General features: G+C 44.0%; 1 protein-coding gene and 1 pseudogene across 2 annotated transcripts; both read left to right on the top strand.

The window, feature by feature from the left end:
• Positions 1 to 4,460: 4,460 nt before the first annotated feature.
• On the top strand, positions 4,461 to 60,338 carry LOC147013241 (microtubule cross-linking factor 1-like). 2 transcript variants are annotated; one of them, XM_085854913.1, is made up of 17 exons: positions 4,461 to 5,266; positions 7,774 to 8,001; positions 11,054 to 11,212; positions 17,568 to 17,630; positions 21,015 to 21,347; positions 23,964 to 24,151; positions 24,606 to 25,341; positions 30,573 to 30,725; positions 30,947 to 31,072; positions 38,197 to 38,424; positions 39,104 to 39,235; positions 40,513 to 40,680; positions 47,145 to 47,378; positions 55,614 to 55,820; positions 57,532 to 57,572; positions 58,018 to 58,260; positions 58,614 to 60,338. In XM_085854913.1, the coding sequence occupies exons 1-17, from the start codon at positions 4,586 to 4,588 to the stop codon at positions 59,797 to 59,799; spliced, it is 5,106 nt and encodes a 1,701-aa protein (XP_085711039.1). In that variant the 5' UTR covers positions 4,461 to 4,585; the 3' UTR covers positions 59,800 to 60,338. The 2 variants fall into 2 exon arrangements, with proteins under 2 accessions (XP_085711039.1, XP_085711040.1); XM_085854914.1 differs by having other exon boundaries at positions 23,970 to 24,151.
• Positions 15,703 to 16,864, top strand: LOC147013242 (uncharacterized; annotated as a pseudogene).
• Positions 60,339 to 67,987: the final 7,649 nt, after the last annotated feature.

Consider the following 67,987-nt stretch of genomic DNA (forward strand, 5'->3'; position numbering starts at 1 on the left):
CCATCAAAGATTAAGGAATCTCATCTAGAAATCCTGGAGAAATTTGTGGTCCTGATGTATGACAGATCAAGTTCAGTTGCGTCAGTGAATGAGGTGCGCGCGGCTTGCTCTCTTTGCATGAAAACAAAGGTCATATGATTTAATTCCACCAATACAAGGAGCACTCACGGAACATGCCATGCGAGCTGCTTATCAAGCAGGACACATTTGGAGCCAGGCAATAGTCCGCCAGCCAGAAGCTCAGTGTCCGTCCGAGTGGGGTTGGTTCAAAGACGATGACTCGTGGAAGGTCTTCTGGACTGCCCTTGCTCCCAGAGCTAAAAGCTGCCAGGAGTTAACGAAATGTGGATGCAAGACACAATGTAGTGGAAGGTGCAAATGCTATCGTTACGGACTAAGTTGTACCCCACTATGCAGTTGTTCTTGTCAGACCAAATCAGAACAATGAACATTGCAGGGCAGAAAAACATGACGGCCATCTTGGAAAATGGCCGCCATATTGAATTTTAAGTGGCGAGCAGTTTTATCTCATAAAGTGACCTAAAATAAATATTCCTGCCAAGTTTCATGCTTGTATCATCATTTGAACGATTGATATTGTTATCTGCTCCACTATTTCACCGAAATTCTATTTAAAAGGTCCCATGACACTCAAAAGTACTGAAATTGCATATATATATATATATATATATATATATATATATATATATATATATATATATATATATATATATATATATATATATATATATATATATATATATATATATATATATATATATATATATATATGTATATATATATATATATATATATATATATATATATATATATATATATATATATATATATGTCCTACAGGAGTTTTTCATTGTAATTTCTGATCTGACAATGTTTTTTCACAATACTCGTTCTATAAAATGTACAATTAAAAAACAAACCTCTTCGGGAACGCCCCTAAAAATTCTGCCAAAATCCAATAAAAGAGGCGTAACCCACATGACGTCATCTCCAGAACAACAAAGGCTGCATGCAAATTACTTGGGTTGGTGGTCTACGTGATTCTATTGGCTTCCTGTGTGTTTCCACATTCGATTGGTCGACTCAATCGCTTCGTTCATTTCTGCTTTAAAAAAAAAATCAAACATTTGGTTTTTAATAATGGATGACATGGACTTTGATTTGTCTGGTAGCGACAGTGAGTGTGAGAGAAATGAAGGATTTTGGTCTGAATCACATGGAGAATTGTTGGATCACGTAGTCGCGGAAGGTGAAGTTCAGGCAGCTGGAAATGGAATACGGCCTTACCAGTTCGAGCCCGAAGCAGGACAAGCAGAGGAAACTGGCGATGAAATTCCCGGCGTTCATGATGATCGGGAGGACATCGAAGGAAGACTCGGCAATAACAACTGGTTCGACTAAATCCTATTCGTAATTCAACAATGTAAATTATACTAGCATACTGCTCGATATCAGAAATATTTTAGTGAGGTGACGTGACCAGCGCAGCGCAGCAGACAAGTTGCACCGCAGCGAATGAATCGCAAGCAAGGCCAGCACATGTCATCGGCCGTATCTCTCCGCGCATAAAACGAAGCAATCTCGCTGTCCGGATATGATGAAAACTTGTGTGCAGAACACACCTTGTGACACAATTGTCTAGAGTAGTCCGATAAATCTGACGTTCTGTTGCATTTTAATTTATTTTATTCCTACTGTCGTCATGTAGCGCCAGTAGAAAACAATGAAGAAAAGAGAATAATAAAAGAAAGCTACAGCATGTCAGATTTATCGGACTAATCGGACGGACGATGGATTTATCGGACTAGTCTAGACTCTGGAGTTGACAAGTAACTTGTATTGGCATGCGCACAATGTACAAGTCAATGCGTAAGAGTCCCGAGGCCATGAGGCCGTGTAATAGGACAGATGAATTTGTCTTTCATAGTTGTGCCAACATATTTTTCCCTGTTCATTTATTACAGCATTTTGGCTAAATGTTAATGAATAGCAAGCCAATGGAAGCAGTACCTTCACTTTATAATAAACCCATGTATGTCGAGTGCAGCCATACCTGGCTTGCATGTCTGTGGAATCGTACCTATCCCAGCAGGCTGGTTTCAACGAACAATTCAATAAGCTGCAAAATGTGGGTGCAGGTTTTTCCCATTGTTTGATTTTAAAATGATCTCCTTGCACCTTGAAATGATGAAATATTAATCTTTAGTATTTTACTTGTATGTCCCTGTAAGTTTCTTTTTTAATGGAAAGGTTCAACAGTCACATTTTATATTTTGTCGACATGGTATAGCCCTTTATTGTGCATACATGTATTGGATTTGTATACGACTACAACAAGGTAGTAAAGGGATAAATAATTTCCTCGTGATTGTTGTGCACACACGGCTCAGAAGTAGAATTTCTTTTCCGCAAAACAATCACAGGAATTAAGACGATCAGTGAGATAGCAAACAAATGTGCACAATGCATTTGTACGTACTTTATACGGCGCGTGACGTCTAGTCAATCCACTCTGTTTGAGTCGCGTTCTGGAGATGACGTCAATGGTCACGTGACCTGCGGTTCGCTGAACTCAACTTTTTTAAGGGGCGGGGCATAGCAAGTTGTGAAAAGCACGAGAAATGTTCGAAATATTGGTCTAATTATCCCATTGTTGATTTAAAAAAAGAAACATGGGTGATTTCTTCACTAGGAAGGTCAAGTTAATGTATAAATAACCAGAAACTTTTGAGTGTCATGGGACGTTTAAATCGATTGTGTCCATTCATTTGGTGTGCAGCCTGTAGCTGCTGGGTGCATCATTGCAGGGAGCGCGACAGGGCTGCTGATGCAGTGCCCCCTGGAGGTTAGGGCAGGAGTATGTAATTAGTGAATGGTGCCGGCGATAAATTGCCTACTCTTCGTGAAGGACACCGTGGGATCTTTAATGTACACCAACGAATATGGGACACCCGGCTTAACGTCCATCCGAGGGTCGGCACACAAATTGATGAATCGCCCTGGACCTTTGAAACACTGGGATGATAGTTTGTACCTGGGTCGGGATTCGAACTCAGGGTAGACAGCTTTGTGAATCCGTTTATTTTGAAAACAAAATAAATACGAGTTCCATAAAGGGGGCTGCAGATCATAGAGGGAGAGGGAGGGGGGATGGGGGACGGGGCGGGGGAGTGTCCGAAGATGCAAACTACCCCCCACCCCAGATCTACCCCTGGACAGATCAGACCCCTGGTGATTCGGTGAACACAACTTGGTGGTTACAACCTTGCGTCACCAAGAGGTATTGGTACCAAACCAGATCAGATTCCTGGTGATTCGGTGAACACAACTTGGTGGTTTCAACCTCGCGTCACCAAGAGGTATTGGTACCAAACCAGATCAGATTCCTGGTGATTCGGTGAACACAACTTGGTGGTTACAACCTCGCGTCACCAAGAGGTATTGGTACCAAACCAGATCAGATTCCTGGTGATTCGGTGAACACAACTTGGTGGTTACAACCTCGCGTCACCAAGAGGTATTGGTACCAAAGCAGATCGTATTCCTGGTGATTCGGTGAACACAACTTGGTGGTTACAACCTCGCGTCACCAAGAGGTATTGGTACCAAACCATATCAGATTCCTGGTGATTCGGTGAACACAACTTGGTGGTTACAACCTCGCGTCACCAAGAGGTATTGGTACCAAACTAGATCAGATTCCTGGTGATTCGGTGAACACAACTTGGTGGTTACAACCTCGCGTCACCAAGGGGTATTGGTACCAAACCAGATCAGATTCCTGGTGATTCGGTGAACACAACTTGGTGGTTACAACCTCGCGTCACCAAGAGGTATTGGTACCAAACCAGATCAGATTCCTGGTGATTCGGTGAACACAACCTGATGGTTACAACCTTGCATCACCAATAGGTATCGGTACCAAACCAGATCAGATCCCTGATCCGGAGGTTGAAGCATACACTTTTCCTCACCGAACGTGCTTCTCAACCTGATCGATCATTTATTATTTTGAACACGAATCTGAAAATTGATCACGTGATCAGCTTTGTTTGTTGTATTTAAACAAAACACCAATCTGTGACGTGTGTTCTGTTCCTGCCGTGACGAACCATAAATGAACCCGTTAATAATTATACTGGAGAGAGACAGATGGAGACAGACAGACAGAGACAGACAGACGGAGACAGACAGACGGAGATAGACAGACGGAGACAGACAGACGGAGACAGACAAATGGAGACAGACAGACGGAGACAGACAGACGGAGACAGACAGACGGAGACAGACAGACGGAGACAGACAGACGGAGATAGACAGACGGAGATAGACAGACGGAGATAGACAGACCGAGATACACCGATAGTCACGATCAGTCACACCGATCGCCCCCTCCCCCCCCCTCGGCCCCCCCGCCCCCGTCGCGCCTGCGCCCTGAGCCCGTGGACTGCGGCGCCGGCTCCGCGTGTTATCGGGTCGACCCGCGCACGAGGTTTAGGGGTCGCGCCTCGAGGCGATGACTGTCCGTGGAGCATTCGAAAATCGCGGGTGATGCTGCGTCGCCATGGAGCCGTCATCGGCTGCTGGAACCCGCAGGCGGCTCTCCCGTCCGCTGTCCCCGGCACGGCCACAAGACGCGCCTCCGCATCGCTTGGTTCTGGGAAGAACGCGTCCGCCGCCCACGAAGGTCACCGTGAACGCGCCAGGTGCGGCGGTCTCTGCGGCACCGGCTCGAGGGGCGGGGAGGGTCGGTGACCGGGGGTCGCCACGCGGAGCCGCGACTGCGGGGGGAATCCGACGAGCGCAGGGCAGGCTCGGTCGTCACGGACTCGCACCGGCGGGAGTCGACGGGCGCCAGGAGCTGGTCGGAGAGCCCAGTCGGGCGCGACCTTCGGACAGCGGCTCGGACGTGTCGGACAGCCCCTCGGAGCACCTCTCGGACGATCCGCGTCCGGCGGCTCCAGGTAGCGACGCCGACTCTCCCACGGGTTCGAGCGATGCCGAGGCAGGACGAACGGATCGACGGGACCCCCCCGCCGGAGAAGCGAGTGGCCTTCAACGACTCTGGAGCTCTGCCCGAAGTCCTGAGCCGCGTCTGGGTTTGGATCCCGAGACAGGGTCCGGGGTGAGGGGTGGTCGAGCCTGTGGAACGGAGAGGCCCGGTGGTATAAAAGGCGAGAAACCTTCCTACAAGGAGGTGTTGCGGGATGCAGAGACCCTTCGCACAGAGAATACCTACCTGAAGGTGCGAGGATGGGTGCACGCCCTGAAACGGGGATTCGTTTTCTCGCGGTCTTGTCCTTGTGGATCTCAAAGCGAGACGCATGAACACCGTGTAAAATTCGTTTTCAGAGTTCCGTGGTGGACCTTTATCAATCACGAGGGCACGTAACCCCTGTCACAACAAAATGTTAAATGTGGCAAAATGATGTCAGTAACGCAGGTTGCATCACTTATCTCCATATGGACACACGTGACCGCACTGATCTCCATATGGACACACGTGACCACACTCATCTCCATATGGACACACATGACCGCACTCATCGCCATATGGAAACATGTGACCGCACTCGTCTCCATATCGACACACGTGACCGCACTCATCTCCATATGGACACACGTGACCGCACTCATCTCCATATGGACACACGTGACCACACTCATCTCCATATGGACACACGTGACCGCACTCATCGCCATATGGACACACGTGACCACACTCATCGCCATATGGAAACACGTGACCACACCCATCTCCATATGGACACATGTGACCATACTCATCTCCATATGCACACACATGATCGCACTCATCTCCGTATGGACACACGTGACCACACTTATCTCCATATGGACACACGTGACCGCACTTATTTCCATATGGACACGTGACCACACTTATCTCCATATGGACACACGTGACCACACTCATCTCCATATGGACACACATGACCGCACTCATCGCCATATGGAAACATGTGACCGCACTCGTCTCCATATCGACACACGTGACCGCACTCATCTCCATATGGACACACGTGACCGCACTCATCTCCATATGGACACACGTGACCACACTCATCTCCATATGGACACACATGACCGCACTCATCGCCATATGGAAACATGTGACCGCACTCATCTCCATATTGACACACGTGACCGCACTCATCTCCATATCGACACACGTGACCGCACTCATCTTCATATGGACACATGTGACTGCACTCATCGCCATATGGACACACGTGACCGCACTCATCGCCATATGGACACACGTGACCGCACTCATCGCCATATGGACACACGTGACCGCACTCATCGCCATATGGAAACACGTGACCACACCCATCTCCATATGGACACATGTGACCATACTCATCTCCATATGCACACACATGATCGCACTCATCTCCGTATGGACACACGTGACCACACTTATCTCCATATGGACACACGTGACCGCACTTATTTCCATATGGACACGTGACCACACTTATCTCCATGTGGACACACGTGACCACACTCATCTCCATGTGGACACACGTGACCTCACTCATCTCCATATGGATACACGTGGCTGCACTCATCTCCATATGGACACAGGTGACCGCACTCATCTCCGTATGGACACACATGATCGCACTTATCTCCATATGGACACACGTGACCGCAGTCATCTCCATATGGACACACGTGACCACACTCATCTCCATGTGGAAACAGGTGGTCACACTCAATATGGCTCATGTCGGGAGGGCCACCTGTATATCATGGCATGGGTCTCCATTTCTGTGGGTCATATATGTCCTGCACGGATTCCTCTTCACCTTTACGCATTTCTCACTGCGCTCTCCGAGCCGACAATCCACGATCATAGCTCCTCGTTTAATAGGGTCTCGTTACCTCCACCACCGAAGGTGAAGGAGGTTACGTTTTCACCCCTTTCTGTCTGTTTGTTTGTCTGTTTGTTTTTGTGCAGGATATTTCAAAAAGTTGTGCATGGATTCGGATGCAATTTTGGTGGACATGTTGCGTGTTTGACAAGGATGAACTGATTAGATTTTGGTGAAGATCCAGATCCTGATCCAGATCCTTTATAATATGGGTTTCATGGTCCTTGGTCGAGTTGAGAAAATTATCTGAAAGATATCCCTCGGATGGACTTTAAACTGGGCGTCCCATCTGCAAGTGTCTGTCGGCATTAGTTGGTGGAAATCGTATGCTGTCCTTTGCGAAAAGTAGTTGAGCTATTGCCGGCAACCTTAACAAATTAAAAATTCCTGCCCTGACTCCTGCTGGGAAGGCAATGGCAACCAACCCAGTATAACCCTTCCTTCGGCAGCACTGATCCTACCTTTGGGTAGAACACCAGAATATGAATACAAATCGAAAATTTGGGATTACGGCTTCATTGCTGACCTTCCCATCTTTAACGTGTAGACCTGGAGAGAAATTTATTGTTAAGATGACTGTGAAGGAGAAAATTAAATTCATCTTACTCACATAAAAACGTATGATATTACGACGAGATCATTTTTTCATAGTCCATTGTTTGCAGTGATGTAATCAAGCTATAATCTCATTGTATTTATAATACAGCTGTTGCGGGTGAGGAGTTATACAGGTATGCTCGGTCACCTGTCGTTGGCAGATGAATAAGGTCATTCTGTATGTCTGTACTTGCATAAATGTTCGACACTTGCTTGAGACAGACGTTTATCCTACATGATCCTTTACACTTTATAGGATGAACTGGAGGAGCTACGTGCTGAGATGGAGGAGATGAGGGACGGTTACCTTGAAGAGGACGTCCAGCAGCTGCAGGAACTGCGTCGCGAGCTGGACCGCTCATATAAGACCTGCCGCATTTTGCAATATCGTCTCCGCAAAGTGGAACGCCGTGGGGTGGTACGCACCACCCAGGCGGGATACCCAGACGAGGATGTGGTGCATGGCCTTGAACAGGATCTCAAAGTGAGTGTGCTTCCTGGAAAGCAATAGAATCATATCAAGCACCGTACACCTCGTTTTCATAAACCTTTTGTGAATGCACATACAAATTTTCATTTCACCTTCTTTGTTATAATTTTCAGCCTTCAATAGCATCTTTATCAATATTACCTGGCATTCCTTATCTTCCTTCTCCATGCAATTACTCATCCAGTAACAGGAATGCTGTATCAAAAATCATTAATTATTATCAATAGCATCATCAGTCTGAGATTTTTCACAGATGAAGCAACATCAATCAACTTAGCAGAACAAACACTGCATTAACGAAGGGAAGCATATGAAGGGCAACAGAGAGATAGCGGGTGAAAGGTGGAGGGAGATGGTCAGAGGGAGAGGGAATCTTTAACAGGGTATTCAAATGAACCATGAAATTAAAATGTTAGTCTGAAAAAAAAAAGACGAATATGTGGATACACTGGTCGTATAATATATTTTTAAGTCTATAATCAACACTTTCCACCATTAAAAACGGAACACGTCATGCGTCATTGTTGATGAGATTTATATACGTGACGTCATGAGACGCATGATATGCAAGCTTCTGGCACAGATAAATGCTGAATGAACTGATCACACGTCCGTTTTATTGTGACTTGACCACGTAATGCTGCGTTGTGGCAAATGTTTTCACATCAGGATCCAATTTGGAAGTAACAATCTGAATACCAGGTACGTCCACCTCTGGCACATCGCTGCATTGCACCATCGTCACCGAGCTGTAAGCAACAACTATTATTGTATACACCATGACCCTATGAGCACTCAAACCTGGGCCGAGGGAATGGCATTCCGTGCCTGAATCAGCTCTTGTTCCGGCTCATCAAGGGTCTGTGGCTGTCCTGGCAAGTTTCAAACACAACGATCAATATCCCAGAAATATTCAATTGGATTTAAATCTGGTGAGATGGCAGGCCACAGTGTCACAACATTCATGTTGGTATGGTCAAGAACGTTCCTTGTTCGAATGACCCTGTGAGCAGGAGCATTAGCATGCTTAAAGATGATTCCTGGACCATGTTGTTGAAGGGAAGGCAATATATGTTACTGTAAGATCTCATTCATGTATTGATCTGCCATCAGATTGCCATGGATATGGATCAAGTTGGTACGAAATGTTTCAGTAATACTACTCCACATCATGACACTTCCATGTCCAATATTTGGGACTTCCTGGACACAGACTGGGGCATATCGTCGAGTGTGTCTTCTGTCGACTCGTGCATGGCTATAATGCCTTTTTAACGGCAAACCTGGAATAGTCACTGAACATAGACCATTGCCTCCATGTCCATTGGACATGTTTATTGACCACCGCAAGCATGCTCGAATGTTTTGAGGTGCAAGTCTTGGATGCAGAACCAGACGACAGGCATGGATCCCAACATCATGGAGCCGCCTCAAGATGGTGTATAAACTTATCCTGTGAGGTCCAGGGAGTATTTTGCAATACTCTTGACAGTTTGAAACCGAATGCATATAGATGGGTCATGCAAATGTATCAGTCCTGAATGAGAGTCATTATCCTGGGATGTCGACTTCTTAGCATATCTCTTGTTGATCCAGTGGCTTGATATCGACTGTGGTCATAAAGTTCCTCTCCTCATTAAAGAACCTTGCAGCATGGCTCATGGAAGACCCTGCTTGAAGATGTCCGATGATTTGATTCCTTTCATTTTTCCAATCGACGTGGCATCGTAATGGATTGTAACCTCCGCTACCGAAGGTGGGTGAAGGTTATGTTTTCACCCATGTTTGTCTGTCTTTTTTGCAGGATATCTCAAAAAGTTGTTTGCAGATCCAGATTAAATTTTGTGCACAGGTTCGGTGTGTGTGTGACAAGAACACAATTATTAGATTCTGGTGAAGATCTGGATCTGGATCTGGATCCGGATACTAGAATTTTTTCAGTGATTCTTCACAATAGGGTGAAAAGGGATATTTAGCACGATATCTCAAAATGTTATGGACGAATTCAGACAAAACTTGAACAATTTGGGTGTGCGACAAGGATGAATTTATTTGCTTTTGGTGAACATCCCAATCTGGATCCGGATAAGATAAAAAAAAAAATTAATTTCTTCAGTAATTCTTCACCATTGAAGATGGGGGCAAAAACGATACATAGCACGATATTTCAAAAAAGTTTTGGACGAGTTATGATAAAACTTTGTGGATGAGTTGGTTGGATGACAAGAACAAGCCGATTAGGTTTTGTTTCAGGTCAGCAGATCCGGCCTATCAGTGGGATACCAAACGTAAACTGTGGTGGAGGTATGCGTTCTATTGAGTGTCGTTCGAGTTAAATAATGTCATCAGCATGTTTTTTAGATCATCCACCCACCGAGGTTTCAGGAAGACTTTTAAATTTGCTCAGAATGCCTCATGTCACCTCTAAAAAATCTAATGGTGCACGAAATTCACGTGTTGAACGATTATTGCACGAGGCAATTACCTTACGTGGAAACTTGCAATCAGGTGTTCTGCCCATCCCTCATACTAAAAAGGTACTTGGAATGAATGCTAGAACAGTCCCTTCAACAATTACGTGAACAATTTTACATGTTCAGTTTTTTTTTGTTTTTTTTTTATGGTGGAGAATGTATATCTACATATAAGTGGAGAGAGTGATGTGGGGAGAAAGGACAAGAGGACAAAGGAATGAGGATATTTTAATTGTTTTTACAGTTGTAGAATTTTAAATTGAAGAACTATTTTCATACACCAGAATTCAATAAAAAATAATTAAACAATAAAAAGAGCATGTAAATGAAAAAAAAAGATGCAAATGAGAGATGCAAACCTTGGAAAGAAAGGTGAAAATGCAATTTCATCATTTACATATCAATGCACCGGGGCAGGTGCTAAGGATTTTAATAACCACCTAACCTCGGTGTGAAAGAAAAATCAAGAGCTGTAACACATTTCTCTGTTGGGGTTAAACTCGGACACCAAGTGTGACAAAATCATTGTCTCTGCCTCTTGAACAACTGTGTCTGTGTACGCACATCAACAGGTGGCCAAGGATGTTTCAGTGCGACTGCACCAAGAGCTTGAGGCGGTGGAAGAGAAGCGGGGAAAGGTGGAAGATGAGAACGAGGCATTGAGGCAGAAATTGCTGGAACTAGAGATCGCCAAGCAAGCTCTCCAGAAAGAGCTGGAGAAAGGCCGAGAGGTGTTTTCACTACATATCAATCGATACCCGACTCGCGTTACTAACAGTGTCGAACATATCTTCCCCCGGTCACGAATGAAAAGTTGAGAATTTGTTCATGCCGCATCGCCATTCACCATAATCATGCAGGAAGCATTTCGGAAGTCAGGAAAATCGCTCCGACAAATTTATCCGATCAGATGAAGTCTTTGGTGTCGTGTCAACACCTCTGATATGCCATCACGTGCGTATGTGACTTTGAATCGTGTCGAGATGGCAGCCATGTTTGTCGGTTGTGGAAATAATGAACATATAATTATAATCTGCGACGGCAATCATTTGTTGTGTTTCATTGTTAGGGGCGTATATTACACCATTAGTCTAATGCACCTGGAGTTAATAAGTATCCCCAGAGTAGAACATTGAGTATTTTTATTATTGAATGAGAGATTTCACCATATAGGTATTTCACTGAATTCTTCCTCTGCAAGGTTGATGGGTGGCTGGTATTGTGAGTTGAACACAGCACATATGAGAAACACACGGCACACGTGTGCTTTGGCCTATTTGGCGGCCTGTCGGCACGCAGATTATGCTGCGATTGCAGGATTGCAGGTTCAAATCTCATCAACTCAATCCATTTGTCCATCGTCTAAATGTCCTTGCAATTCATGTAAAAGTATACCGTCTCTTAACGTGCTTGTCTTGCACCCGATTTATGTGCAAGCTCTTCAACGGGTCTTATATCGCTTAATGACGTATTGTTCTGACTTCCGCCATGCTCATGAAGAGACGGAGCTTGCGACATCCCCATTGAAAGTGTTTTTGATGATGTTATATTTACGAGGCCACAGTTATTTGTTGAGGAGGATATTAGAGGAGAGATGATGGTCAGGGCCACCGAGACGTCAGTACACACTCCTTTCCCAGTGGATAACAAAGCTGCAATCATTCGACAGGCCTCTGCACTTCTACGGCCAGTTTGTCGATCGTTATATTTTTTTATCAGGGCAATATTTTTAGAAGTGTTATTAATTTGCGTTGGAATTCAAACCGAGCATGTGAGCTTCAAACAGGTTGCATCGGTCCTGATAACGCTGAAACAGTGTTGGAGTTCAAATATCACGGTATCCTTCGCTTTGTACCAATCTCCCTTTGCTCCTCTCTATCCACACTGCCTTTCACCAACTTGTCGTCTCCGTTGCAGTGAAAGAATTAGTAAAGATGTGGAATGCACATTTCGTTTTAAAAAGTATCCTTTTTGTGTTCTATATCTTGGAATACTAAAGCAGAATTACTTGATACATTGGCACCTGCCAATTAGAGTTAATTTCCGTGTAAAAAAATAGGGCATCACATGATTGGTCATGTTAACTACTATTATGACTATTTCTTTAAAGGCCCCAATTGTTGACACCTTCTTATGGCGTTGGCTGGGAAACGAGTTTTTGGCCAAAGTCTTTCACGAACCGGCTGGCCAGACCTGGTGTTTGACTGGAAGTGGCAGAAATTTGTAATTTGTTAAGGGTTCCAGTGATCACTCATCGACTTGTTGTGAAGGACGCCGTGGGATCTTCAACGTCCACTAACTAATGCCGGCAGATGGGACACCCGGTTTAACGTCCATATGAGGGATGTCACATCCCATTGATGCCTCACGCTGCCTATGAAACACCAGAACGGGGGTTTATAGCTGGGTCGGGATTCAAACACAGGCTCGACAGCTCAGAGGCAAGTGTGCATACCTCAAGGAGGTGTCCTGCTCACCCTTGTTTAGTCATATGATATGAAATGCAAATCTGATGCAGAAACTTGTGATGATATTTGGACATTTCAGGATGTGCATAGCAATGTCTGGGCTGGACGGTATCTCCTCACTATAATTCACAGACCAGTGTATGTGTGCGTTTGTCGCGTTATTCCTCTGATAGTCCAGTAGATATGTAGAATATGAGGCCAAGATGTTCACTTCTGGAAGAAAGCATGAAAATTTGTATATAGGGGTTTTTTGAGTATGCTGAATCCATTTCTAACCGGATCCACGCTGGCAAACCAAGGGATCACACTCAAAATCAAGAAATCCAAGATGGCCGCCCTGCGTATTGCCGATTTTGATATTTCGTCAGAACTTTGGTTCTATTTGACATAAAAACATGATCTTGGTGCCGATTTATAGGTTTTTAGGGTCAAAGAATTCAATGAGATGCCTTAAAATACCATAAAATGTGATTGGAACAAAATCCAAGATGGCTGTCCTCTGAAGGTAATGCAAATATCAATCTCGTTGTTTTTTTTTTCTGTTTGGCATAGAACATGATCTTATGGCTAAATATAGGTTTTTAGGGACAAGAAATTCAATTACGTAGCTTAAATTACATTGTATTCAGAACATGATCCACGAAAGTCATCAAAACACTTAACACATAGGGTGAACAATTCAATGAATTAATGCTTTATTTTTGTTTACTTCTCAGGAAGACCATACATGTATATCATTTCATTATTCTAATGTTTTATTTTGTTTTCAGAACTTGCCATTAATCTGATGGTTTGTTTTATTTTCAGAATTGGTCATTAATCTGATAATTTGTTTCATTTTCAGAACATTAATCTGATTAGGCTACATATTGTATGACTAAAACTGAAATATTTGATGTAGATATCTCAGTTATATAAATATAACAGATTTCACTTTCTTTTCAGGAAAGATGGTGACCATTCCAAGGTGCATGCCTACCTGTAACTAACCTGACGTAGAATAGACTAATATGGCAACCAAGAAAATAAAGCTGGACAGTGCTTCTGATGTGGTTTTGCCCGAAACAGATTGGACACTTTGTGCCCTATGTCAAAAACGTTCATCAGAACCGCTGAGAGACCCATCTCAATCCAAGGATGCCCATCAGTCCTGAGCTTATGATACAATAGCTGAACATATCCAGGAGCTACACTCACTTGGTGCCCTGCCAATGGACATAAATTTGTTACGTTTGAATGACGGCCAAGGTATAGCTGCAACTCTTTCCCAGCACAATGCAAAATGGCACAAAACATGCCACATGAAGTTTAGCAAAGAGAAAGTTGAGCGTGCCCGCAAGAAGATAGCCAAAGTAAGAGAGACTGAGACTTCTCCACTCAAAGGCAGACTACGAGGGGCATTTCCTTGTTCCTCCATTCAAACTGACAAAAGCCTGTCCTGCTTCTTTTGTGACGACAAAGTGGAGGAAGGTTATCATAGAGCTGCTACAGCACAGACAGACGCAAATGTTCGAAAAATGGCAACAGAGCTTCGTGATACCCGACTGCTTGCCAAGCTGTCCTCAGGTGATATGACCGCAATAGATGCTGTATACCACAAACAGTGTTTGACTGCCTTATGTAATAGACACCGCACACTTGTCAGGAAAGAGGCTCAGAAGGAAGATCCACATCTAACGCCTGAATCTATAGCCTTTGCTGAATTGGTATCCTATATTGAAGGGTCTCGACAAGAAGAAGAGCACACTGAACACATTTTTAAGCTGTCAAGCCTTGTACGACTCTACAGGTCACGACTTCAGCAACTTGGTAGCGATATGCCAGAGTGCACAAACTCAACTCGTTTGAAAGAAAAGCTTCTTGCACAAATTCCTGACTTGGAAGCACATAAAAGCAAGTATGAGGTCGTGCTGACATTCAAGGATGACGTTGGAGAAACATTGTTGGAGGCAAAGAAACGAGACTGTGAGAGTGATGCTGTTGTTCTTATGAGAGCTGCTAATATAATCAGGAATGAGATATTTCAGAAACACTATACGTTCACAAGATCACTGACAGACGAGCAGTATGATGACAACACGGCCTCCTTGATGGCGTTAGTTCAGATGGTACTTGGCGGTACAAACATAAAAAATGAGATGGAAAACAACCATGTTGTGAAAACAGCTGCAATATCCATAGTTGAATTGATTACATTCAACACAATCAAAAGTAGTAGAAGAGAAGCCATACTCCAATGACTCAGCACAGCCTGGAATGTGAAACTAGACTCCCTCTGTACATTGGGTTGCTGATCCACAACAAGACCCGAAAGCGTGACTTGATCGACACCCTTTTTGAGAAAGGGTTGTCTGTATCTTATGACCGAGTACAACAGATAGCAACTGATGTCGCAAACAGTGCATTGGCCTCTTTTGAAGATATTGGAATTGTGTACCCCAGAGTCCTGAGAAAGAATATTTTCACAACAGGCAATCTGGACAACATCGACCACAATCCTTCATCCACTTCAGTGCAAACTGCATTCCATGGAACCGCCATCTCTCACACAGCATGTTACTAATGAATGTGCAGGCACAGAGCTTCAGAAGACCCCTATCATTGACAAGAACATGCCAAGAACAAGGAAGATGAAGCCAATTATGGAGTCATACATGACTGTATAACCGGCTGCTTTCCCAGATGATAGCCCTACTCCACACAAGACAGAGGGACAAGCTGTTCCAGAAAAGTTTTCAGTTGATTCAGACGACATGCAGTTAGCTTGGGCAAGCTCAGTTGAAAAGCTTTTGAAGAAACCTGAACTGAATGCAGATGATGATATTTCTTGGTCGGCACATTTCGCAGCATCACAAGATTCCTGCCCCAGACCACTAGTAATATCTGGACTCGTGTCATTATTTCGAGAAAATGCTCATTCTCTGGCGATGGTAAAGCATGGTATGGATGTAATCGCTCAAGCTACAGAACTTGTACATCCTGGACAAGTCCCAATATTGACCATTGATCAACCACTGTTTGTAATTGCCAAGAAGATACAGTGGACCTGGCCAGAAACCTACGGGGAAGACAAGTTCATGGTGATGATGGGCGGTTTGCATATCGAGATGGCCTTGCTCAAAGTTCTAGGAGACTGGCTAGATGGCAGTGGATGGGTGAGTGTAATGACGACTGCAAACGTTACAACTGATGCGAGAGGTGATGCTCTCAAGAAGGGATCGTTCACAGCCCGTTCTCAGTGGGCTCATCAAGTAACAGCTGCTGCACTTTTTTGCTTGCGTAACCAAGCATACAATTCCTACAAAATGGAAGTTGAGGCAGAAGCAAATCCAGCGATGTCATTCAATGACTGGTGCACACTCATGGAGACTCAGCATCCCCAGTTTCGATACTGGAGCAAAACCTTCAACCTTGAAGTTCTCTTCCTTCAGTTCATGCAATCACAGCGGGAAGGAAACTTTGAGCTATACATTAGCACGCTGGGGAGAATAGTGCCTTGGATGTTTGCCATGGATCACTTCCACTATGCCAAGTGGTTAACCAGTTCATGTGCGAGATTTAATGCAGCGACAACATGAATGCCCAGGTGTTTACAAATAATTCAGAGAAGGTCATTTTGTAACCCAAAAGACCACCCATTGCTTCTCCATGATGGCACATGACCATGTGCATGAGCAGCTTAATGCTGTGCTGAAAGGAGATGGTGGGATAATTGGCATCACTGAAAATGAATCAGCCCTCAAGCGATGGTTGATTGCTGGTCCTGAGATGGCCATTATATGGCCATCTCAGGACCAGCATTATATCAGACCAGCATTATACCAGACCAGCATTATATCTAGTTTGGTATTATATGAGTAAAACCGTTTATTCCCTGCACATTCCCAATAATGGAAAAAAAAGTGACAAGTGTACATCTCTATTCTTTGTGAATTATGAGTGTGAACAATATTGCTCTCAATGGTTCATCGAAATTTGTTAAAAGTATAACTGGATCTTCCTACTGATACATTTTATAGTAATAAAAATACTTTATTGAATTTCTTGTCCCTAAAAACCTATATTTAGCCATAAGATCATGTTCTATGCCAAACAGAAAAAAAACGAGATTGATATTTGCATTACCTACGGAGGACAGCCATCTTGGATTTTGTTCCAATCACATTTTATGGTATTTTAAGGCATCTCATTGAATTCTATGACCCTAAAAACCTATAAATCAGCACCAAGATCATGTTTTTATGTCAAATAGAACCAAAGTTCTGACGAAATATCAAAATCGGCAATACGCAGGGCGGCCATCTTGGATTTCTTGATTTTGAGTGTGATCCCTTGGTTTGCCAACGTGGATCCAGTTAGAAATGGATTCAGCATACTCAAAAACCCTGTATACAAATTTTCATGCTTTCTTCTGGAAGTGAACATCTTTTTGACATATCTACTGGACTATGACAGTTCTTTGCCGATTACATTCAGACTTGACACATAGGATCAGCATGACCCCAAATAGTGTGTAGGGGTGTTTTTATTTTTGTCCGTGATCTTAGGGGATGTCGGACAATGATTATGAACAAGGAGCCAAAGTTCACTCTCTTTTATCGTGTGCTGGCTATTTCAGGCTTTGCAGAAAAGGCGCACTGGTCGAGATCTACATAGAACAGACCGGAAGTCGAGCCCACAGGTAGGTTTGGCATTTAATCTCACTTTTAGTCAAGTGCTTCTTGCAGCGCATTTCATTGATTTGTCATCTCTTATAATGTCGCGTTTCTATCACCAGGGCATCACACAAGTTGATAATGCAAGAAAATAAGCAAAATCTGAAACAGGAAATGACCAATGGGTCAAAAGCACCTGTCATAAAAAATAAAAAAATAGCAGGATCTTGGCACAGATGTGTTTAATTTTTGGGGTTTTGGATCCCCACAAATTGAACGGATTCAAACCCAAAGCAATGAGGATAGCTTCTTTTCATGAAGTCAAAAACTTTCTTAAGCAGGAAATTCAAACATCCTGTGGCATGATCTGTGAGTTGTGACGCTAAACATCCAAATTTTGCGATTTTTACAAAAACTTTGCAGCAGATCTATTACACGGATAAATAAAATTAAAAATTTGAGGTCCCACGCCGATAAACTTCACGATCATTGACGTGCAACATTTTGATAAGAAAATAAACCCAGCTGCGCGAATCCCCTCTCTGGACCAGGTTAGGGCAATCATTTACCGGCACACAATGACCCACTCTTAACGAAAGGCACCATGCATTCTTTAACATCCACCAGAAAATTCCAGATGGGAAAAGCTGGATTAATGTCCTTTCTGCAGGATAAATAACTAATTGATGCAATGCTGTCCCTGCAAAGTGCCAGCGTAACAAGGAATTGAGAACCAGAGTGAGCTCAACGTCAAGCACGTTGCTTCTGAACAATCTTGTAAACTGGATTGTATGCCAATTTTATGACAAGTTACAAAAAAAAAGATTTTTGAAACTCAATAAACATATGGCATGCAATATATACAAGTCTGGAGATAGCGATGGTTCACGAGCAATGTACACGGTTCGCCTTTTTATTTTTTGACCTTTGAGGGGACGCCACAGGCAAACTGGCGGGAATCGGGAAAAACGTAAATGATGAAAGTTGTAGTACTCGAAGAGCACTACTTGCATACCAACTTTCATTCGAAAAAAATTGAAAATTAAAAACCCTAGGAGCTCGATGCCCAATTTATTGATTTTTTTTTGACATTTTCTAAGTTCGCGACCTTGTGACCTTGACCTTGGGACGAAAATGAAAAATCGAGCTCCGTGGGGCTATGCAGGTGCCATTTGGATAACCAACTACTGAAACCCCTGCCAGATTCGACAAACCCCCTTGGAGAAGATGTAACTTGAAACCGGCTACCCCCTAAAAACATGTTTTTTGGACGTGGCTCCAAAACCCAAGGAGCTATGCTCGGGACAGACAGACAGACAGACAGACAGACACACACCCATAACGAATATAGTGGTCACTTACTGACTCGTGAACCAATATATATATATATATATATATATATATATATATATATATATATATATATATATATATATATATATATATATATATATATATGCTAGGTTGTGTAGTGTGTGCATGCTTCACAATTTTATGTTTCGAGCTGTCCATTTAGACAAGAGGAATTGATTTAACATTTTGTCTTTGTGTGAATAACACTGCCATTCCGGTGGAAGGACTTTCGGATCACCTCACTCCAGCAGGAAAGGTATCACCTTTGGCCCAATGAATGGAAGTTATCAAAAACTGTGAACATTGAACATACAATCTACTTGTAAATCAGCATCTGTGGGTGGAAGACACATCCATCTGTTTTGTTTTCCTCTTCTTGCGTATGGCAGCTTGGCTGCCGGGTAGCTATCATTTTGTTGGGGCACGGCTGTTCCGCTGATGCTGTGGCCCTATACCAACCAGTACATTGGTACTCATTTTGCCGACCTCGGAACGATGACAGGCTGAGTCAATCCCACCTGGTATTAATTCAGTGGAAAACGGGGCTCAAACTCAGGACCCTAAGATACCAAGCTAGCCACCCAAGCCGCTAAGCCAACACTCGGCTTGCGTTGTTTTGTCCATTGTCTATTAAGGAAGCAGTATGATACCCTCCCCCAAAATATTCTGACCCTTTATTGTTGAGGTATTGACTCTTCTTGTGGTCTTGAGCAAAGCACAAACATGCTTTGTGTGCAGTTGCAAGGCTTTATTAAGCAATCTTTTTAGCTACTATTCGACAAACAGTTTTTGATCACGACCCGAGGAAATGTTGGTTTTGATCATGACTCGAGGCAAACCGAAAAGCGGGATGACGCCATCGGATACTTGGAGATCACCATAGTCAGAAATAGTAACAAAACTGTCAAAGATTATGGTCATCAATGAGTTTGGTCATCACAAAATAGAACATACAAGACTATGTCCATGGCAGAGAGGGAATATGAAGGAAGATTCTCTCCACAGAGAGCGAGAGAGTGCTCAATGTGCATCCATTGAGCTTGGCAACATGTCGGTCTGTCGTGCGTATCCCATATCATCAGCTGGAGATCATTGCAGGGTGGCTGCCGAGCTCCAAGCAACTGTTTAATGAGAACTGCCTCTTTGTCGCAAACGCAGGGTACGTGCATGCAGGCTGTGCCTCTGATCCTGAAGATGGCAGCTCCTTGACTGTTGAGTGCTGTCTGGCTCCAGGCATCCCAGTGCATTGCGTTCTAATTTTCCTTCCATTCCTCTCATTATCATTTCCTCTCCTCCAACACTAAGTCAACATTCCTCGATGCCTTCATGCAGATAAAGTAGAAAAAGAACGGAGCTCCGCTAACATGATTCTCCCTTGTGTCTGTGGTTATACACGTCTTTGTTCATGTGTGGGCAGTAAATCTGCAGAGTTTTTACTTTAATTTCTGATCTGACTAATTGACTGTTCGATCATGTGCATTGATGAGTTTAGAGACTCCCTGGGTAAACCTGAAGTGAATTGATAGGCAAATGCCAAGATGTTAAGTTACTAGTATATGATTTGCTGATTTTCAGAGCCAAACCAGTCATTGAAAAAAAATTATACTTTAGTATTATTATTATTATTATTATTATTATTATAATAACGTGAACCTACTACCTTGTCAATGTATGATTGAAATAGTGTGCTGGTGGTAGTTTTTGCCTCCAAAACGATAACATGTGTTGGCACACCTGCAAGATAGTAAATGTATGAAGAACGTGAAACGTCTGTGTCTTAACCTCAGCTGTGCCAACAAACCATCACTTGTTGCATCCACATGATCCTTGATATAATCATTTATTCCTTTGCTCACTTCTCCTGTTTTGCACTTCTACATATCCTTTCCCAACCTGACTATCAAACCATTTACATATACTGTGCTATGTTCCTTGGGTGTTCAACCCAATGCTGTCTTATTTTACACGACACACAGGATTTATTTACGTATCCTGTGGACTTGACAGACAGCATACTGTTAACGTCTTTTCCTGCTTTGCTTATCCATCCTGAGCAGGAGGATGCAGCCGACCTGCAGTGTCAAGTACAACTTCTGCGGGAAGAGGCCTCACTCATGCGAAAGAAAATGGTACACGTGGGTCGGGAGCGAGATCGCCTTGAACGAGACCTTGAGAACTACAAGAGTGTCTACGGTGACCTTAGAGATGCAAAAGGAGTGGGTTCTGGTCCTAGTGATCCTGCCGCACCACCGGGTGCACGAGAAGCAGAGCTGAGGCTTCGTTTGGGTTTTCTCGAAGAGGAAGCCTCCATATTGGGGCGGAAAGTAGTGCAGCTGGAGGTGGAAAATCGAGGACTTCATGCTGAGCTGGATGAAGGCAGAAGCGGCCAGGTGAGACTCTCCATCTAGTGGGGAGTTTAAAGGTTTTCCGCTCAGATTTGTGTTTTTGTTTCTGTTTTGGGCAATTGCACTGCCACCCCCAGTGCTCAAAATATGGTGAATAAGTGGGAGGGGGTTTTAATGAAAATCATCATATATTTTTCGAGGATGAGGCATTGTTCCTGTTTTTAACACACTGAGGTCATCTGTATCTGCAAATCAGAAAAAAGCATAAAAAAATGAAAAACAGCGTGGCGGGATGGAATTCCCAAAAAACAACCAAACTAGGCAGGAAAGATCACACGATATGACATCACAGTCCTTTTACAGATTGCCATGACACATTTTTACATATCTGTCATAAGTGACTATGTGGCAATAGTAACAATTATTTATTTATTTCATGTGCAGCCGGTGACTGTTGGTTGCATCATTGGTGTGAGCGTGGCTATGCCATGTTCCCTGGAGGTTAGGGCAGGATTTTGGATGTTCACCTACTCTTCGCGAAGGACACCATGGGACGTTTAATGTCCACCAACTAATGATGGCAGATGGGACACCCATTTCACGTCCATCCGAGGGACGACACACATTGAGGAATCATCTTGCCTGTCCCCCGGTGGTGTGCGTGCTAGCCCAGAACTGGATGGGAAACTGAAGCTAGAATTATGTTGTAAAAATATATGCGCACAAAATTTTTATTTTAAACTAATTAAATAATGCATCTATCACAGTACATGTGCAGATTTATGAGCTGTTTGAGAAGAACACTACTGAAAGGGCCCATCTATCTTCGATACTAATAAAAGGCATCGTGTGTGTGTGTGTGTGTGTGTGTGTGTGTGTGTGTGTGTGTGTGTGTGTGTGTGTGTGTGTGTGTGTGTGTGTGTGTGTGTGTGTGTGTGTGTACACGCGATGCTTTAGTCTTAAGGGCTCGGTAGGGCAATAAAAACGGTTCCATTGGAACAAATCAAATAATCAATTTACTTGGAACAAAAATTTCAAAGTTGTTGAACGTCTTGTTCATTTAATCGCAAAAATGCCTTTTAACAGGACTTGAAGCTGAATGTAGCGGTTCCAGCGGTACATTTTTTTTCTCATTCTACAACAGCAGAAACCCTTTCGAATAAAGTGGCATGGATATGAAAGGAGTCCACAAATTATCTAGAGTAATGCTTCTCAAAGCAATAGAAACAAGAAGGGCACTTGGTAGAGCGCATACCTCGGCCAAGCTGATTAGTTTACGTTTTGTATCCCACTGATAGGTCGGATCTGGATTTGGACCTGAACTAAAATTGTTTTTCTCACCTAACCAACTCATCCACCAAGTTTCGTCCAAATCCTTCTCCAACTTTTTGAGATATCCTACTATATGTTGTTTTTGGCCCTATCTCTCAATGATGAAAAATCACTTAAAAAAAATAAATTGTTGAATGCAGATCTGGATTCAGATGTTCACCAAAATCTAATCATTTCATTCTTGTCATACCCAAGGTCTCCACCAAATTTCGTCTGAATCCGTCGACAACTTTTTGAGATATCCTGGTCACAAACAGACAAACAAACAAGAAAGATGTCATGCTGAGCATGATACTTGCAAAATCCATAAAATAAATTTGACCTCAAACATAATTGGTGGTTGAATTCATCGACCCGAAATATAAATCCTCTTCAAATTTCAAGTCAATGGGATGAATTCCACCTTAGTTGTTGGATTTTAGAAATTCCACCTTGGTTGTTGACCTTTGGCCTATGTTGACCTTTTGGTCGACATTGACCTCAAAAATAATTGCTCGTTGAATTAAATGACCAAATATGCAACTCCTCATCAAATTTCAAGTCAATCAGATGAAAATTGATAATTTTAGAAATTCGGCCTATGTTGACCTCAAACATAATTGTTGGTTGAATTCATTGACCTGAAATATAAATCCATCAAATTTCAAGTTAATCGAAAGAAAATTGAGGATTTTCTAAATTTGATAAAATTGTTGACGATGTTCACATTTTGACCTTTTGACCTCAAAAAATACGCTTCTTACTTCTGACGAACTCCACCATGTGGTGAAATTTCATGAAGATCGGTTTAAAATTGTGACCTGTTGGTGATAAACATAAAAACAGACAGACAGACAGATAGACAGAATAATGCACGCAACCACACAATATACTTGAAAAACCTTCGATTTTCACAAGTAGCAAACATACAGATAGATAGATAGATAGACAGACAAACAGGTGTGAAAACATAACCTCCACCCACCATCGGTGGCGGAGGTAAATATATAAAAGTGCACATCAGGAATACGCAAACAACAAGCATCACAGCCAGGATGACAGCAACAAAAACGTGTTATAAATGATCCTTTTTTTTTCATGTGTTTCACTTCATTTTATATCCTCATTCAGACACAAATAGACATGCAATTCATGCTTGTGAAGCTCAACATGCTGTCTTTTGATTAAACCCATCAACAAAGCGACGTGTAAGCACGGCTAGTTTCTAATAAAATGGAAACCACTTGGCATATTAAACTATTCAGCATAGGTAAATTTGCAAGGCTCCTACCTCATAATTAGAGCTCTGGCCATTCTTTCTTCATTGCTCGTTCATGTGCCCCTGACCAGGCACAGGTGTGTGATCAGGTTCCATCTGGAACGTCGCATGCAATCTCGGTGGCTGGGGAACCCACTGGAGAGGGAAGTTCAGAACTACGAAGGCAGCTGCAGTTTGTGGAGGAAGAAGCTGAGGTTCTGCGGCGTGCAGTATCTGAAGCTGAAGAGCAGAATCAACAGCTTGTTAATGAACTCAACAGGTGTGCAGTTTGAAGATAAATGATAAAAATGATGGGTAGAGGGTTACTGTTGCAAATATGGATGGCTTTGTCCATTAAGGTTATGAGATTGGAGGACAAACATCATCCATGTTTGTTGCTTGAGTGAATGTTAAGCACATCCCCATTGTATTACCTTGTTATATCAAATAAACAAATTCTTTAAATTGTGGCGAAACAAGTTGTACCTTGTCTTAACGGAGTTCATTCTGTTCTTCCGGCAAGCTTTTGTTAAGTATGAGCAAAACCATTTTGTTCAAGCATTTGCAATCCTGGCAACTGCCAGATACATATAGGTCGTACCAACATTTGTCTCTAAAATGGCACAGTAACATATGGAGTTTTGCACTTCTAAATTAATTTCAATAGTTGCTGGATGTAGATCCATACGTGGTCAAACACTAAGGGTGAATATCTTTTATCATTGCTTTCACAGGTACAAGTCTTGCATGAAGGACAATAACTCATCACAGGTGGAGTCAGGGTCCAGATTTTCAGCAGGGAGTGTGCTTGAAGAGCTCAGAATGGGCGAGGCAAACTTTTCCAAGCACATTATCAAGGCCTCTCGGCTCGAGTGCAAAAGTGGTACGACTTTATCAAATGCGCAGAATCAAGAGCTCAATGTTGAGCTGGATGTTGATGGAGAGCAAGCAGGAGATAGCGATGGGAATAAAACACCGTCACCACAACCTCCACAGCGCAAACGTGAAGGCCCAATTGGTGGTGAGAGTGTAGGACAGCAGGGCTGCTGGGAGGGCAGCCGTACTTTGGACAAGATAGCACGAGACCAAAACCCCACCAGCCTGGAGCTCAAAGCTCTTCGAGATGAGTTGCACAGAAAGGGAGATGTCCGAGGAGATGCAGAGGGTCTAGGTCGCACCATCGACCGACTCGTAGCTGACACAGATGTGCTGCTGGTTGGTGGACAGGGAGGGTTTCCGCAGGCTGAAGCTCTGGAACGGGTCAAAACAAACTTGAAAGAATTCCGCCTTGAGCTCAGAGTTTTCTTGGAGCGCCTGCGTGGAGAGGAGGGAATGCCTGAAGGTGACAAGGGCTCCGTGACTACATCACAGGGTCAATCAGACTCTGGTCTCAGTCCCCTGTCATGGAAGGATACAGCATCCTTCCTTACGACAGAGACATCGACCAGTGGGGAGCCAACCAGCACTCAGGTACATTTTTTCCCACAAATATATTTGCGACAATATCTTGCTGGGCACTTATAACTGCAGATTAATCCTTCCCACTGTTTGAAGATCCTTAAGAGTTTGTGACCGTTTGTGTCAAATCGAGCAAACCTCTGTCTGTGGTTTCCAAGCAATGGGCATCAGCGTCAATTATTTATATATTTTGGAAAGTTGTGACTGCCATGTCTTCGGAAGAAGGAGAGTGTTTTAAGAATCTGCAGTCTGAATCCTAGCATCATTTTATAAAAGGTGGTGGTAAAAGTTTGAATGCTTCTCGTACTGAGAGTAAAACCAGGCAAGTGAGGAATGCAAAAACCCAGGAAGTATGTCAGAGTAAATGATATTTCAAACTACCCAAACTTTTTATTTACAAGATGGGGCGTAGTTTACCTGCAGTATTTACAAGATGAACTGCCCAAATTGAAATGCCCTTGTGGCGGAGGATGTAAATAGAAAACAAATTACTAATACAAGCAAAATTCAGACAAAACAGGGCAGCTGCGCTCGTGACTCATTCGGTCCAGACTTCCAGAATAAGTATCATTCCAAAGCAAAAATACAAACAAACCACAAAATATACTCGAGAAACAACAAAGAACATGAGTGGAAGGAGAGAGAGAAAGTGTTATCTGCATCAGTGAACTCAGCGTGCGTAGTGAAAAGGAGCCACAATACCACATATACATCAGTGACATATGATCGTGCACTACATCACTTGTATTTCTATTAGTTACGTCACAATTAACATTCGGTGAAAACTGAAGGATTATAATCAGTCAAACAAACTACAGCCAAGAATAATTTCTTGATACACACATGCATTGCATTTGTTTCATTTGATAGAGTCTGTCTGTTTATTATGTACTCAAAAATAATGTGACTTTTCAACCTCCTCCCTCACCCTCCATGCTATATCACCTCATCTTCCTTTCATGCATCTCCAAATCCCCCTTCCATTCTTTCCTCATTCCCCACCTGCACCCCCCCCCTAACATCCTCTATTCACATCACAGACACACAGAATCACAAACATGCCTTTTGGCAGCCTGACTAATGGCTACAAACTACCTGATTCATTCTCCCATTGATCTGTCATTTGGCAGACTGATAAGTTCTGGATGCAAGTCATTCCAGATTCTGTAAGGTTACTGGATGAAGGTGCACCATGCTGCTGGCCACAGAGATGGGGGTACTGTGCCTGTTTGGGACGGTGGTGCTGCAGTCCTTCATGTTCTCCGAGTGTCCTCCACAAAGTCCTCAGACCTAAGGCTGTGGTCAGCTGATGGTCAGCTGCCTTTAAATGGTGCCAAGGCTCCAACCATTCCGTAATGTTCCGATGGTTGGATTTTCATCTGTCTCATCAGCTGAGCTTTATTTCATCATCAACCGTATCTTGGCAATGTATGCAATTACTCATTTTGAGGGGGAGAGCAGGAGTGCAACTCGACAGGGAAGGTTTAGATGCTGACCAGGTCGTAGATTCAATGTGATGATTCCAGTTCAAACTTGGAATGAATATGATGTTGAGAAAATAGTGTTGCAATTGGCAAAAGGGGTAACATAAAAGTGGAGATTGGATGAGGGTCCTGATTCCTAAGAGTGTTGCTTTCCACTTGCAATTATCAAGGGAAGGACCCGAGCATGACTCATGACTGAACAACACCAGCTGCTGTGTGTCAGCTCACACAATAATTCAAGAGAGTTTTTCATTTCCAGAACAGAATCTTCCCTGAGGCATGAATGAGTGAATCTATCTCTTCTGTTAAGTAGAACTGCCATTACTGCAGTTGCCATCAGCAAAGAGTAACTTAGGGAGAGTGAAGGTGAGCAATGTCTTTCCTAACAAGCTCAAATAAGCTAAGATCCTCGTCCTCTTAGTGACGACGTCATAGTTATCAGTTATTTATCAGGTGTGCGTTAAATTATCTCTAATGCCCTGTTCGATTCCATCTGAAGTATTCAAAAAGCTTGCGTTGTTTCGGAGATAATTGTTTATGCGATTTCCATTGCGATATTATGACGTCATGACTTTTTTTTCTTGGAAGAATTTCCTCAATCTGAGATGGTTACTGTCTGCGTGTGAGCTTTCTGCATGAACATGTCAAGTTTCAAGATGTTCTGATGAAAACTCTTGGTTGTGAAACAAAAAATTTCAGAAAATAGTAATGACGTCAGAAAACGAATATGACGTCATTGTGATGTATCAGATTTGCGTCAAATCATCTGTGCAAATGCCCCGTTTGATTCCCGCAAACAGAATTCAAAAAGCTTCCCTAGTTTCGGAGTTCTAAATCGGAGATGGTTACTGCCTGCGCATGGACTTTATGCATATACATGCCACTTCTCACGAAGATCCGATGAAAACTCTGCACTGTGAAACAAAAATTAGGAATGACGTCATAAAAACGGATATGACGTCATAATGATGTATTATTTGTGCGTTGAATTATCTCTGCTAATGCCCCGTTCCATTCCCACAAACAGAATCAAAAAGCTTTCCTAGTTTCAGAGATATTTTTTTGGGCGATTTCCATTAGCGGAGACATTATGACATCATAACTTTTTTATTTCTAGGAGGAATTTTCAAAAGCGGAGATGGTTACTGTCTGCGCAGGGTATTTTTACATATAGATGCCAAGTTTCAGGAAGTTTCGATGAAAACTGTAGGCTGTGAAACAAAAAAGTCCACAAGAACAACAACGCGAGTAAGACTTAGAGATCCTCCACGAGAATCTAAAAATCAGAAACAATGTGGGCCGAAGAATACTTCTTTGGGGAATTCCAGCTTATGAGTGGAATCTCTACCTCCAATTGTCACTAAATTTTTCTGGTGACAGGTAAGATGCCAACAACTGGAGCAGACTGCCATGGATGTGACTTCACTCCAACTTGATTACTTCATTTTACCAAAACGATTCATAAAATGCTGAGCTTATGTAAAGTGCAACTGCTCAAAACTCCCCACCTTGAACAAGGGCATCATACATGACTTGAATCATATATATATATAGAACGCAAAGTGCTTTGATTTGTACGGAAACCATATTGTTCTGCTATGATGACGCGTTTGAGCAGGAATGTTTGTAGTTGTTCATTGTTGTCAATAGTTTCCATCGCTGTACTTATCAGGGAGAGAAGCGTTCTTCTTGTGGATATAGATAACAAATGCAAGTCTCCACTGGTGAGGAAAGTGGCCAGCACCTAAATGAGGATTAAACAAATGAACAAGCGGAGACATGAGCTGAGGTCAAAAAATTTCAAAACCACGCTGGGTATTGCATCAGTGCCAGACTATTCCTTTGTTTTAAGGAGTAGTTTCTCTGTTTGCTTTGGCTTCAGTCCTGATTTGGAGAACTTTGCTGAGATTGTTGATGTGGGTGGAACTTGTGGTGGGAACTTGGAGGTGGTGGACCTTTCAAGTTGAGATGGGAGGGGAAGATTTCTCTACCTTTTCCTGGTTTTGTCTGTGCAGAAAACCCTGAGGGCTAAGGACAGGAACATCTTCATCATCACCCTCACCAATGACATGGTTTACAATCCACCACCTGCAGTCTTGTGAAGATTTGCATCGAGTTAGTTGAATGGCCATTGTTTGTATTTGTATTTGGAATTGGTTATGACAGGTGGTGTATATCATGAGGAATGTTAAAATTGTGCTTGGCTTCATGAGTGTGTATTTGTTTGAAAACCTGAAACGTTTCCTTTTCTTTCCATACCTTTAACTGCCTTTCTAGATGCTTCACTACACCATTCGGCATTGTTTGGAGACGTTTGTGGTGTTGGTTCACTTTTTGGTGATGTTTCTTCCCCTAATCCCTTCCTTTTTCTCAAATTCAATTTCACGTTTTCGCCCCCTTGGCCAGCGTGTATGTCAGCAATCCCTCAACATGAGGATGATATCGAGCCACTGGTTTATTGATGACTTTTGAGATGGCCTTGGAATGCCGAGACTTGATCCAATGCATACACGGTTGCAGACATGGCAGGTTGTTCCTAGAAGAAGGGATTCTGTTCTCACCCTTTCCTTCGCTGTTGCTTATCATTTCTGAGAGCAAACCAATTCAGCTCAAAACCGGCGATACCTTGATGGATCATGTGGCACCACTGTGATCTGTTGCTGGTCCTTTCCTCCAAAGATTCGGTGTCGATGTCAGTTTTTGTAGAGGTAAGGTTTCAGGGTGTCTTTATAATGATTTCTCTGGCCACCATAGGATCTCTGGCCATGACTGAGCTGAGAGTATAGGACTTGCTTTGGCAGTCATGTATCAGGCATTTCATGTGCAGTGACTAGTCCATCGGAGCTGACATTTTTTGATCATTGCCTCGATGCTCGTGGACTTAGCCTGAGAAAGAATACCATTTTTTTTGCATCAATCTTCCAATTTGACAAATAATCTTTTGAAGACAGCAGTGATGGTAATTCTCCAGGTTTTTCAGGTGGTATCTGAAGGTCACCCACATTTCCGAGCTGGAGACGACTGTGAGGATGATGACAGTATTGTACACCTGAATCCTTAATTCTTTCTGAAGGTCCTTATCGGTCAAGGCATGTCAAAGCAGTTTGCCTTATGAAGCACTTGCACAGCAAATTATATTCCGGATCTACTACAGATCCAAACCAATTCAGCCTGAACCACATAGCCTCAGAATGCCAGACATATGGATGGGATATTATCTGCAGACGTTGAATCGTGGTTGCTGTCACTCCATTCGGAGGTGGCCCTTAGCTTGTGTTTTGTAACTGTATGATGAACCGCACAGTTTAGGAAACCGTGTCCAAGCAAAATGTAACCCTCTCTAACCATACACATACCGTCACAGTGAGCTCGGTGCAATTATAAACTCAATTGATTCATTCTGTCTTTGAACATTTCCAATGTTTGTTTGATGATTGCAGGCCCCATTTTAAATGATCAATTAACTTGAGAACAACGTTTCTGCACAGGAATGATTTTCTTTCTTCTAACTTGAAGGTGTTGGAGCTACCTGTTTGGCTGGCCATGTTCTGGGGGGTGATGAAACATGCTCCTTATGGCTCAAACACACTTTAACCAGGGGCTGGCCAAAGACATTTAGCCGAAACGGGAAATTCTGGTAAAGACTTGCTAATTGGTATTTCCGATCGTTTTAGCTGTAGTACCATTTTGATGAGAGGTTTTGAGATAATCATGCACCACTCAACCATCAAGCCTGTCACACATTGGCTCTCTATGCAGGGTGAGGTTCGGAAACTTCATGCAAATAAAGAGATGACGGAAGAGCCATGCTGGAAATTACAGGCTGAGGTTCCAGGTGTGATTGCTGAACATGATAATGAGCTGTGTTGTCCTGAACTTTCATCAGATACTGGACAACTGATTGCACGGGAGGTAAGGTCCTCCACGCCTATTACACAACATATTTGGAATCGTCGTTAAAACGAGCCAGGCCAGAAATTGCAACGAGGGTTATTGCCTTGAAACATGTTATAAACAATAATGTAATCACAAACTCAACATTTCACCAAATATCAATACCTGTAAACAGAGGTGTTTAAGGAAATGTAACAAATGACATGGTGGAACTGTTTCCTTGCTGTCCTGCCTCCGAGCTGTGGGAGTCCCAGCAGGTATTGGCTGAAGCACATGAGAGCATTGCTAAACTCAAGTCACAGGTCGAACAAGAGCAGAATCTGCGCTGTGAGGATGCCTGGAAGTATGAGCAGTGTATTGTTCAGGTTAGTAACATCATGATGACATCTACAGCCTTAATTTTTAACACCTCATGGTGGTTTGCATAAACATGATGTGTCGGAAGGGTTGATACGACCAAAGGCATTTCCTCAATACACTGTTAATCTAACAATGGCTCACAGAGTTATGTGTTAGCATTGATTTATTGTTCGTTTTGATACAGAGACCAAGGCTCATAATCATTTACAAGTATAAGTGAAAAAGTTTGTTTGTTTGAATGAATTATAACTCATTGTTTTCGTCGTCAGTCGGCCTACTAAGAAACAAATTGATCATGCTTACTGTACCGGGCTGTTACTGCACAGGGAATGTATATTTTAAATATTCCATCATTTGCTGATATTGATGATTTAGCATGACTCTCTCTGGTTCTTAATTTACAATGGAATGCCTGTTCCAGCCCAATGAGGTCAATGTAAAAATTGTAAATAGATTATTAGTGGATTTGGTGGAAATGGTTATACAAATTTATTCCAACTAGTGCGTGGCCGTACGTGCAAACCAAAAAAAAATTAAATAAAATAACTTTTAAACAACTTCACAGGCCGTTCCTTCGCTCTCGTAAATGACGACTGGATTGGGGCATTGTGTTTATCTATAAATGTGCATAAGAAATCGAGAAATTATTAGAACACACTAAGTCATCACTATCCGGAAGTGGTGCGTGCCCGTACGGAATGTTCACATGCATTCCACGAATTATCGCTTGCATTGAAATAACAACTATTGTGATACTTACACACACAGAGTTAATTAAAATCCAAATTAAAATAAAGTTTACCTCCCTGTCTTTGCTTGCCATGGCATTTGCTGCCATTGACCATTGCCACTCCTACGCCACGGTAACTAAATGGCGCCCTTTCCCCATCGGCCCATGCCTACGCAGCAACGTGTCTTGTCATTGGTTTGGTAAATAAATGGCCATTACTTGGGAAGCACTTGTCCAATTAATATCAAACCTTGAAAAGGCACATACTCAGGTCCCCAGCAATATACCTGGCAAGTTTCAATCAGATCGGACCAGTGGTTGTCGAGAAACAGCGGTCACACACACACACACACACACACACACACACACACACACACACACACACACACACACACACACACACACACACACACACACACACACACACACACACACACACACACACACACACACACACACACATTGCTGGAATTATAGATAGATATTAGAAACAACACCGGCGCACACTTGGACAAACAATGGGTGTGGGGAGCAGTGGGGGGCAGAAAAGGATGCATGGGGTGGACAGGATGGATACCGAAGGAAACTCTCAGGAAGAAAAAACTGGAAATTTGGAAGGAGGATTTGGGGGAGGGTTAACGAGGGTATAAAAGATCATGGTTTTGGATTGGGGCTATAAAGGTGAGCACCGATGGGAAACCAGATCATGGCTATAAAGGTGAGTACCGATAGGAAACACAGATCATGGCTATAAAGGTGAGAACAAAATGAAAGACCAAAAATAGTGAGGTCAATTTGTACCATTGCGCGATTTGTGAGGTTTGACTAACTGCAGCGTGGCAAAGGGACTTTCCCAAAATTGAACTTATGAAATGACATAATCCACCACAGAATGCTCATTGTGCGTGTGCAGAAACCCCGAGGAACTACACATGGCTAGGATATTATCGGGGCACTATAAAGTATATTGTGCGAGTGAGATGACGATTGTCACCAAAAATGGATTACAAAGCTTTTAAAAGAAGCTGAAAATACGAGAGAGAGAGAGAGAGAGAGAGAGAGAGAGAGAGAGAGAGAGAGAGAGAGAGAGAGAGAGAGAGAGAGAGAGAGAGAGAGAGAGAGAGAGAGAGAGAGAGAGAGAGAGAGAGAGAGAGAGAGAGAGAGAGAGAGAGAGAGAGAGAGAGATCGAGAGAGATCGAGAGAGAGAGAGAGAGAGAGAGAGAGAGACACAGAGAGAGACACAGACACAGACACAGAGACAGAGACAGAGACAGAGACAGAGACAGAGACAGAGAGAGAGAGAGAGAGAGAGAGAGAGAGAGAGAGAGAGAGAGAGAGAGAGAGAGAGAGAGAGAGAGAGAGAGAGAGAGAGAGAGAGAGAGAGAGAGAGAGAGAGAGAGAGAGAGACTGGATGTACTGCATTAAGTGGACTTGATTTTGAGATATTCACGTGCTCATGTGCAGCACTTGGTGGCTGGTTTTGCATCGTTGCTGTCAGTGCAGCTGTGCCACTGCTGCAGTGCCCCCTGCAGATGAGATGGGGAATTAGTAATTTGCTCACGATGCAGATGACGACACCTATTCTTCGCAAAATATACCGTGGGATATTTAATGCCATCAACATGCATTCCTGGAAGACAGATCCTCTGGCTTAACATCCACGTGATGGATGGTGCACACATTGATACCTCACTGTGCATGTGAAATTCTAGGAGGAGGGTTTATAAATGGGTCAGGATTCGAACCCAGGCTATATAGTCAGAGGCAAGCGTGCATACTTTTAGATTGTTAGACCATCCTGCAAACCCTGTTGCTTTTGAAAACATAGAAGTAAATGAAGTGTCAAGTTTCCAGTCAAGGTTTGGCATCCTCAAGGACTAAAGGACATCTATCTATTACATAGGATAAAAACCAGAATTTTAACCACCCATTCCCCCTCCCCCAAATGCTCCATACATGCCCTTTTCCTTCTATTCAATTATTAGCTCGTCTACAACGAAGTCGAGATGAACTGTTAAAACCATAACGATGTCCTTCAGTCATTCTGTCCTTCTTTCCTTCCTTCTGGCAGTTAGGCAATTAGTACTGCAGCATAGCAAACCAATTGTTCAAAGCTGACCAAGGCAAAATCTCGAGTGGCTCCATATCCAGAATTGTTCAGAATACATTAATCAACATATGAACCAATTTTGGTGCTTTTATGCAAATTTGAACAATTGATCTGAAATATCAGACTACGCTGCTGGACGAAATCAGCCAGTGGGTCCATTAACATTTTTTTCGTTTTTTTTCCCTCCTGCTCTGCAAGGCGGCTCAATGGATATGGTTTTTGGAACTCGGCATGATGATTCATGCTCTGTCAATGCGCAAAAACGAGTGGAGCTCTTTTTTAAAATTTCTGTCCATGTGGTGACATAATTCGCTAATTAACTCAAAATGTAATCTATGTTTGTATGTCCACATATCGTGAGATTCCATCATCTTACAAGACGTTTCATTGTTGTTTAATTTAAACCGCTTAATTCAACCTCGTAATTGAATTTGATGTTGATTATAATTTAATTTAACCTCCTAATTTAATTTTTTGTTAATTATCATTTCATCTTAAACTTCTCAATTAAATTTCTAACCTCTTACTGTCATTAATACCCTCTTGCTTTGAAGAACAGGAAAAAAAGAGGGTGGGGAGGACAGAGAGTTGGGGTGGGTGGCACAGACAGGGGACAGTCCTTTTAGTTCTTTTTTGTCGTCCTTTTACCCTTGTAGACCCATTAAGACCCTTTATACCCTGTAGACCCCTTTAAAACGACCCCAACTACTATTAGAATGTATCCTTTAGACCTTTAGACCGTTTCAACACCTTCGACACATTTGACTGCTTAGACCCCTTAAGACCTTTTAAGACCGTTTAGACATTTACATCATTCAGATCCCTTTAGGCCCTTTTTAGACCATTTTAGACTCTATCGACCCATACGAACCTAACTACTTTTGGAACATACCCTTTCGAGTACCCATTGTGGATCTTATTTTACTGTAAATGTTTACACAAGGAGCAAAGAAGGAACTAGAATGGCACTCGGTAGAGCACATACCTCTGCCACGCAATGCCTGATCCACGAGAACGTATCGGGCCCAAAACATTTTTTGAAACATCATGCAATATATCGTTTTGGCCCGATCTCTCATTGATGAAGAATCACTTTAAAATTCTCGTAACCGGATCCGGGTTCGGATATTCACCAAAATCTAATCTGTTCGTCCTTGCCACACACCAAACCTGCCCACCAAATTTAATCTGGATCCGTCCACAACTTTTTGAGATACATTGCACACAAACAGACAGACAGACAAACAAATAGGTAGGCGACGAGGGATTCGCTAGGATCGAAGCGCTGGATTCGATGCTTTTCATTCTGACCGATCCACCGACGAAGATTCATTGCCAAGACAGATGTATTGGTTCACATACAATTGTTCCTCTGCCTGGCAAGATTTTTCTTATTGCGTATTTTGCCAACTGGCACTCCTCATTAAAAAATGAAAGTAAATAGACACCCTATTTTTGAAGGACTACCATTTGAAAAATAATTGGTTTGCTGGTTTGTGCTGTGGAGCCTCGCGTTGCAGACACACACACACACACACACACACACACACACACACACACACACACACACACACACACACACACACACACACACACACACACACACACACACACACACACGGAAAACCCGATAAACTTCTCTCAACGCTCTTGTTTGACCACACCTGCTGAGCCACACAATATTTTTCATAAGCCACGCCCACTTTCCATAAGCCACGCCCACTTTCCATAAGCCACGCCTGCTTTCCATAGGCCACGCCCACTTTCCTACGCCACCCCCACTTTTCATCAACCATGTCCACTTTCCCTAAGCTCCGCCCACTTTCCTAAGCCCCTCATAAAAAATGACGGTGAATAGACACCCGATTTTTGAAGGACTACCATTTGAAAAATAAAACCTCAATCAAAAATCGGCTCGAGAAAAATTTTCTAAATATCTCGAAGTGTTTAATTCCGAAGTCTCGTTTCTCTACATTCAAAACTGAATGACAAGTATTGAAAATAATGCACGCGGTTTTTCGGCTGCTGCACATCAACGGGTGGTTGCTCGGCTACGACATTCAAACGCGCACATTCCCAGACCATATGGCACCTGTTGGCAAAGTTTCATCGAAATCGGTTCACTGGTTCGTGCTGTGGAGCCTCGCGTTGCAGAGACACACACACACACACACACACACACACACACACACACACACACACACACACACACACACACACGGAAAACCCGACAATAAGGAATATCTAGCATATATAGCAAATCCAACAAACAAACAGACAAAGAGGGGTGAAAACATAACCTCCTTCACCTTCGGTGGCGGAGATAAAAGCGCAAAAATGAGAAACAATGTCTTGGAAAGGAACAGAATGGGAAATATTGAATTTGGTTGAGTTGATCATGGATGTGCATGGGTGAGGGCATGAAGTAGTGATAGGCAACCCATTTGAAAGACTGAAGTAAGGATGAGATCATGGACACAGGGAGACTATTCCACAATTTTGAGAATAAGGTGACAAATGAATGCAGGTTGGCAACCAGTTTGGACTTTAAGAGGGAGAACAGATGAATGCTTCCAGATAAACAGGGTACACAACAACCTGGAAAAGGTAGGGGTGTGCTTGGGGAGGGTTAATGAAGATAGAAAAGATCATGAATATGAATTGGGGATGACCTGAAGTGGTGGTAAACAGGTGTCTTGAATAGAGGGATGAGTTGGCATTGAACAGACTGAAGAAGTTGGTACCACAGGTGAGAGAAAAGAGGAAAAACATGAGTGGAGGTGAGCAGTGAGCCTGAATTTTGGGAGTTTCACCGAAACTTGGTTACTGAAAGACAATGTGTGCCCTGGAGGAACCGGGGGAGGACAGAGCAAGGAAAGGGTAGAAGGTGCAAGACCCAAAAGGAGGTGGTTGTAGAACAAAAAGAGGCCACCAACCTTCATAGTATACATGCCCAGAGACACGGACTCATCGCGGAATCTTCCAATAATTTTGACGGTCGTTGTTTCCAGAGCAAGAAGTGCAATGTGTGAGGCAGGGGTACCAGGCCAAAGGGGAGAGCAATACTCCATCGAGCTTTGTTTGTTGATAAAAGTTCAGATTTGAGTAATGATTGAGTTGACTGATCTCTTCTGTTGAGTGGAAATACTTTGCATGATGATAATTCTCGGTCGGTGGCTGGCTTTGGAGGCCAACTTGGAAATATGGTTTGTCCAAACAAGATTATGGCTAATGGCAAGGCCCAAACATTTGAGTGACTGAATTTTGCAAAGGAAGTAAATGGGAGGGTTTGCCAGATGGTACTTTCAGAGAGACAGTGAGAGTTTGAGACCTGTCACGTTAAAAGACATATTTGAAGTGTTTGACCAACTTGTGATTATATCAAGGTCTGAACAGAGGGAAGGGAAGTAAATTTCCTGCCTATCTGAAGGATTATAGATAATATGGCAGATGGTGGTCATCAGCAAAAATAACCATGATTTTCCAGGGAATCCGAAAGATCGTTGATAAACTTCAAGAGCAGGACTGGGCCCAAGACACTGCTTTAGGACACTCCAGCCTCAATGGGGAGAGGAGATGAGAGGACCATAGGATCTTCTCATCTCCTTTCCATCTCATAGATATAACCAGCTTCCATCAGGCTTTGGAGGATTGTGAGAGATTAAATAATTAGGATTGCAGGCGAGCCTCATGTTGGGCCATGGTTCTTTGGAGATACACAATGGTTCTGAGCTGTGCCCTCAGTAGGGATTGCCTTCCAGGATGAGAATGTGAGTTGTTTTCTCGCAATAGCCTCACCACATGAATCGGCATACCAAGGTCGAGATAATAGACAGACAAGTTGAATCCGTGATGTAGTAGATTTGTGCAGAAGAGAAATTAGTCTGTCATAGATGAAATTCCATGAGCGGTCAATCTTGGGAGTTTTGTTTGGTAAAGCTAGTTTGTGTGGCTTGAAATCTGCTCTCCCCAAATTGTGCAACATGGCTGCCCCTTGGCAGTTCTCTAATAACTGCAAAAGAAACGTGCACCTTTACCAACACATTCAGAACAGCCTCGTGGAACTGAGGAAGAACATGACAAGTTTGAGAAAAAGTATGACATGGCTAAGACCAGAAATTAAGGTTTGCTCTTTGGGGAGATGCATGTTAGAAAAGAAAAACTGAGCAAGTCCTGTCTTTTCACAAAACGACTCAGATGATGGCTCATGTAACGGAAAGTAAAATGTTGAACTTACGAATGTTCTTTCTCCTTTGGCCCAACTATTCCTAATACCCACTTCCCTCCAGCTGAAGGAAGACCACCAGCGTGCAGTGCAATGCCGAGACTTCAGGGTACAAAGCTTGCAGCTGCAATGGCGACTGGAACGTCAAGGGCCCAAGTCCGAGGGACCTCTTGCTGTTGAGGCTCATCGCTTGCAGCAGCTGTCACTCGGGGTTTGCATCGAGCTCAGACGCCTTCTCAGACATTGGAGGCTTGGTCGTCGTTTTGCCTTCAGCTCACCGGGATACCTACAGGTACATCGGTGTCATGGTGTGCACTCTAGTTGCACGCTGAAAGCGAGAAATGAAATCCAAAAGACGTTTATCTGTTTGACGACGTAATGCCACAACTTTGTCATCAACTTTTGTTTCCAAATCTTTGGTCACAACATGTTGGCTTGGGTATTCCCTTGCAAGTTGAAAGTTGAATCATAAAGTGCCAAAGATTGTTCATGAAAATGTTTGCCTGAGTTCAGCTTGTTGTGCACGTCCCTCGTATCCACCTGAAAAAAAATGAAATCCAAACATGTGTCTCAGTGTCTGTGTCTGTCTCTGTGTCTGTCTCTCTCCCACAAGTTTTTAAGAAGGCCTTTGAAGATCTCTTGATGTAATTCATTATTGCATGGACGTGTTTTTAAAATGGCTTAAAACTTTAATGACAGACTGTACATCACTGGGCATGTTGTCCAAGGTGTTTTTGAAGATCCATCAAGTACCTTGTTCTTCTACAATTCTAGATTTTAAACACAAATAGCAGTTACTCCACTATTTCACGAAAAAAAAATCAACAAAAGAAGAAAAACATTTCGTTTTTCTTCTCGATTCAACGCGCTTTATGAGGAAGAAGAGGAATTTTGTATTTGTATTGTTTTTGTATCTGTCGTGCTTTAAAAGTTGTGGATGGATGCACAGCGCGCGCATACCTGCATGCTAGAGCGAGCGCGTGGGAGAGCTGGGAGCACCGGTAATGCGGGGAGACCTGTGGTTGGACACTTCGGAGCGTTCCGCCGGATTATGCAAGGAAGCAGTATTTCGCGGAGTTCCAGAGTGGGATGAAACTGCTCAGGTCAGGAAATGCCTTCCCATCCTTCATCCTTTGTGCTGTGGGTATCTTATCTGACAACACATCTGTCTTGCTTGTTTGGTGAAGAAATGAAATCCAGTCTTATAAATAGAACTGAGATTGTAACAAAATTCTCTCACCTGTCTAAGATGGTTCACATGATGCCGAATGTCCCTGTTCACATGGTGACGGTGGAGATAGAACTGACATCATTTATAAAAGTTTTCTGATCGGTGATAAAGTGAAAAATAAAATCACTCTTTTCCTGCAGTGTGTAAGCTCAAATGCATGACAAGGACTTTATTTAAGAGAAAATGAACAACTTCTGAGATTTGAACCTGGAGTCACAACATCACGAGAGATGGGGTCAGATCGGAATGTCAGACAGGCCAAACCACTTATCTGCTTCATGGTTTTAAAAACTGAAGCAAGCCATCCTCATGTTCCCATCGTGTGCTGCCTTTTTGGCTGCTGGTTTCATCATTGGTGAGGGGTGTGGCTGTGCCACTGATGCAGTGCCCCTATTACCAGTATACTGGTGCTCATTTCGCCAACCTCGGAAGGATGACAGGCTGAGTTAACCCCCTGGTGTTAATTCTGTGGCCAATGGGGCTCAAACTCAGGACCCTCGATCCAAAGCCACCAGCCTAAGCACTAAGCCAACACCAGGCTTTCCTCATGTTAATAAACACACAAAGCAAACAAATCCACCTGGTGGTTCTGGCATACATTGTATACATGTAACAAAACCAATAGCATGCATTGTTAATGACGAATGAACGAACGATTGGCAAGTGTAAAGTGGGCATTCCATCGCGCTCATAGATATGACGTCATTGGGGATTTTTATCGTGAAGAATGGATCCGTGTGGCCTTCGGTACTCACACAGAGAGTAAATGGTGAGTTGAAGTCTTTCACATTGCGAGCACAGGAAAAATGCTCATGTATCCAAGGAACCTACCATCAATTCAGTTGGTCTGCATTGATGATACGGGCTATGAAATGATGCAATATGATAATGAATGCCCTCACTTTGGGAAGCATGACCATTTATCAGCAATTGTTTGAAATAATTCCCTTCAATGTAATTAGATCCTATGTTTAAGTCATTAGATGTTTCAAATTTTACGAAATTTAAAACTCAAGTATATGCGGAGAATGAATAAGTGGATGAATAATATTGAAAATTGTGTGTGTGTGTGTGTGTGTGTGTGTGTGTGTGTGTGTGTGTGTGTGTGTGTGTGTGTGTGTGTGTGTGTGTGTGTACCTGTGCAAGCAGGCTGGAGATAGCCGACAGTTAGCATTTGAGCTGAGTACTGTCATGGAAGACCTGCAGGCAGAGGCACGTGGTGAGGTGCGCCGCAGATGCCAGATGCAGCAGCAGTATGCTGGTGATCGCGCCGCATGGGAGATTGAGCGCTCTGAGCTTCGGCTACAAATTTCTCAGGTCTGGAGCTCCTCGCCTGATCCTTCTCACTACATCATGATCTAACTAAATACCTCCTCTCCTCTTCTCTTCTTCCTCTTTCGGCTTGCTCCCGTTAGGGGTCGCCACAGCGGACCAACTGTCTCCATTTTGCTCTATCCTCCACATCTTCCATTGACACTCCAACCACCCGCATGTCCGCCCTCACCGCATCCATGAACCTCTTCTTTGGCCTTCCTCTTCTCCTCCTGCCTGGTGGCTCCATCTTCAACATCCTTCTCCCGATATACTCCGTTTCCCTCCTGTGCACATGTCCAAACCATTTCAATCTCGCCTCTCTCACTTTGTTTCCAAACCGTCCTACCTGCGCTGTCCCTCTAATACACTCATTTCTTATCCTGTCCATCCTCGTCACTCCCAACGAGAATCGCAGCATCTTTAACTCTGCCACCTCCAGCTCTGCTTCCTGTCTTTTTGTTCGCGCCACCGCCTCCAAACCATACAACATAGCTGGTCTCACTACCATCTTGTATACTTTCCCCTTCACTCTTGCAGCTACCCTTCTGTCACAAATCACTCCTGCAACTCTTCTCCACCCACTCCATCCTGCCTGCACTCTCTTTTTCACTTCTCTCCCACACTCTCCGTTACTTTGGACAGTTGATCCCAAGTATTTAAACCAATCCACCTTCCCCACCTCAACTCCTTGCAACTGCACCATACCACCACCCTCCCTCTCATTTACGCACATATACTCCGTCTTGCTCCTACTGACTATCATTCCCCTTCTCTCCAGTGCGTACCTCCACCTCTCGAGGCTCGCCTCAGTCTGCTCCCTACTCTCCCTACAGATCATGATGTCATCCGCGAACATCATGGTCCATGGAGACTCCAATCTGATCTCGTCCGTCAACCTGTCCATCACCATTGCAAACAGGAAAGGGCTCAGAGTCGATCCTTGGTGCAATCCCACTTTAACCTTAAACCGGTCCGTCATTCCTACCGCACACCTCACCGCTGTCACACTGTCCTCATACATATCCTGCATGATCCTCACATACTTCTCCAACACTCCCGACTTCCTCATACAATGCCACAACTCCTCTCTTGGCACCCTATCATAAGCTTTCTCTAAATCCACAAACACACAATGTAACTCTTTCTGGCCTTCCCTATACTTCTCCATCAACATTCTCAAAGCAAACATCGCATCAGTGGTGCTCTTTCCTGGCATAAACCCATATTGCTGCTCACAGATCGTCACCTCTCCTCTCAACCGAGCTTCCACTACTCTTTCCCACAACTTCATGGTGTGGCTTAACAACTTTATCCCTCTGTAATTTCCACAGCTCTGCACATCACCCTTATTCTTGAAAATCGGAACCAGCACACTTAATCTCCACTCCTCCGGCATCCTCTCACTTTCCAAGACTTTATTAAACAATCTGGTTAACAACCCCACTGCCATCTCTCCTAAGCACTTCCATGCCTCCACTGGTATACCATCTGGGCCAACCGCCTTTCCACTTTTCATCTTCTTCATAGCAGTCCTCACTTCATCCTTACTGATCCACCCCACTTCCAGATTCACTATCTCCACCTCTTCCAACCTTCTCTCTCTCTAATTTTCTTCATTCATCAGCTCCTCAAAGTACTCCATCCACCTTCTCAACACACTCTCCTCGCTCGTCAGCACATTCCCATTTGCGTCCTTTATCACCCTAACCTGCAGCACATCCTTCCCAGCTCGGTCCCTCTGTCTTGCCAATCGGTATAAATCCTTTTCCCCTTCTTTTGTATCCAACTTCTCATACAGCTCGTCATATGCCTTTTCCTTGGCCTTTGCCACCTCTCTTTTTGCTTTTCGACGCCACTCCTTGTACTCCTGCCGACTTTCTTCATCTCTCTGACTATCCCACTTCTTTTTTGCCAACCCCTTCTTCCTTATACTTTCCTGTACTTCCTCATTCCACCACCAAGTCTCCTTATCTTCCTTCCTCTGTCCAGATGTCACACCAAGTACCTTCCTAGCTATCTCCTTCACAACTTCTGCTGTCGTTGCCCAATCATCCCACCCATCTTTACCACCATCCAACGCCTGTCTCACCTCCTCCCTAAATTTCACGCAACAGTCTTCCTCCTTCAGCTTCCACCATCTGGTCCTTGGTTCAGCCCTCACTCTCTTCCTCAACCTCACCTCTAAAGTCATCCTACAGACCACCAATCGATGCTGTCGAGCTACACTCTCCCCTGCCACAACCTTACAGTCACTAATCTCTTTCAGGTTGCATCTCATACTTAAGATGTAATCCACCTGTGTGCACTTTCCTCCACTCTTGTATGTCACCCTGTGTTCCTCCTTCTTCTTTAAATACGTGTTTACCACTGCCATTTCCATTCTTTTTGCAAACTCTACCACCATTTGCCCTTCCACATTTCTCTTGTTGAGACCGTACCTCCCCATCACCTCCTCATCCTCTTTATTCCCTTCCCCAACATGTCCATTGAAATCTGCTCCAATCACCACTCTTTCATCCTTGGATACACCCTCCACCACTTCATCTAACTCACTCCAGAAATCTTCTTTATACTCCATCTCACACCCCATATGTGGGGCATATGCACTGATGACATTCATCATCACCCCTTCAATTTCCAACTTCACACTCATCACTCGGTCAGACACCCTCCTCACCTCCAATACCCTCTTGACATGATCTTCCTTCAGGATTATCCCGACACCATTTCTCCTCCCATCCACACCATGATAGAACAGTTTGAAACCACCTCCAATGCTCCTCGCCTTACTCCCCATCCACTTGGTCTCTTGTACACACAGTATGTCCACCTTTCTTCTCTCCATCATATCAGCCAACTCTCGCCCTTTGCCAGTCATCGTCCCAACATTCAGAGTTCCAACTCTCACCTCCACACTTCTACCCTTCCCCCTCTCCCACTGCCTCCGGACTCGCCTTCCCCGTCTCCTTCTCCTCCTTCGCCCAGCAGTAGCACAATTTCCACTGGTACCCTGCTGACCACCGGTACCGGTGGCGGTCGTTGGTAACCCGGGCCTCGACCGATCCGGTATGGAAATTCGTTTTGTTGTCCGCATAATGATTTGGCATAGGTTTTTACGCCGGATGCCCTTCCTGACGCAACCCTGGTCGCCTCTTACGACACACAGGGATATGGTACACCTATTCTAACCGGGGCATACACCAGGCCCAGTACAACTGGTGCTCATTTCGCCGACCTCAGAAGGATGGCAGGCTGAGTCAACCCCCTGGTGTTTTCGACTTGGTTTATATATATTTATATATATATATATATATATATATATATATATATATATATATATATATATATACACATTATATATATACACATATATATATATATATATATACATACATATATTAATTCAGTGTCCCAACGGGGCTTGAACTCAGGACCTCTTGGGTCCCAAGCCACTGCCCTTACCACTGCGCCAACACCAGGCTTAATGATCCAGGATCAACACCATGATCTAACAACAACCAGGATCAACATCATGATCTTACTAAATACCATCGCAGAATATGTCTGGATGAAATGACACTTTGACAGCTACAGTTGTATTTCCCTCAGACTCTAAGTTAAGTAGGCAAAAATTGATAGGTACAGTTGCAATTAAAGAACAAACTGTGCATGTGGATTGGCAGTTCAGTTGCTGCCATATCTGAGAGCTATGACACCAATAAATATTACTTAATTGATTCAAAACTGATGAAATACCCAATTAAATCATATTCCTGTTTATTGCAGAAAAATTTAAACAAACAAAAGGCATTTTGATGAGTAATGTCATTCAGTGCATTGTTATCATTAAATAAATGGGTAAAGTACCTTCCCTAAAGCGATCTTGTTACAAGCATTCAACACGTTGTTCTGACACATTCCTTTATTTGAGCAGTGTATAGGCAACAGGCCACTGCTTTGATCACTCCTGAAAATAAAAATCACCAGGATTATATACATGAAGGAAAAACATGCAAACTGCTTATGTGCATATATAATACATTGTGGTTATACAGCACAAATTATTCCAATTGCACTGGCTCATAGGCTGACACCAGAGGGTCTGAAGCCGAAGGCCTAAAACCTGAGACCAATACGTATTGTCGCCTTCACCAGACCCATGATACCTATAAGCTCCAACCTTTCGATATTTGGTGCTCTTTTAAACAGTCACTTTGGTTGTTTTACATTGAACAGAAAACTTGTTGGGAGGGGCATGGCGCTTGTGAATATGACACTTCTGAAGATGTGTTTGGCTTACCACAGCACCAAAATGGCGGACGTATCATTTTCTTTTTCCAGGATACAATTGTGTGTGGCGTCAGGCCAGCTGCCCAACCAATGAGTATATAGCGGACATACATGAACACATACATACTTACATTCAAACACTTACACCATTATATCTATATATTAATACTGAAGGACCAATTTTGTGCTCCTCCTAGCGGTCGTGTCACGTTTTTCTCGATCCTGTGACCTGGACTGAAAGAAACTTCGTACCTGTAAGAGGGCATCGCACATAGTGGCAAGAGTCAACTTTCAACTCTGAAGCAGAATAAACACTTTTCGTTGAGACAGGGGCGAGGAGTGAAGAAGCAGGGGCGGGGGATGAAGAGACGGGGGCAGGGAGTGAAGGGGGGGGGGGGGGCAAGGTAAGCAAATTTTTGGGCGGGGGTAAGCAAATTGAAAGCGGGAGACAGGGGGAAATGGGGCGGGGGATGAGTGGGCGGGGGCTGGGGTGAATTAGGTGGGGTTGAGTGTGAGGAGGTGGACAGGGGGTGGGGGCCCGAGGGCAAGTGGGGCAGGGAATCAAGAGACGGGGGGGGCGGGGAGTGAAGAGGCGGGGGCAGGGCCGGGGTAATTAAATTTTTGGGCGGGGGTAAGCAAATTTAAGGTGGGATGGGAGGTGGGGGGAATGGGGCAGGGGCGGGGGATGAGTAGGCAGGGGCAAGCACGCCCTTTCCAGTCCATGTCCCTCGAGTGTGGGTGAGCCGGTGAGGGTGGTTGAATGAACGGAATCCGTCTGTGACGGGGTTTCGGCTAGTATAGAAGATTCTCATGGACTCATGTAGACGTGACATTCTGGTTGGTGAATGCCAAGCAGTAAGCATGGCTGGTTTGATAATGAAAGAATTGAAAATGTATTACAGTATCAAATGTAATGATGGCGCGAAGGACAATGGTACTATAACAACAGAATTCTGGAATACTGTAATATATGTACTTAATATTTGTGTGTAATTAATTTTCATGGTCCCCCCCCCCTCCTTACAAATTATAACAACAAAACACAGCAGATGTACAGTGTAAACCTATTTATTTGTAACAAAATATACATTTAAATATGGGCAACAAGGGAACATTCTCTCAGCACAAGTAGACCTAAAGTCTAGAGTTTAATACTAAAGGACATTTGTTAAATTAAAAGTCAAAAGTCTGCCATAATTAACTGTCCCTAATTAACATATCAAAATGCTGTTTGATCACATCTTTGAGCCGGACTTTAAAAAAATCCAGCCTTTCACCGTGTCGTCGTACTTTTCACCCAAAAAGCAAGGAAGGACATCTCGGCTTTTTGATAAGGACCATATTGTCTTATCTGGATTCTTTCTTTTTCTTCTTTTTCTTCTTCTTCCTCTTCTTCTTCAGGTAGGCAGCCTTTGTACTTCTGTGTTCTCATTTATGGGCCACCCCAGCAGCTGCATTTGTAATTTCCTGATGGCACGTGCTACACCAACCTCCAGAGCAGTGCGGGCAATAATCTTGGCAAGAAGCTGGTGTCATCGTAATTGTTATAATGTCCCTCTTCCTTTTTCTCAGATTTTCGGGCATTGACGTAGTGAAGGTGTCGTTGGCAGCCTGTATGGTTTTGGCTACTTCTTGCATCTCACACAATGCTGAGGGTTCAGCATGCCAGGAGTTTTCGGAGGATTTGGAGATTTTATCCATTTCCACAATGACATCTTGTTCGGCGATGGCTCGGAAGATAGTGTGTGCACAGTATTGATTTTACATTTCGATGAAGATGATTTTTGTCTAATCTTGGTGCACTTTTACAGCTGACCAACATTTACTCAGATTCTGACACTTTCTTTATTTCATGTCTCAGTTACACACGGAACACGTGTTGCTTTATCTTCGTGGATTGGGATCAACAGCAGTCATGGTGGCATCGTGTCCTACTGTGGCATCATCGAAATGTACATTTTTCCATGAATTATAATTCCCAGGAAAAATGGTTTGAAATTAAAACCATGAAAGATAATTCCTGCGAATATTTACATTATATTACTTTATGAGATTTGAACTCTGCGCCTTCTGTGGGGAATCATTGGCCAGACAGCTTGGCGAGAGACAGTAAGTATTACATTTTAAATGCTGACACACCTGTTATCGTGGCACCTTTCTTGTTTTATTTCTCTCAGCTTGGAGGTCATGCCACTAAAGGCCCAGCTAACAAGGTGGGTGCTGCTGAGGTACATGAAGAACAGCGACGCCGCCTGGCAGAGCTGCACACCTCCACAATGGAACTGAGGCACCAGCTCGATGCATGCGAGCGCCTGTGGACCCGTGAACGTCTCGATCTACTGCAACGGTTCAACCGAGAGCGCAGCGAGTGGGAGCAGCAGCGGAAGAAGCAACAACAGCAGCTTGAACAAGTGTGTTATAGCAGAATGCAGCTTAACAAGGTGTATCTTGCACACATGCTGATGCTGGTTAGAATATTTTGCAACAGATATACCATCCGTTGGCTGCTGAGGACTTCGGTAAAATGTGTGTATTTTACTTATGTCAGAGTACGGTACTTTCAATCTCGCAAACAGCGCACTGAAAACGTATTGTTACCAGTACATCGTTAACTGCTCATTGACCACATTCACAAATTACCGGTGCATCATTCCGATTCATGTTTTCTGGGAATACCGCATTCTGAAACAAACATGATCAAACCGGTCCTCCTGAAATTGCATACACCGAATGGATTCCATGATACGGAAGAATACGACACTTTGTCAAGGCTAATGTCGGTCTGTATCGGCAGAGAATTCAAACAACAGGTTTTACCACTCGAGGTGTGAAGGAAAGTAAATCTGATATTTCGGATGTTTGCTCTTCACCAAATCCTCTTGCTCTGGTGAAGAGCTCGTACCAGAAACATCAGTATGACTGTGATTCCTTGGGAGGCCTAAGTTCAGAGAAACACACACAAAAATAAATAAAAACAGGAAATCGTACATACAAAGGAAAGTTCAGCAATTGATAAATACAGACCAACAGGAGAAGGTGGTACAAGCAACACAATGCATGATTCGCAAACTCATTTGGAAATGCAGAGGCTTCGATTTCAAATAGGATTAAATTATTTTAAAACATTTAAATCCGGTTTGGAACATAGTTTAATTATCTGACAAAGGAATCAGCTACCCCTCATCCTGCCCTCTATAACCTCAACCCCCCTCCCCCACCCCCCAATCCCACATCCTCCCAGCCTCCCTCTGCCCCTGTCCCTCACCCTCTCAGTCTCTCCCCTGTCCCTCACCCTCCCAGTCTCTCCCCTGTCCCTCACCCTCCCAGTCTCTCCCCTGTCCCTCACCCTCCCAGTCTCTCCCCTGTCCCTCACCCTCCCAGTCTCTCCCCTGTCCCTCACCCTCCCAGTCTCTCCCCTGTCCCTCATCCTCCCAGTCTCTCCCCTGTCCCTCAACCTCCCAGTCTCTCCCATGTTCCTCAACCTCCCAGTCTCTCCCCTGTCCCTCACCCTCCCAGTCTCTCCCCTGTCCCTCACCCTCCCAGTCTCTCCCATGTTCCTCAACCTCCCAGTCTCTCCCCTGTCCCTCACCCTCCCACCAGCCATGGCACATCAGCAAAGGACAACTGTGACTCCATGTTGTGTAGTAGATATAGAAAAATCATGTAAATTATGATACAAGCATCAAATTTGGCATTTCTGTTCTGCAGGGCTTTCTGATCAAATCTGCCCGATTGGCCATTTGAAAATCCAAATTTTGAAAAATTTGAAAGAAAAAAAAAACTTCAAATAAAATTTGAAGTCACAGCTGGCTGAAATTCTTGAAGCGCAAGTAAACATCCCAGACAGAGAACCAAGGGGAGATGCAGTCATCATTGATGGCTCAGCACTTATCAATGCCCTACCTCCACGCACTTCAAAGAAATTTGATGACTATGCTAAAGAAGACATCATCCCAAAGGTGGAATCCTATGGTGCCAGGTACGAGAGGGTGGACGTAGTGTTTGATGTGTACAAGAAGTCAAGTCTGAAGTCCGAGGCAAGGTCAAAAAGGGGGCAAGGAATCAGAAGAAGAGTGACAGGAACCAGTAAGACCCCAAATAACTGGAGAAGCTTTCTTCAAGATGTCAGCAACAAGACTGAGCTGTTTCACTTCCTTGCGGAAAAGATGTGTGAAGCACAGACGACAAGCACAGTCATTGTCACATAAGGAGAAGATTCTATGAGCAAAACAAGGAAGTCACTGGATGCTGTGTCTCCATGTTGTCATGAAGAAGCTGACACTCGAATATTTGTACACACCAGGGATGCAACGACGGATGGTAGCAAGTCCATTATCATGAAGGCTAATGACACGGACGTACTAGTCATAGCAATATCTGTACTGCCATCCTTACAGGAACTAGGTCTTGAGAACATGTGGATTGCCTTTGGCCAAGGAGCCAAGGCACGATGGATTCCAGTCCATGAGGTAGTTTCTGTAATAGGGCCTGAGAAAGCTCGAGGGATCCCATACTTCCATGCGTTCACTGGATGTGACGTCGTGTCTGCCTTCCACGGTAAAGGGAAGAAAACTGCATGGCAGACTTGGAACGTCTTTGATGATGTTTCTGAAACATTCACCAATCTCAGCCAGCATCCAATATTGATTCATGATCTTGACTTTTTTGGAGTTTTTTATTTATTTATATTTTTCAAAATTTGATTTTCAAATGGCCAATCAGGCAGATTTGATTAGAATCCCCTGGAGAACAAATTTGCCAAATTTGATGCTTGTATCATCATTTGCACGATTCCTCTCAAAAATTGCTGTTATCTGCCCCACTAATGGGACTGATTCAATCTGTGAACTTTCCAACCCTGATTTCTCCCAATGACAAATCCACCCTTCTGGACTTGGTGATGACAAACCTCCCCACAAATGTTTCCTGCTCGTCCTCTGCTCCATTTGGTTCACCTGATCATACGCTTGTGAGAGTCAACATCTTTATGGCTATTCTCAGAGCGTTGCCTCAGTGCCGGCAAATATGGTATTTCACTCGAGCAGATTGGCAGGGACTGCAAGCAGCCATCTCTCTTCAGGACCGGCCTCTCAGATCTACTCAGCCTGGGAATTCTTCCACAGAAACCTTCTCTCTCTCTCTCTCTCTCTCTCTCTCTCTCTCTCTCTCTCTCTCTCTCTCTCTCTCTCTGTCTCTCTGTCTCTCTGTCTCTCTCTCTCTCTCTCTCTCTCTCTCTCTCTCTCTCTCTCTCTCTCTGTCTCTGTCTCTGTCTCTGTCTCTCTCTCTCTCTCTCTCTCTCTCTCTCTCTCTCTCTCTCTCTCTCTCTCTCTCTCTCTCTCTCTCTCTCTCTCTCTTTGTGTGTTTGTGTCTGTCTCTCACAGTCTCTCTCAGTCTCTCTCACAGTCTCTCTCTCAGTCTCTCTCTCTCTCTCTCTCTCTCTCTCTCTCTCTCTCTCTCTCTCTCTCTCTCTCTCTCTCTGTCTCTGTCTCTGTCTCTGTCTCTCTCTCTTTCTCTCTCTGTCTCTCTTTGTGTGTTTCTCTCTCTCTCTCTCTCTCTCTCAGTCTCTCTCTCTCTCTCTCTCTCTCTGTCTCTCTCTCTCTCTCTCTCTCTCTCTCTCTCTCTCTCTCTCTCTCTGTCTCTGTCTCTCTCTCACTCTCTCTCTCTCTCTCTCTCTCTCTCTCTCTCTCTCTCTCTCTCTCTCTCTCCAGTCCTCTCTCTCTCTCTCTCTCTCTCCAGTCCTCTCTCTCTCTCTCTCTCTCCAGTCCTCTCTCTCTCTCTCTCTCTCTCTCAGTCTCAGTCTCAGTCTCAGTCTCAGTCTCAGTCTCAGTCTCAGTCTCAGTCTCAGTCTCAGTCTCAGTCTCTCTCTCTCAGTCTCTCTCTCTCTCTCTCTCTCTCTCTCTCTCTCTCTGTCTCTGTCTCTCTCTCTCTCTCTCTCTCTCTCTCTGTCTCTGTCTCTGTCTCTGTCTCTGTCTCTCTCTTTCTCTCTCTGTCTCTCTTTGTGTGTTTGTCTCTCTCTCACTCTCTCTCTCTCTCTCTCCCTCTCTCTCTCTCTCTCTCTCTCTCTCTCTCTCTCTCTGTCTCTGTCTCTCTCTCTCTCTCTCTCTCTCTCTCTCTCCAGTCTCTCTCTCTCTCTCTCTCTCTCTCTCTCTCTCTCTCTCTCTCTCTCTCTCTCTCTCTCTCTCTCTCTCTCTCTCTCTCTCTCTCAGTCTCTCTCAGTCTCAGTCTCAGTCTCAGTCTCAGTCTCAGTCTCAGTCTCAGTCTCAGTCTCAGTCTCAGTCTCAGTCTCAGTCTCAGTCTCAGTCTCAGTCTCAGTCTCAGTCTCTCTCTCTCTCTCTCTCTCTCTCTCTCTCTCTCTCTCTCTCTCTCTCTCTCTCTCTCTCTCTCTCTCTCTCTCATGCACTGGTTCATCCCATCTCGTCTTCAATTATCCTACCGTCTTCCTGCTTATTTTACACTAAATCATATGCCGATTGTGCACTCTTTTCCTGTTCCTTTTGTTCTGTTGCATCCTCATCCATTCAGTGTTCTAGATCTTCCACTTTGTATACAACCCCCCCTCCCCCTCCAACCCCCACCAAACACAAGTATCAGGAAGCCAATTGTTGGATCACATCATTATAATTGAAAATTACAAATTATTAATTTTGACACAAACATAGGAATACACAAAAGCAAATTAAGGTTGTAATGAAATGAAATAAGAAAATAACACACAGGCGGGCTGGTGATACCCAGGAATAAAACTAAATAAGGACAAGATGAATAGGAACAACATTCAGTCTATTTATCTTTTATACTTTATTACCTCCGACACCGAAGGTGAAGGATGTTATGTTTTCACCCCTTTCTTTCTGTCTGTCTGTTTGTTTGTTTGTTTGTTTGTTTGTTTGTTTGTGTACAGGATATCTCAAAACGTTTTGGACGGTTTGGACAGGTTCGGTGTGTGACGAGGACGAAATTGTTACATTTTGGTGAAGATCCGGATCCGGATCAGACTACTAGAATTTCTTAAGTGATTCTTCACCATTGAGAAACAGGGTCAAAAATGATATATAGCGCGATGTCTCAAAACGTTGAGGACAGATTCGGACGAAACTTGGTGGACATGTTGGATGTTTCGCAAGGACGAATTGATTCGATTTTGGTGAAGATCTGAATTCGGATCTGGATACGAGAATTATTTAATTTTCAAAGTGATTCTTCACCATTGAGAGAGATAGGGCCAAAAACTATATAGTACTGTATAGCATGATACTTCAAAAATGTTTTGGGCCCGTTAGGTTCTCGTGGATCAGGCGTATTTTACTTATGTCAGAGATCATGGAAGACCTGCTCTACCGAGTGGCGGAGGTATCAGGCGTGGCGGAGGTATGCGCTCTACCGAGTGCACTTCCAGTTACCTCCACCACCGAAGGTGAAGGAGGTTATCATTTCACCCCTTTCTGTTGGGTTAGCACGATGTCTAACCGAAGGTAACCGATGTTACCTTCCGTCAGCAAAATATGTGACCCTTATTGTTGGGTCGCTGAAATAGGTGGCCCTTATTGTCAGTAATTCTGTCTGTTTGTTTGGATGTTTGTTCGTTTCTCATCAGCATAATTGGTAGTAAACGGTGGATTTTTACAAAACTCGGGTGGTAGGTACATCTTATGACCTCGTGCTTTGGAAATTGTGATGGTTGCTAGGGACGCTTTGGTTCCCTAGCAACAACCAAAAAACCTTCAAAATCGGTACCGTTCACGTGAAATCAATTCCGAGAGCCAATATCCCACGAAGGGTTATGAAATTTGGCACGAATGATCTATAGGTGATGCTCTATCAAATCTATTCCGGTTTTTATCCCCCGCCCTGAAGGGGGATATTGTTATCCCCCAGGTCGTCCGTCCGGCTGTCCGGCTGTCCGTCTGGCTGGGCGTCAACATTTATAGCTGTGAGTGCGATAACTCATAAACTGTTCGCCATATTGATTTGAAATTTAGGTCACACATGTACCACCTGAAAAGGAAGAACCCTATTGATTTTGGGCGTTGCCTGCTCCAAGATGGCCGACTGGGGCGGTCGTCCGGCTGGCTGGCTGGGCGTCAACATTTATGGCATCAACATTTATAGCTGTGAGTGCGATAACTCATAAACTGTTCGCCATATCGATTTGAAATTTGGGTCACACATGTAACACCTGAAAAGGAAGAACCCTATTGAGTTTGGGCGTGGCCGGACCCAAGATGGCCGACTGGGGCGGCCATCTTGAAAAAAATGTTTTTTCGCCATATCGATTTGAAATTTGGGTCACACATGTACCACCTGAAAAGGAAGAACCCTATTGATTTTGGGCGTGGCCGGTTCCAAGATGGCCGTCTGGGGCGCCATCTTGAAAAAAATATTTTTTTTAATAAATGGAAAACCGCTTATCTGATTTCAATTATTTTTGGTTACTATGTTCCTCACCCCTGGGGAACTTTTTTGAGATGATGACCAAATGGTGTCTTGTTTCCAATTCACCTCCCTCATTATCTGGAATATGTATGACCTTTTTCATTCAATGGCGGGGGATTCCCCATCTCTGATGGTATATTTATTATGATATATGGAATACATTACCCGCAGCACTCCCTACAATTAGGGTATGCGTGAAAATTGGCGAAAATTGAAGGCCCCCTAGCGACCAGGTGAGTGCATCGATACGAATGAAACTTTGCAGGTTCATGGTACTTGATGAGTTCTGCAACTTTGCCTCAGGACATATTGACCCATTTCACTTAGGTCAGAGGTCAAAGGTCAATTAGTGCAAAAATCGATAATATGCGAGAGCTGGAGGTGCCTTCGTGGCAAATGCTACTCCTCCGAGGGTTATGGTCGGAAGGTCATAAAAATTCACACTAATTGTCTGGAATACATTGTGCACAAACGATCAAGCCGGATTTTCGATTTAGATCTTTGTTCACCCACAGCACCCCCTCAAACTTTGGGGATTTCCGATTTCAAACTGCATTTTCGGTACTTTTCATTCAAATGGATACTGAGTAGTTATCAGTCGATGGAACTGGATGAGATTTGAGATGCATAATGTTAAGGTGATTCCCTATCCGCAATATGACATCCATTTTGCTCTTCATCTTATAGTTTCCATGCTTGGCGACCCATCGCCGCCTACCGGCTTGTCTATTTGTCTGTTTGTTTGTGTACAGGATATCTCAAAAGGTTGTGGACGGATCCGGATGAAATTTTGTGGACAAGTTCAGTGTTTGGGAAAGACGAACTGATTAGATTTTGCTGACGATCGGGATCCTGATCTGACGACTAGAATTTTTAAAGTGATTCTTCACCATTGAGAGATGGGGCCAAAAATGATATATAGCATGATATCTCAAAAAGTTGTGGACAAACTCGGACGAAACTTGGTGGACAGGTTGAGTGTGTCACAAGGACGAATTGTTTCGATCTTGGTGAAGATCTGAATCCGGGTCTGGATACGAGAATTATTTAATATTTACAGTGATTCTTCACCACTGGGAGACAGGGCCAACAACGAAATAGCACTGTAAAGCTTGATATTTCAAAACTGTATTGGGCCCGATATGCTCTCATGGATCAGGCATTACGTGGCGGAGGTATGCACTCTGCCGAGTGCTCTTCCAGTTTGTTTCATGTTATTCAACATCCATACCTGCCATACTTTTTCCCCCATTAACACGATTCACCCAACCCTCAGATTTGCAGGTTACTACGTCTGTCTCTCTCTGTCTCTCTCTGTCTCTCTCTGTCTCTCTCTGTCTCTCTGTCTCTCTCTGTCTGTCTGTCGGTCTCTCTCTCTCTCTCTCTCTCTCTCTCTCTCTCTCTCTCTCTCTCTCTCTCTCTCTCTCTCTCTCTCTCTCTCTCTCTCTCTCTCTCTCTCTCTCTCTCACACACACACACACATGCTTGTTGCATCCACCTGTTGCCCCACGACTTCCAACGTCAGTACATTATCATTTAACCCCTATCATCTTGTACTTCAATGAGGCTCGATATCATACAGATAAAAAAAAATGAATGTACGGAATCGAAAGACACGGGAAAAGTTGATTTACAAAAGAGAATCAGTGACATTCAAAACACACAGAACCGAGGGTATCATTTACCATGCTCTCTAAAGAGTGTCGGTTCTGTCGAAGGAGTTTCTTGGCTCGGGTTACAATCCTGGATGGGTCGCCACTCCAGCACAAGATCAGGGCAATGATTTGTAATTTGTTCATGGTGCTGGCGAAAACTCGCCTACTCTTTGCGAAGGACACTGAGGGATCTTTAACGTCCACCAACTAATACCGGCAATGGGATGCCCAGTTTCACGTCCATCCGTAGGAGGGCACACACGTTGATGAATCACCATGTGCAACACCAGAACGGCAGTTTATGGCTGGCCTGAGATTCGAACGCATCCGAGACAGCACAGAGGTGAGTGCGTACATAGGGTGGGGTGAATTAACTAAGAAATACTGAGACAGACAGACTTGTCGCAAAATTTCTTTGAAACACTTTTGCTTCTCATTGTGGTGCAGACACAGATAGTTGTAGCGCAAAACATGGTGTTTAAAAATCACACACAGACAAAGTTGAATCATGAACATGATTCTGGAGTTTACTTATCATTAAATACCTTGATCCAACAGCTTCGTAAACAAAGGCAGCAACACAAAAGGCCTGGAGAATCGAGACTGTGCAGGAACCACTCACTGGATGACGCAGAGCATGTGGACAAGCCGTGCGGACATGAGGGATCTCGTTTCGTCGAAGCACTGCTGGTCGATCCGCTGGAAAGACGCGTTGAAGTCCTTGGGCAGTCTGACGTGAAAGCACAGCGTCTGGGGAAAAGAAAGGTAAATATGAGCAGTTACCAGGTATAATAAATCAGAAAACAAAGAAAAATCCATTTTGTTCATCATGTTGCAGCAGAGTAATATTGTTGCGGGGTCGGGTATCGGCAACGAGCACGACCGCTAGATGGAGCAGCAGAGTCAACTCCACCGATCACCCGAAATTTAGATCGTACCTTTTCGGAAAACTCCGAAAAGTACGGGTCCCTTATCGGACCGTGAATCGTCAATAATTACACCATGTGGTACAAGGTTATTTGCCAATCTTCAAAATACCTAGAGATCCACGTGGCGAGTTTACCGAGTATTCACACCCTCGACGGCACCCGTACGGAACGAGCAGCGAGCGTACTCGAACCGTGTGCGACCCGAGCGGATGATCACCGAGATCCGTCGGTCCAAATGTCCCATGACAGCGGCAACAACCTGGCTATTCTCCAACACGGAGCACGCTAAGCCAATGGAGAAAGGGACACGAACGAGCTGATACATTTCACAAATGGGGATGTTTATTTAACGATAGGCAGGGAGGGGAACACAGAAGAGCAGAGTTATCCGAATATTAATAAGCACGTATGTACAGCAAGACACTTAACAATTCATTTCTTAGCAGACTGGCGCCACAGACACACACATGCACACACCCAAAGAAACGGACCAAAGTGGTCTTTATTGAGGCCTCCAGCTCAGATGGAAAGGACGAGCTGAAGACCAGATTCTGCCTCGGACCTGTCCACCTCATGTGGTCTTCGCGTTGAGTCGACCCGGGCCCCAGCGAGAGGCAAGCCGAACCCAGACACCGGCGAGCCGCGATCAGCCTCCTCAGCTCCGCTCGGCGCTCGTCCTGGCAGTCAAAGCCTCTCCTCCGTATCCCTCCGAGAGACGGCGCGCACCCTTGCCGCTCCGGTGGTGGATGGTCTCTCTGAAGCCCAAGCTCTTGATCATCGGGAGGAGGAGGAGGAGGAGGAGGAGGAGGAGGGGGAGGAGGAGGAAGAAGACTCTCTCTGCGAGGATTCTCTGTTCCTTTTTATCCTCTCCGGCGCGCTCGCTCAAGCGTCATTCGTTCTCGGGCGCGGCTCACTCAGGTGTGATTCATTCTCGGGCGGGGCTCGCTCAGGCGTGATTCATTCTCGGGCGCGGCTTGACCTGTTCCCTACTAGGCGCCCCGCCAAGCGAATCGGTGGGTGGGGGCATGACCTTTCCCCTACTGAGCGCGCGGACAATGCCGGGAGCAGAGGGTTTTCGTCGTCGTTTTATTTGGAGCTGGAGTGGTCCGCAGCTGTTGTTGTCGTTCATGTTGGTGGAAAAATGTAAAAGAAAAACCCTAACTCTCAAAATAACTCCACAGCGCATGAACATTTAATTACCCATTAGACAAGGGACGGGAAGCTATCTATTCACATTCACTTATCGATATAACTGAGCTATAGGACCTGAATGTTGTGTGCTCATGCCTTCCAGATTTGCAACAATATGAGGAATGACTATCGATGTATGTAATGTTCGGGGGTTTACCTAATATAAAATTGTAACTTGCTCAATAACCTCTACACATACAGTTGTTGTTTCTGGAAAAAAAAAAATAAAGCACAGAGAGATGTAGCGAGGCATTACCTTTGGGTGTAGCCTCTGTACCATCGCTGTTCTACTTGTTACTCAAAATGCCATCTGTCCCTTTATTTTTCTCCTCACGTCCATCCCAATCATGTCCAAGTCTGAAATGGATAAAGTTTCAAATCAGAGCACACTACGCAGGTAAGAAGCATGAACATGCAGAAGTCATATTGACTAACATTCCAAATGCCTGTTCCACTCCCTACCTTAAAGCTTTATCATTGAGCACCTGTGTTATGGTTTCAGAAATTTCGTGCAGTGTCATTAGGATCAGAACTCATTGAAGGTACAAATTGTGTTTCTGATAGAAGCTTAAAGTGAACCTTCCCCTCTTCCGTGAGTTATAAAACCAGAATATTTCAAACACAGTCACGTGGTTTCGCATGTGTGTGCACAATAATAATAATAATAATAAAAAAGCTAAAACTTTACATACAAATAACTTTGTTTTCAGAAAATAATTTTACTAACCAGGAAATGTTCGTTCAGGTTGTGAGTGAAGCTTCCAATTGTTTACCCGAACATTGCTTTTGACCTATGAGAGCAACGAGAGTATTTCGTCTAAAGGGTTTCCCTGTGTCTGCAGAGTTTGTTCCGTGTCCTGCATGGCGGAGTTTGAGACACTCATGGACAAATCTCCATTCCTCCCTGCTGAGCCCAATAGACCCATGTCACCACTTTCACCAAATGTAGGAGACATTGCTGAGCTTGGTAGGACATCTGGCACAAGCAGGCCGCAGGTGGCAGCAACAACATGTCTAAATGAAAGCTGGGACATGCTTCCCTTTGATCCAGCAGACAGGCCTTTGCCTACCAAGATGGCTTCCAAGTAAGGATCATGTGGAGGGGGATACAATGTTGAAATATAAAGTCACCTGTTTAGATTTGCTTATTCCAACCACATATCAACATAAACGTTACGTTTATCACTCAAGTACACTGAACAGTTATTCCCGAGGACATGAACGGGCAATCTGTGTGTACATAGTCTCTTGTGATGAATTTGGTGCATCACCTTATGTAAAATAACCCACAAATTGGTTACTCCCCCATGACTGGATTGTTTGCTTGATCATCTAAGAAGTTGCAAATACAGGGATGGAAAAGAACAGAAATATCCAATCAATATTTGAAACGGGTCCATCTCATTTTAATTAACTTGTTCTTTTCTATTCTCTTAAGAATCCCCAGACCAGGTCATGACAGTACGTTGGAATGGCCAAGAATGCTGGCCCGAGGTGGCCTAAAAGTACAAGGAAAAGCCAGCAGCTGTCAGGCATCTCACCTTTCTCCACATCTTGGCACCTTCAGCGATTTGGAAAATGCGGCCGCCCTGGCACGGGGAACTGTTCGCTCACGATCTCTTGAAAGGCCCACTCATGACGCAGCATGCCAGGTGTGCTGGAAAAGACGTGAAGTGGCCACACAGACGTTGAGTTCTTCTATAGACCATCAAAGCACCTTGCGTACAGCAGCAATCTCTGCTAGTCCTTTAAGGCGGAATGGTGGTGGTGGTAGAGGAGGTGTTATGATTTCATCTCCTTGCCGCACACCACGAAAAGTGGCTAAAACTCCAGTATCTCCAGTGCAAGCACGTTTTGAGAGGCCCTGCTGCTCCCCTAAATATGGTTCACCCCGACTCCAAAGGAAACCGCCTCCTATGCGCCATGAAACGAGTGGACCTGTGAGTCTCAGCAGTTCATACCCTCATGCTGATCCTTCTTCACCACAATTACGGCATGAACCCTTCCAAGCTGTAAAACCTGAGCACAAAGCGTGCGCACCAATGTCACCCCGCTTAGATCCATATCGATCACGTGGTGATCCAGCATCACCAAGGCTCGCGGTGACTCAGAGAGTACCGGTATATAGACAGGATCCTGGTTCTCTGCAGTCGCCACGGCTGCGCCGTGAACCTTGTTCTCCCAAGCGAGGTGGTGTGAATGAGTTTTCTTCTCCTGCCCGGGTCCGGCAACATAACGAGTCAGCATGGGCACGCTCCACAACGACACGGGACAGCCCTGTGCACTCACCATCAGGTGAATCTGGCGAGTCATTACACAGCTTTTCCAGCCTCTTCAGCTTTATTGATCACACTCCAGCACTGCTCGACACCGTCCGCCGCTTTGGCTTGGGCATATTGAAATCGAGTCGGGACAAAGCCCTACAACAACGTGGCCCAGAAAAAGCCGAAATTTTGTCAGGAGACCTGGCGAGAGGGTCACAAAGCTGGAAAGATTCCTGCAACAAAGGTCAACGTGATCTGGGCGATCAAGCAACAGCTCCACAAGATGGCAGATCACAGGACAAGGGTTTGGCTCCAACTGCTACTGTCACAATGACTCCTGGGAATCTCTATAAAGCTTAATCCTTCCATCATATATTCACAATGACCATTTATGCAACCAATGTTAATATCAGTGTTAACTTTCTTACAGAGTCACACAATTCTCACGACTCAGCGCAAGTTACAGTTTATCTTTTTAAGCCATTGAATGACATTTAACTTTTCTTATCATGCTCTGCTCAACTCTGCTTTCAGACAATGGTGATTGTGCCTTTCTGGGGCACATCTACAAGTCATGGAACTCTGGTGAATTATAAATATTTCATTGTATTGTTACTTTCCCGGCACACTATATGTCGGTGAGTTTTAATACAGATGAATGAAGACGATGAGAGAGAATCAGCTCCTCACGATTATATCTCCCTCGGACTCAAATTGCACAATACCTCTCCATCTTCATAAATTCTATCTACCTAATCCTTCCCCAATCTCCCAACTTGTTCAGACTCCAGAACACACACACACACACACACACACACACACACACACACACACACACACACACACACACACACACACACACACACACACACACACACACACACACACACACACACACACACACACACAGACACACACACACACACACACACCTAGAAATGTTTTGATCCACAAGAAAGCAATCTCTTCATGTGGATTATGATCAAATGTTTGCATCATATAAACAAACTTCTAAAAATCCACACTATCAACAAAAAAAATCCAAGATAATAAAAAAATACGATGGGAGGATGATGTTGTGTGAGATATGGGTTTTATGGACCTTTCTTGGAAGATAAGTCAGTGCAATATTAAAAACAGAAAATGTCAAATCACTCATTGCCTCCTCCACCATACCCCTCATCACCACTCATATACCTCCCCCAGTATGAACAGACAGTTACAAGATAATCACAATCTGTTGACAATCTGTTCTCTACCCAAATGAGAAGTTCTTGAGCACTTTATAAGACTGCGTATGGACCTGGCGATACATCACGTTCCACAACCTGAAAGCAGTCGTTCTCCCATCACTCGTGTTTACCCTCCAAGAGTTGCTGCTGTTATGACACATCCGTGTTCATTGTTCATTTCCATGTTTGCAAAGCTTGCCGTTTGGAGTCGGTGTTCTCCACTTCACGGTAAAACTTGCATGTCGAACTTACACTGTGGCACTCTGTATGTCGGTTTAAATGTCGGTCATGCAATCATTGCATGGCTACATCGTTCAGCACATAGCACGGGCACAACAACTTTAAACAGACGCAAATCGCTTCGTCGGTGCCACGGCTGATGTCCTATTGATCATTTTGGGCTTGGAATTAATGACACTGGAAACAATTTTGGAAGAAAATCACAATGACAATGACAATGACAACTGTGTTCTTCAAACAGCTTTTACAGAAAAGGCTTTACAATTATTCATGGATTGTATGAGTCAATGAATGATATTATTAACAATATGCAAGCATCCATCTCTAGATTCGTCAATGTCTAAATATTTCGAGTACATCACTGAATGTCACATCAAAACCTCAATTGGTCCTCATTTGCCAAATTTCCAGTTCCCATTAACCGAATATTTTGCATCAAAATCCATTATCAGTAAAGTCTCTGTTGCATCATGAAGTATTCCATCCTTCAGAAGGAACATTAAGCCGTCTGTCCTGGCCACTACAACTCGCTTGTTGATGATCTCACAGTAGCTTTTGTACATGAGGCCATGTGTGCCGGTAGCCAGGTACAGTCTAAATTTCTCCCTCATCTACAGATATGTAGTAAAGCCTCAGTAATGATGCAGCCAGCAGATGGAATGTGTTATCCAATCCTGGCCAAATATACATTTGCTCGAGAGATAAATCAACACGTTTCATTGCGGAACAGCATGTGAGTTTTATTTTTTGGCGCTCTTAGCAATGCGCTGTACAGTATTATAAAACCTGCTTTGAACTCAATGAGAATGAAGTTACTTTTAAAAAAGTAACATGCAACTGATGTGAACAACCGTTGAAAAAAAAATCGTCAACACAACGTTCTGGGTTTGCTTTCAGCACAGTTTGAACAGCTGAACAATTGCCAAACATCCGATAATTGTATTCTTACCACATTGGTCTTGTTCTCAGCTGTACCCTTAAAGTCATTACACACTCTGACAATGCATGTAATCAAATGGCTGCATATATTATATACAGCTGTAAATGCGTCATTGATGGCTGCGCCATTGTAGATTGCATCAATGTCGACTGCGTCATTGACTGCTGCACCTTTGACGGCTGCGCCATTGATCGCTGCGCAATTGTAGGTTGCGCCATTGTAGGTTGCGCCATTGTAGATTGCGTCATTGACTGCTGCACCATTGTAGGTTGTGCCATTGTAGATTGTGTCATTGTCGACTGCGTCATTGACTGCTGCGGCATTGACGGCTGCACCAATGTAGGTTGTGCCATTGTAGGTTGCGCCATTGTCGACTGCGTCATTGACTGCTGCGGAATTGACGGCTGCACATTTGTAGGTTGCGCCATTGTAGATTGTGTCATTGTCCACTGCATCATTGTAGGTTGCGCCATTGTAGATTGTGTCATTGTCCACTGCATCATTGTAGGTTGCGCCATTGTAGATTGTGTCATTGTCGACTGTGGCATTGACTGCTGCACGGTTGACGGCTGCGCCATTGATCGCTGCGTCATTGTAGGTTGCGACATTGTACGTTGCGACATTGTACGTTGTGTCATTGTAGATTGCGTCATTGACTGCTGCACCATTGTAGGTTGTGCCATTGTAGATTGTGTCATTGTCGACTGCGTCATTGACTGCTGCGGCATTGACGGCTGCGCATTTGTAGGTTGCGCCATTGTAGATTGTGTCATTGTCCACTGCGTCATTGTAGGTTGCGCCATTGTAGATTGTGTCATTGTCGACTGCATCATTGACGACTGCGCCATTGACGGCTGCGCATTGTAGGTTGCGTCATTGTACATTGCGTCATTGTCGACTGCGTCATTGCTGCACAATTGTCGACTGCGTCATTGTCAGCTGCGCCATTGACAGCTGTGTCATTGTTGGCTGCGTCATTGCTGATTCCACCATTGACGGCTGCATCATTGTCTGCTCCCTCATTGCCGGCTGTGTCATTGATTGCTATGCCATTGCCGGCTGCATCATTGATGGCTGCATATTTGTCAGCTGCGTCATTGACAGCTGCAACATTGACCGCTACTCCTGCGCCATTGACCATTGCTCCTGCACCAATGACTGCTGCACAATTGACTGCCGCACAAATAACTCCTGCACCAATGACTGCTGCACAATTGACTGCCGCACAAATAACTGCTGCACCAATGACTGCTGCACAAATAACTGCTGCGCCATTGACTGCTGTGCCATTGTTGGGGCTGCATCATTGTTGGGGCTGTGCTATTGACAGTTCCGCATCACATATGTACTTTACATCGTACTCAAGTTGGTTTGACATGAAGGCGGTTGACACCGGAGTTGCGTTGACCTGCCCAAGTGTCCTTCAGATTGAGGTTATACTCAGAGGCCAGTGCACGATAAACCTTAAACTTCACCCTGCGAACAATGTCACTCGCCACGTGGCTCCTTATGCATGCTTTGGATGAAGCCAGCAGCGGTTCTGAGGGTAAGCAATTACTTGGGGAGTGGAAAATGTCCATCTTTTGTTGCCACCCATCAATATCCTTCAGGAGTACGTGGCAGTGGTCACAATTTTTAGGTAAGAGACATAGGAGGAGTTCCGAGGTGAGAGATCGTTTTGAGCCCGACATGGCGGGCCACCTGAGTGTTGCTACTCGACATGCAGCTGTGTAACTGTTGAAGTTCTTCATCGATCGCCTTGACATTGCAGTAAAACAGCTTCACATCACGACACTCTCTTAACTATTTCTTGCCAACTTACTTGCATGCTCCTGAACAAAAGTGTTATACGCCTTTTTAATTTATTTTTCTTACTATGTGGATTATGTGTTTGAGTTTTTGTATTCCTGCAAATTGTGTTTTTGTTATACAGTCTTTGATTTTTTTTTTATATAAAGCACATTGAGACATTTTTATCAAATGTTATACAAGGTTAAAATTATTGCAGATTTCTCACCAGTTTTGAACAAGTGAATGCCTTTCTTTTGGATTGCAGACAAGCCCATCAGTTGTACTACAGGGGAAGTTTTAAGGCTAAAACAAATTAACCAGAGTATCGCACAGACAAGGTAACCCGACAAGTTTCGCAAACCAACAACTATCAGTTTCACCCTTGTTGGGGTATCCTCAGGCTCAGTGATGAGCTGAGTACCCAGCTCGGTCAAAGTCCTGTGCCAAATGTGTTGAAGAATGAAACATGGAAACAAGATTCCTCCCCGCTTTATACATTCTCTGGTGGTATAAGTGAGAAACTGCTTTTTTTGCAATACAAAAGAAAGGCTGAGGCCTGTCCAAAAATGGCAAAGAATATTTCAGATTTATGTCCCCACTTGCAAAAACAGTTGTGATTAGTTAGTGAGATGAATCAAGCCACAGCTGCCTTCATGGGTGAGATACACGATGGGCATTGAGTATGTGTTCAATACAGTGATTTCTACTTTGGGGATAGGCCAGCCTAAAATTAAGCAGAGCAGTGAACTTGGGATGAACTCAACCAAGGAACCCATGTCAGCACCCCCTGCCTTGTGCTTGCATCCCATCTGTATACCGTAAAAGAACTTGGTGACATACAAGTCTTGTTCTGTGTCAGTTAACAGTATAACGGTGTCTTCCATCAGTTGTATGAAGTCCAATATATCTGTAGCTATCGCATTCCCACAGCTGCAGGACAAACCTTCTCATCTGCCTTCCATGAGGGTTCCTTTTCCTTCCCTGAGCTCACTGTGCAATTTTAAAGTACTCGTAGAGCAGCTGCTTAATTATATGCAAAAGCATTTCATCAGAGACCTGTACGATCGTTCATTGGGTTTTGCTTTTTGTAACGTTAAAACTGATAAATGGATAAACCATCTGCTTTTGTGAAGATGTCAATATTTTTCTTTAAGATCGTTATGCCGCTGTGCTACAGCAAAAAATACAATATTTAATGGATTATTAATTTTTATAAATAAACTTGTTTTAAGCTCTTATAGTTATCCGGGTGTGTGTGCTTCATACAGACCTGTGGATCAGGTTTCTTTTTTCCATGCTTTGTCCAAATTGCTTTGGATTTAGACACTAGCTCTGACACTGAATGACTGGATCACTCAGAGGTCGCATCGTGACTCAGATTTTGACTCCCAACTAAAATGGCTTTTGTTGAAGCGGTGGTTCCAACTACTGCCACACTTGGGGATAAAAAATCCCACAGTGCATTTTTAAAGCAGTAACACCATGTACAGGTACCTTGACCAATTTTCCAAATTCCTGTCCGTACTACTAATGGGAACCACCCCATGTGCAGAGTCTCCCTCGGTTACACCTACTGTCTGTGTCAGAGGATGATGCGGCACAATCGGATAATTATAGGCACAGGACACGTAATTAAAATGAAGAATAGCAGCGCTCATTTCATGGTAATGAATTAAAGCTAAATGTACACGATATTTGTCTGTATGTGACCTCAATATTGTCTCAATGTAAAATGTCGGTGAAAAATGTTTCGGTCCAAGAGTGTAACAAAGTATGAAATGTAAACATTGCATGAATACCAAAGGTGCAAATGTCTATAATTAGAAACTACTTTAATTTATGAGATATAAAATTAAGAGATAAATCAAGGCAGTGGTTTTTATATCCCTCAACATATAAAAAAAAAAATCATGAGTCGCCCTGACTGCTCTTCTCTTGGATTGAGACATCGGGCACCTTACAAAGCAGGTCACCTCCATATACTTACTTTAGTTGAGCAATCACAGTAACAAAGGACAAATTACACTCAAAACAAAAAAGTTAATACTAATTGGTTTGGTGTCGATGGAAAGGTCTTGAAATCATTTACCAGAAGTCATGAAAATTGCACTAAACAATTAAAATAAGGAGAAAAGTCCTCATGTCTGCAGACTGCAGAAAGCAGATCCTGACGCTCAATTTTTACCCCGACATGGTAGTTTGTCTTGCACTATATTCTGATTCTGATGTACCATACTCTATTCACAGAGCATCGGTGCTGCAGAAGCAGTTTCATGGCAATGGCTATACTGGGTGGTTTGTCGTTGCCTTTGCCGCAGTAGTTAGGGCAGGAATTTGTAATTTGTGAAGGGTGCCAGCGTTATGTTCGCCGACTCCTCACGAAGGCAACTGTGGGATCTTTAATGTCCGCCAACTAATGCGAGCAGGTGGGACGCAAGTTAAACATTCATCCGAGGGAAGGGACACACATTGATGAATCACCCTGCCTGTGAAAAAGCAGGTGACAGTTTATCGCAGGGCCGGGATTTGAACCCAACCTGGACAACTTAGAGGTGAGCATATACAGTTTACCTCTCAGCTCTTCTGCCAGCCATATTATTACCTCCACCACCATAGGTGGATGGAGATTATGTTTTCACCCCGTTTGTCTGTGTTTCATTGTTACTTGGCAAAATCATTATGCCAAGTATGTTGGTCTTCTTGTCACACGTTTTTTGGCCAGAGTTTTGAAGCAGTCGTTCTGAAAAAAAGTTTTTCTGTATGTAGGTGATTGTGGCCAAGGAAATCAAAGCATATTTTTGGGCAGGATCCAGATCCAGATATTCGAATTTTTTAAGTGATTATTCACCATTGAGAGTTAGGGCTAAAAATGATTTAAAGCAGGATATCTCAAAAAGTTATGGACGGATTTGGATAAAACTTGGTGAACAAACAGGTTGGGTGTGCGACAAGGACCAATCGAGTAGACTTTGGTGAAAATCCGGATCCGAGAAATTTTTAATTTCTTCAGCGATTCTTCGCCATTGAGAGATAGGGCCAAAAACTATATACAGCATGATATCTCAAAAAGTTGTGGATGGATTCAGACTAAACTTGGTAAACACTTTGGGTGGTGTGTGAGAAGGACGAACTGATTCGATAATAGTGAAGATCTGAATCTGGATACGTGAATTTTTTTATTTATTTAATGAGTAATTATTTGATCACTATTGAGAGACGGGGCCAAAAACGATATATAACACGACATCTCAAAAAGTTGTGGATGGATTATGACAAAATTTGGTGGATGAGTTGGTTAGATGACAAGAACAAGCCAATTATGCTGTTGCGGTTCTCGGAACCACGTGCATCCAACATTTGGTGGTCCCAAGACAGTTATTCCATTAATATACGTGTAGATAGTCCCTTCCCTTTTGTCTCGCGGGACAACAGGGGCATGCATTGCGAGGATCTCATAGCCAGGTTTACTTACATCATTTCTTCTTCATTTCATTTCCAACTTCCTTCGTACTCTTCTTTTCTGATTATTCCTGAGGTAAATCTGAGCCACGTGTGCCCTTCGCTGTGAGATGGGTCCTCAGCAAAGGCCAAGCAGGCATTCCGCTGTATACCCCTCCGTAGAAAACACAGCCAGCACGACGCCCACGCTGCGCGGAACACCGAGGCCAATAATAGAAAGGTAACCCATGCCACGTTGTGCATGATATGGGCAACATGTACTTTTCAACCCATTTCTGCACTAATTATATGGATTGGGTTTCGCCTCGTGCACACAATAGCAAAATCGGGCGAATGCGAGCGCTGCCCACGTGCAAAATGGTGGATCCACGCGCACTGTACGGAACGTGCTCTCAAAGGCAGACCCTTGCGCCACTCGTGACAATGTTATCGTACAGAGCAGGGCACGAATGTACTGCTCGCAACACTGTTATCGTACGGAGCAGGAAACTAATGTACCGCTCGCGACACTGTTATCGTACGGAGCAGGGCACGAATGGACACATCTTACTGTCTGTGCATGGGTTCGCCAAAACATCATACCTTCAGTCCTCGCTGGTGGCTGCAGATGTTCCCCACGGACGGCGAACGTCTTTTCGCCTCTAAGGCCAGCGAAGCTGCGATCGGGCGGCGGCATGTTGTACAGCTCGGGCCACGTGGCGCACACGGAGCAGGCACGTTGACCAATGCTAGTCGGGGGCACTCGAGCGGGCATGCAGGATTGACTCCACCCTCGGCCGGTCGCCAGGGTGCGGCCTGGGGGTTCTTGCAGGGCAATTCATATAATGTCGGGTCGGAGCGAGACGGTTCCACAGCACAGGGTCACCTGGCCAGAAGTGGAATGAAG

This window comes from Eptatretus burgeri, chromosome 14 (assembly GCF_056783735.1).
Source record: "Eptatretus burgeri isolate ZD-2024b chromosome 14, Ebu_testis_v1, whole genome shotgun sequence".
Classification (NCBI taxonomy): Eukaryota; Metazoa; Chordata; class Myxini; order Myxiniformes; family Myxinidae; genus Eptatretus; species Eptatretus burgeri.

What these genes read in the sequence shown, in the direction of transcription:
- LOC147013241 (XM_085854913.1), top strand. Translation starts at nt 4,586, where the DNA reads ATGGAGCCGTCATCGGCTGCTGGAACCCGCAGGCGGCTCTCCCGTCCG. An exon ending in GCCTTGAACAGGATCTCAAA is followed by an intron (nt 8,002 to 11,053) that starts GTGAGTGTGCTT and finishes GCACATCAACAG; the next exon opens with GTGGCCAAGGATGTTTCAGT. An exon ending in TTCGGCTACAAATTTCTCAG is followed by an intron (nt 40,681 to 47,144) that starts GTCTGGAGCTCC and finishes TATTTCTCTCAG; the next exon opens with CTTGGAGGTCATGCCACTAA.